The 69,245-nt window shown below is 43.0% G+C and overlaps 6 protein-coding genes across 12 annotated transcripts in view; 1 reads left to right on the forward strand and 5 right to left on the reverse strand.

Moving 5' to 3' along the window:
• Positions 1–12,278: 12,278 nt before the first annotated feature.
• Positions 12,279–20,897, reverse strand: zgc:136971 (S9 family peptidase). Of its 2 annotated transcripts, none has more exons than XM_054746347.2 (21): positions 20,646–20,897; positions 19,806–19,941; positions 19,527–19,602; positions 19,381–19,456; positions 19,159–19,271; positions 18,848–18,982; positions 17,926–18,017; positions 17,550–17,587; positions 17,354–17,475; positions 17,225–17,285; positions 15,117–15,211; positions 14,989–15,040; positions 14,455–14,549; positions 14,251–14,383; positions 14,069–14,152; positions 13,913–13,993; positions 13,434–13,522; positions 13,111–13,304; positions 12,934–13,036; positions 12,761–12,867; positions 12,279–12,601 (listed from the first exon to the last, which is right to left on the reverse strand). In XM_054746347.2, exons 1-21 carry the CDS (start codon positions 20,761–20,763, stop codon positions 12,502–12,504), a joined length of 2,100 nt encoding a protein of 699 aa, XP_054602322.1. In that variant the 5' UTR covers positions 20,764–20,897; the 3' UTR covers positions 12,279–12,501. The 2 variants fall into 2 exon arrangements, with proteins under 2 accessions (XP_054602322.1, XP_015822921.1); XM_015967435.3 differs by having other exon boundaries at positions 14,680–15,040.
• A 952-nt stretch (positions 20,898–21,849) lies between these two features.
• On the reverse strand, positions 21,850–42,706 carry ifrd2 (interferon-related developmental regulator 2). 2 transcript variants are annotated; one of them, XM_015967400.3, is made up of 13 exons: positions 42,432–42,706; positions 37,030–37,095; positions 30,066–30,182; positions 29,760–29,844; positions 29,500–29,624; positions 29,145–29,302; positions 28,162–28,215; positions 27,886–28,064; positions 27,708–27,816; positions 27,493–27,627; positions 27,289–27,417; positions 26,944–27,036; positions 21,850–22,691 (listed from the first exon to the last, which is right to left on the reverse strand). In XM_015967400.3, the coding sequence occupies exons 1-13, from the start codon at positions 42,472–42,474 to the stop codon at positions 22,611–22,613; spliced, it is 1,374 nt and encodes a 457-aa protein (XP_015822886.1). In that variant the 5' UTR covers positions 42,475–42,706; the 3' UTR covers positions 21,850–22,610. The 2 variants fall into 2 exon arrangements, with proteins under 2 accessions (XP_015822886.1, XP_015822887.1); XM_015967401.2 differs by lacking the exon at positions 37,030–37,095.
• A 3,340-nt stretch (positions 42,707–46,046) lies between these two features.
• Positions 46,047–51,027, reverse strand: amt (aminomethyltransferase). The gene is made up of 9 exons (XM_015967407.3): positions 50,759–51,027; positions 49,836–50,003; positions 49,569–49,649; positions 47,868–47,999; positions 47,715–47,793; positions 47,453–47,598; positions 47,199–47,379; positions 46,780–46,935; positions 46,047–46,403 (listed from the first exon to the last, which is right to left on the reverse strand). Exons 1-9 carry the CDS (start codon positions 50,888–50,890, stop codon positions 46,228–46,230), a joined length of 1,251 nt encoding a protein of 416 aa, XP_015822893.1. The 5' UTR covers positions 50,891–51,027; the 3' UTR covers positions 46,047–46,227.
• Positions 51,028–55,974: 4,947 nt separating this feature from the next.
• On the forward strand, positions 55,975–59,320 carry si:dkey-20d21.12 (uncharacterized). Of its 3 annotated transcripts, none has more exons than XM_015967430.3 (4): positions 55,975–56,339; positions 58,303–58,468; positions 58,530–58,748; positions 58,902–59,320. In XM_015967430.3, exons 2-4 carry the CDS (start codon positions 58,333–58,335, stop codon positions 59,036–59,038), a joined length of 492 nt encoding a protein of 163 aa, XP_015822916.1. In that variant the 5' UTR covers positions 55,975–56,339; positions 58,303–58,332; the 3' UTR covers positions 59,039–59,320. The 3 variants fall into 3 exon arrangements, with proteins under 3 accessions (XP_015822916.1, XP_070400853.1, XP_070400852.1); XM_070544752.1 differs by lacking the exon at positions 55,975–56,339 and adding an exon at positions 57,347–57,427; XM_070544751.1 differs by lacking the exon at positions 55,975–56,339 and having other exon boundaries at positions 58,102–58,468.
• Positions 59,321–59,755: 435 nt separating this feature from the next.
• Positions 59,756–69,245, reverse strand: part of hyal3 (hyaluronidase 3) — a 14,301-nt gene continuing 4,811 nt past the window's right edge. The window contains exons 1-7 of one of the 3 annotated variants that reach the window (XM_015967403.3): positions 67,478–67,560; positions 64,476–64,751; positions 60,833–61,268; positions 60,590–60,737; positions 60,374–60,500; positions 60,187–60,276; positions 59,756–60,113 (exon numbers count right to left, since the gene is read on the reverse strand). In XM_015967403.3, the coding sequence (XP_015822889.1) occupies positions 59,823–60,113; positions 60,187–60,276; positions 60,374–60,500; positions 60,590–60,737; positions 60,833–61,268; positions 64,476–64,724 (1,341 nt within the window). In that variant the 5' untranslated portion in view covers positions 64,725–64,751; positions 67,478–67,560 and the 3' untranslated portion in view covers positions 59,756–59,822. Of the gene's footprint in view, positions 60,114–60,186; positions 60,277–60,373; positions 60,501–60,589; positions 60,738–60,832; positions 61,269–64,475; positions 64,752–67,477; positions 67,561–69,245 lie in introns of those variants that run through there. The other 2 variants (XM_070544749.1, XM_070544750.1) reach the window with 2 other exon arrangements.
• naa80 (N-alpha-acetyltransferase 80, NatH catalytic subunit) lies at positions 65,005–66,298 on the reverse strand. The gene has a single exon (XM_015967439.3). The coding sequence runs from the start codon at positions 66,173–66,175 to the stop codon at positions 65,255–65,257; it is 921 nt and encodes a 306-aa protein (XP_015822925.1). The 5' UTR covers positions 66,176–66,298; the 3' UTR covers positions 65,005–65,254.

Genomic DNA, 69,245 nt, shown 5'->3' on the forward strand with positions numbered 1-69,245 from the left:
CTAGAATTAACCTCAACACACACCGTTCCTTCTATTGAAGTTAACTGGTCCACAGCAGCTCCCAATCTATCATGAAATATTTAAGCGTAAAGATTTTACTCACATGAAGAGGAGACAGATGAGGTGGCATGCATCTGCTGAGGTTTTTCCCTGGTGAGGTTTTCAGGCACGTCCAACTGGGAAGAGAGCTAAAGGAAGACCAAGGACATGCTGGAGATACGATGTTTCTCAGCTGGCTTGAGAAATCCTTAGAATTCCCCAGAGGAGCTGGCCGTGGCTGGGAAAAGTCTGAGTCTCTGCTTAGGCTGCTGCCCCCCGGTGACCTGACCCCAGATGAAAATGGATGGATTTTATTCAGAGAACTGGGCAGCATGGTGGATCAATGGTTAGTGCTTGGGTTACGTTTAGGGCACGTTCACAATGTGAATTATGAGTGTAACAATACATAGATCTACATCGATACACTGATTAAATGGTCAGCATCGAAACATTATGTGTGTATTGTCATATGTCACTGATTAAGTAGTAAAAATCTACAGAACAACTAATTATTTAACACACTTTTATTCAGAAAATTGCTTTCCGCTGACATGCCGTTTCCACCTGTTCCTGCACAAAAACAAACACGTCATGACCTGCAGTGAGAAAATCGTGTAGGAGAAATTGTTTCTTCCCTGGAAATCATTGTTGAGTCACTTGTAAAACTGATATATTGTATCGTGATCAAACTAGTGATCTACACTTGTAATGTGCATGTTTAGTTATTTAAAACTGACCTGAGGCATGTGTGCATATTTCCTGTATTGTCTGTATTTCATTGCTTCCATGGTGACCGTGTGGTGCTGTGACAGTGGCGGTGCCGGGGGACGCTAGGGGGCGCTATAGCTACCCCTGAATTAATCATTGCACCCCCATAGCGCCCCCAAGTAAATATTAGATTTTTTTTTTTACAATTTAATTTTAATTTATCGTGTGGATGTGATCATATTTAACATACAAAATAAAAATAATCAGTAAATTATCAAATAGAAAGTAAAAACTTAAACCAAAACAGGAAATTGATGTTAAACTTTGACCTCATTTTCCACCTGCGCTGGTGGCGCTGTCAGAGACGGCGGCCTCCTGACCAATCACAAGCTTGCGTTCTCCATTTTGTTGGACAGATGTTTAGAGAAGAGAGCTCGACTCCGTCCGTCCTTGCGAGCCTGCTGGAGAGCCCTCGAATGGACGGATAAATGCGTTGTGTGCTTCCGTCCAGACACAAAGTATAAATTAGGCTTCAGAGGTAAAAAATAAAATAAATAAACATAGCTCACTTAAAGTACTGCTTCTAATGAAACAAACTTTGAAGTTTCACATACAAGAATAAAAATGTTTTATTTCAGGTCTCTTTGGGGCTTTATGACACCACTCGACAAAAACGCTGGTGTTGATGAACGCATTCCATCTCACATGAACGTTTCCTGCTTTTTTGTCAAGCTCGTTCCCAGCCACCTCTTCTGTCCTGCTTAGTCAGATTTTTTTTTTTTTTGCAGCTGGTTCAAGAGGGAAAGCACCAGAACAAGCCAACAGCAAAGGCCTCTTTGTTCACCAGCGTCAGAAAACACACTTTCACTCTTTCCTCTCTTTGTCCGTTTACCTCCTACACACACCCAGCTCCAGCATGAGCCGTTCCCCCGCCTCTGGCTTCCAACAATACTTCATCTCTGTGCCCCGTCCCACATGCAAGAATACCACGGAGGGGTGCCGCGAACCTCTCTCATGGCTCACCCATTGTCTCCCAACACCCAGCTCATCTCGGTCTGTCTCTCCTTTTCTTTAAACGTCACTTCCTCATCAACACAATCTCCATTCTTCCTGTCGTCCATTTCCCATTTTGGTGATTTCACCCAACACCCACATCGTGGTGACTTCATCAGGCGGCAGCTGCAGTCAAGGCCCCAGAGCGTGGTTTCAATGGGGAAGATAATTAGGGCCGCCACCGTGTCTGGGTCACCAAAACAGAAAAGATATCAGACAAATTTATGCATCATCTCTGACATTTAATCAATGAAAGTTTGTAGATTTTCTTGTCACCGGTATACAATTAGACTTGTTCTTCAGCAGCAGCCATCTGGGACGACGCCGTAATCCTTATCTTAGAGTTTATTTTTAAAATAAGGTTTTGAATAAGCTCACAATCAAAATAAATAAACAGAAATCAATCTGACGCGATTGCACATTTTGAGTGGATCACCGGGAATCCAGTTAGATGGCGTTCCTGGAGCTTGTTTATACCTCTTTGAAGGTCATCGTCACAGTGGAGTATTTGTTCTGGCCGTCCCATGAGAAAGCTGCTCAAGAGCCTCGTTTAAAGGTTTCGAATTAGGTTTCAGGTGGTGGATCTGGGTGGTCACGAAGCCTCAGATGCAGAGGAACACTTCAAGGATTTTGTTTCTTTAACTTTCCTGATACTTCAACCCGTTCAAAGAAGTCCATCAGGTTTTATTTTTGTATTCAAACACATCAGAAATGTACAGCAGCCAGCTGGACACTGGATTAGGAAAAACTAAATGCAGAATAGGTTGAAACTTTCAAACTGCAAAGCAGAGACTGCCATCTGCTGTACACAGGCATGAATTACATCGACTAGCTCACCATTCTTAGGCTGCATTGGTGACTTAAACTGAAGTCAAACAAATACAGATATGCCTAGTAAGAGTCTTCTCTCTGGGCCTTGTGAGCCCTGGTGCACGTACAATATATTTTCATCACATCTTCAAAGGATTTGATTGCTGTGGATCAGATTCAGAAATCAGAAATCTCAGATCTTCTCTAGTTTTGTTTTGGTTTTTTCTTTTAACTCTGCTCTCAAAATGCCAATTGTCTTTGTCACATGAGCATCTCTGTTCCCAAAAGTCCTTAAGGATGTTTGATATTGACTCCATACTGATATAGTCTAACTCAATACCAACATAAACCAATACTGGTATATGTGGAGTCCCCTCATATTACAAAAAATCATTCCAGAGTGATGTGGGAAACTGAAAATGTGAGAATGGCGCTCTTCTGATACTGTGGGTGTGACTTTATGGTCTAAGTTGTGAGTATAATGTTTAGAAGTTTGAAGACCTTTAGTGTGAGAACCATTTCTGACACCAGCTGAGGAGAGAAAAAAGCATGAGTAAGTAAAGTGTTATTGGAGGACGTTGTCCTCTTGTTGGAGTTATGACTGGATTTTAACTTTTGTGTAATAAAAACTAGGGATTCAACAATACCACTTTTTTCCAAACCGATACAATACCAATACTTGGATCCGAGTACTCGCCAATGCCGATTACTGATACTTCTACCACACACAAAAAAATGCTATTAATTGGAATACAGGTTTTATTTACTTCTCTGCTTTCAATAGGAAAAGACTGTGAAGTAGATAAAAAGTAAAATATATGAATAGAAATTATCACAAAACTCAAATATTAGGTCAACAGAAATGACGTGACAGTGAAGCCACTTTCAAGCAACTGCATTAGTATCGGTTAACTTTTATCAATACCGATACTGGTATCGATATTGGCACCCATACCGATACAAGTATCAGTATCTGTGCATCCCTAATAAAAACTGTGGAAATTTACCACCTTTGCACAAGGGATGTCCCGATCTGATCACATGATCACGTGGTTTCAGACTGATCGGGACTCGGGCTTTACTTCCCGATCAGTGGCGGCTGGCCAGTAGAGGGCGATAGGGCGCCGCCCTCCCAGTTTCCCCAGTGTTTTTATTTTTTTTAATAAATAAATAAAATTAACAATAATCACATATTCTAAGTTAATTGTGTGTTTTGTAACAAAAATATATCATATATATTATATATATATATATATAATATTATATATATATATAATATTATATATATATATATAATATTATATATATATATATATATAATATTATATATATATATATATATATATATATATATATATATATATATATATATATATATATATATATATATATATATATATATATATATATATATATATATATATATATATATATTGGTCTCTGCCGAGCGGTGGAGGCTGTGTGCTGTTTTTCAATCGCCCAAACAAGACGGGACCAGTTGGCCAATTGCTGACTGTTACAACCAGGTGTCTAGGGGGCCTGGGGTAACATGGAGGACGCATGACACAAAGGAAAATTAACAAATGTTTTATTTACTTTCTCTTAATTCAGAAAAGATGACTATTATTCTTTTAACCACCACTGATCTAAATCCACTTTTACCAAAACAGGTTCAAACAGTAAGAGCACAATATCGAATTTCTAAGTGGGAGACAACAGACCAGAGGAAAGGCAGCTCTGCACTATTGTCCCCATTGGTGAGGAGCTCCAGCTGGTCCTTTAAACAATTTGTGGCTGATGAAAACCCAGCTCAGCTGGTGCAGGGAGGAGCAAGGGTGAGCCAACATAGTCTGCAGGCAGGCTCCTCAGATGCAACATAAAATGCACAAAAATGAAATCACAACAAAAAAAGGCTCCAGCCGTAACACTGACAAGAAAATCAAAGGGTAGGAATGGGAATGTATCCAATCAGCGTCGACGTTGTTTCAGAAGCATGATGGGCGATAGTGCTACCGCCAAGGCTTTCGTTGGTGTTCGGTAGAACTCGGAGAGTCTCGACTCCAGCATGTTTTTGGTCGTGACTCGTGACGGTCGTGACGCAGACGTAGACATGGATGCCAGTGCGCCTACAACCAGCATGGATACCGGATCTCAGCAGCCACTGAATTCAGTTCGGTTTCTTCTCCAGTATCCGTTCGAGAGGAGAACTATGGTGGAAAAACTTAATGTCAAAAAGAGCTTGGACCAGATCAGCCCGACGTAAAGATAAGCCAGCAGGACAAGGAGATGGGTAAACTGTACACACGACACTTCTCCCAAAATTGGTACACCAGGAAGCAGTGGCTAGCTGGATGCAATCACGCTAATGCGTTATTTTGCTTTCTGTGTTTGTTATTCAAAACGGCTGGGATCCACAGAAGGTGGATGTGGAACTTGTGTCTCATTGGGGACTCCATTCCTTCTCTGACTGAGGAATGCAGCGCATCAGTGCAGCAGCCAACAAAGAAACGGAGGACGTTTGGACAGGGAGAACAGCAGCTGGGTGCAGAGGTAAGCTGTACATTACATTTCTGTAAACAAGACAATCAGAATCAGAAATCCGTGGTTGTCCCACAAACCGGGACATTTGTTTAATAACATGTACATTGTTTAATGTGCAATAACTGTAAAAACTAATTTCAACACACATAGCTATTATGCAGCAAACAAATTTCCCAGCTTTTGGGACAATAAAACATTTCTGATTTTCAATGAGATGTTTTTACATTTGAAGTAAAAACATCTCATTGAGAACCAGAAATGTTTTATTGTCCCAAAAAGTGGGAAATATGACATTTGTAAGAGGATACTGATGACATTATTTCCTCTGAAACTGTTTCCACTTTCCATAAGTCCTAACAGTGTAAATTTCTGGCATTTTGTCTAAGTAGTGTTTACTGTAAAAGTGACCTGCTCATAATTTTCGTGTTCACTCAAATGTTGAAATTAAACAAAATGTTTTTGTTACTTGCCTCTTGCATTGCCTATTTACCATTTATGGTCATGTTATTTTATGTGCAATTTAATGCAGTATTTTTCAACCTTGGTCCGCAAGGCAGTTTGCCAATAGTCAGACACACCTGGATTAATCAGTTTGTCCAGTGATGTAAGACAGGAAATAAAAGAGCTGTGCTTAATTCAGGAAATAGTGAAGTTGTGCACAAAGCTCAGAAAGCACAAGTTTGTTTAAAAAAAAATAGCACAGCCCCACCAAAAATATTTTTCACCAGCCGCCACTGTTCCCGATCCAAGCCCCGACCCAGAGTTGGATACTGGGTTCAAATTACAGGAGAGCAACTTGGTTCTCCTAAAGGTTGGCTCCCCTGATGCCCTTAACTTACACACCCAGAAGGAGCACAAAAAAGATCCAGTTTATTTCTGTATTATATGGACTCAGTGTAGTTCTTTTGAGCAGAGATGCAGAGAGCGGCAGGCAGACCGCTGATTATTCATGAACTCCAGCTGCGTTCTGCACACAGCCACAGTAACATTTTCTAAGTGGCGTCACCAAAAAATATACAATTAACACAAAGTCATTCGTGTCCGTTCATTTTCTCTCTGGTAAGTTCTGTCTGGAACTGAGTATGACGTGTGGACGCGCTCGCGCTGCCCCCGCTGCAGCGCTCGTCACTGGCGCAGCCGGGCAGCGCAGCCACACTCCACTTTTTTAGGGGTCAATAGATCAATTTGATCTGCTAGTTAAAAAGTTACTTGGAGGTGAAAAAGAAGGGAGCAGGCAGGAGTTTGTCTGGAGGACTGGGAGATGCAGGAAGATCAGAGACGGACAGGACAGGAAGACAGGAAAATAAAAACCAAGAAAACAAAACAAAGTTCTTAACAAAATAAAATGTGGGTAGATTTATTCCACTACACGTTTGTACCTGTATAAAGCAGTAATTTATCAGCATGTAGTATTTATATAGTTGATACAATTCAGATAATGTTCAAAACTCCATCCCATGCCCAGGGACGTATCTAAGCATTTTGGGGGCTGAGGCAAAACAGACCCCTGCCAGGTATTTTAAGTTGAAGTGCTATCTGTTTTATATTAGACTTTATATTTGCAATAAAGTCAAAAAGTAAAGAATTTATGTTGTTATGATTCACCCCTTTTTGTGTTTGTTTAACCCTCTTCTCTGTTGTGTTGTTCAGGTCAGCTGCAGCTCCTCTCAGGAGCCCTCCCCTTCCCTGTGAACCTCCTTGAGTGCTGCAGCTGAACCACATCACATTGATTGCCCTCACCCTATTTCAGGCCACTGCTGCCAGTCCTCAGTGTGGAGTTGTCTTTTCTAGTTGTCTGTTTATGGCTCGATTTTGGTTTTTGTTTTTGGTTCCCACAGTCAGTGGAGGAAGTTTAGTTATTAAAACACTTTTGAACTCTGGTTAAGGACTATTATTCCCGCAATTGGGTTATTGCCGAACCCCCACCCCACCCCCCGTGACATTACAACTCCACCAAAATATCAGACCCAGCAGGAAGAACCCAGAAACAAGACGCTTCCTTACCTGCCTCTGGTGAAGGTGCAAGAAGCCAGCCTTCCTGTTTTGACCCAAGAGCTCCGCTACTGCATGTCTGGATTGCAGCAATTACATGGACGTTTAGCCAGACTGGAGCAAGCGCCTACTCCGCCTCGACAGGTCTGTTTGGGTTATCCTGAACCTTTTGCTGGTACCGCAGAGGATTGTCGACCATTCCTCACCTCCTGTCGGCTCCACTTTGACTTTAAAAGCGAATTCCCCTCAGAGCAGAGCAAGGTGGCTTTTGCTTTGAGTTTCCTGATGGGAAGAGCCAAGAGGTGGGGGCTGGCTGAGTGGGATCGAGGAGCGGAGGTGGTTCGTTCCTTCAGGGCCTTTTCCACTCAACTCCTCGTGGTGTTTGACCCCTCCACGTCGCATTGCGCGGCTACTTCTGAGCTGCTCTGGCTCAAACAAGGAGATGACAGCGTGGCATCTTATGCAGTGAGGTCCGGACGCTGGCGGCAAGCTCCCGCTGGCCTGATGACGCACTGGTCGACGTCTTCCTTCAGGGGCTCTCCAGCGTGCTCAAGGACGAGCTAGCCGCGAGGGAGGTTCCTGAGGAAATGGAGGATCTGATCGCCCTGGCTGCCCGCATCGATCGGCGATGGATGGAGCGCCTCCACGATGAGCTCCGCCCGCTGACTTCTTCACCTCGTCTTCACCCGACTTCCCTGAGTGGTCCTCACCTGGGCAGTGATGCCCCGCCCACGGAGCCTATGCAGCTAGTGGGTCGGATGTCATCCTTTTCTCCGCCCTCACGACCGTCCACCAGTGTGCGGTTGACCTATGAGACGGAACAAGGTGAATATGACACTCTTATTGACTCCGGCTTTGACGGGGATCTGATGTCTCAGGCAGTGGTAAGCGAACATTTGATTCCTGTCGAGGAGGTGTTTCCTGCCTTGTCCATCCATTCTGTAAACGGTTCCCTTATTCACAAAGTGACTGCATGCACTGTTCCCGTCACTGTAACGGTCTCTGGGAACCACACAGAGCGGACGTGTTTTTATGTGGTTGACTCTTTGGTGCCTCCTGTGATCCTGGGTTACCCCTGGTTAAGCAAACACTGTCCCCATATTGACTGGGTTTCTGGCCGCGTGTTGACGTGGAGCCCTTTTTGTTTATTGAATTGTTTGTCTGCTGCCCCTGTTCGCCCTGTTTCTAGCCAGCCTCCTTTGGAACCACCTGACATCTGTAATGTCCCCCCCCGAATATACAGACTTGGCTGCTGTGTTCAGCAAGGCTCGTGCTAAGAACCTGACCCTCCACCGTCCTTACGACTGTGCTGTGAACCTCCTTCCTGGTGCTCAACCTCCTAAGGGCCGTCTCTACCCTCTGTCCATCCCTGAGACGACAGCCATGGAGGAGTACATCCAGGAGGGCTTACAGGCAGGCATTATTCGCCCATCCTCATCACCTGCGGGGGCAGGGTTTTTCTTTGTGGACGAGAAGGATGGGGTTTACGGCCGTGTATCGACTACAGGAGTCTGAACAGCATCACGGTTCGTAATACTTACCCCCTGTCTCCCTTGCAGTCTGCCTTTGACCAGATTAGAGGGGCTTGGGTGTTCACTAAGCTGGATCTACAGAACGCTTATCATCTGGTGCGCAAACGGGAGGGGGATGAGTGGAAAACTGCTTTCAACACCCCATGCGGCCATTTTGAGTACCCGGTGATGCCTTTTGGACTGACTAATGCACCAGCTGTGTTTCAGTGTTTTATAAATGATGTTTTGAAGGACATGATTAACAAATTTGTGTACGTCTATTTGGATGACATTTTAATTTTCTCCCCAGACCACAAAACACATGTGCAGCACGTCAGGGCCATTTTGCAGCGCCTTCTTGAGAACCAGCTCTTTTGCAAGACTGAAAAATGTGAGTTTCACACCACCAAGACTAAGTTCTTGGGGCATGTGATTTCGCCTGGATTAGTACAGATGGACTGTGACAAGGTTAAAGCGGTTCTCGAGTGGCCTGTACCTACTGGTCGGAAGCAGCTTCAACGCTTCCTGGGGTTCGCCAACTTCTACAGGCGCTTCATCAGAGGTTTCAGTGGCGTGGCTGCACCCCTCCACAGACTCACCCCGACTAAGGTACGTTTTGTCTGGGACACTGCTGCCGACATGGCCTTTGCCGAGCTTAAGGGACGGTTCTCTGCGGCCCCTATCCTGACCCAGCCCGACACCTCCAAGCAATTCATTGTGGAGGTCGATGCGTCTGAGTGAGGGGTGGGTGCCGTGTTGTCACAGAGTGTCTGATAATAAAATTCATCCCTGCGCGTACTTCTCCTGCAAGCTCACTCCTGCAGAGAGAAATTATGACATTGGGAACAGAGAGTTGCTAGCACTCGAGGAATGGTGCCACTGGTTAGAGGGTGCTGAGCAGCCGTTTCTGGTGTGGACCGACCACAAGAACTTGAAATATGTACGGACTGCCAAGCGCCTTAACCCCCGCCAAGCACGGTGGGCTCTGTTTGACAGGTTCAACTTTAACCTCTCCTTCCGTCCGGGCAGTAAGAACATTAAACCCGACGCCCTGTCCCGCCAGTACAAGCAGGAGAGTGAGGCTATGGAGTCAGAGTCCACGTTTATCGTGCCGCCCAACTTGGTCCTTGGGGTCTCTCGTTGGTCCTTAGAGTGCAGGATCAAGGCTGCAGTTTGGGACTCCACCACCATTCCATCAGGGTGCCCCCCGCACTGTTTGTTTGTTCCCTCAGGTTTTTGCCCGGCGGTGTTGAAATGGGGGCATTCATCACGCCTGGCCTGCCATCCTGGGGTAACCAGGACCGCCTTCCTGGTAGTGCAGCGGTTCTGATGGCCTACGGTGTCATCTGATGTTTGAGCTTTCGTCTCCTCTTGCCCAGTATGTGCCAGCGCCAAGACACCCAGAACTCCTCCAGCTGGACTCCTGCAACCTCTACCTGTTTCCCCCAGACTTTGGTCCCACATTGCAATGGACTTCATTACTGGCCTACCCAACTCTAAGGATAAGACTGTGATCCAGACTGTAGTGGACAGATTCTCTAAGATGGTTCATGCTATACCCCTGCAGAGACTGCCATCGGCTCAGCAACTGGCGGAGGTGTTGGTGCGGCATGTGTTTCGGCTGCATGGACTTCCGGAGAACATCACCTCGGACCGAGGCCCCCAGTTTGTGGCAGCTTTTTGGAAGGAGTTCTGTAAACTCCTTGGGATAACGGTCAGTCTGAGTTCTGGCTTCCATCCTCAGACCAATGGTCAAGTGGAGCGTTTCAACCAGGATCTGGAGACCACCCTTTGTGCTATGTGCCTGAAGAACCCCCAGACTTGGTCCTCCCAACTCCCCTGGGCTGAGTACTCGCACAAAACTCTGGTTAACTCTACCAGCTTCTCCCCCTTTCAGGCTGCCTACTGATACCAACCGCCTCTCTTTCCCCATCAGGAGAGGTCGGCTTCCACCTCCGGTCCCGCAGCATTTGTGAGGCGTTGCCACTGCACTTGGACTGAGTACCGTTCCCGACTGGTTCGGAACCAGGAACGGTTTGCCTCTGTGGCTAACCGCCGGAGGTCTGCTGCTCCAGAGTACAAGGTGGGTGACAGGGTTTGGCTCTCTTTGGCTGATCTGCCACTAAAGGGGGGTGCCAGGAAGATGCAGCCCCGATTCATTGGACCATTCCCCATCACTAAGGTCATCAACCCAGTGGCCGTCAGGTTGAAGCTCCCTCTGGCACTAAGAGTCCACCTCGTTTTCCACGTAAGCAAACTGAAGCCTGAGAAACTCAGTCCCCTGCAGACGCCCCCTGCGGTCCCTCCGGCTCCCCGCATTGTGGATGGCTTTATTTATTACTTGATTGTTCAAGCTACCTCACAGAAGTGATCTGTTGTTAAAAATATAAATTAAAGAGTAATTAAATAAAAAAATAAGGAACATTCTGGAGCTGTTTCTTCCTTTTCTTATTTTTTTTATGTGTCAAAAGTATCGGATCGGGACTCGGTATTGGCAGATTCTCAAAATCAAATGACTCAGACTCGGGGGGCAAAAAAACCTGATCGGGACATCCCTACTTTGCACACACTTTAATTTTACCCCCACCTTCACGCCCTAGAACAGCCAAGGGGTTGTAACATAAAGCTTGGAGGTGCCTCTGAGGACTCCACAGGGCAGAGAAGGCAGCTTTCACCGCTGTGAGCTCCCATCTCCATCTGTAACACCCTCACCAGCCTTTTATTGTTATTTAGCAACAGGCAACTACAGATAATAAAAATGATGCTTCAGGACAAATTTACTGTTGTCTACTTTATTTATTACAAACGTTCATTCAGAAATCAGTATGAAAAATAGTTCGCTTTAGGGGTGATTCTAGCATCAGAGGTTTAGGGGGCTGAGCAGCACACAGAGATCGGCCAGGCAAAATAAATTTAGCACTCATGTACATTTTAATGCTATTCTGTTCCCAAATTTGTGAAAGAAAAAAAATAATCATTTTTTACAAGTCAAAGAAGGTTCACAAACCACAGATTCTGCTATCAGTGTAGAATAATCTAATCCAGGTTTGAAGAGTCTAGGTCAGTGGATCCAAACAAAGACCCATTCCCTGTGTTCAAGACAAGCCAGTCCCCTTCACAGACAGTTTTAACTCTGATTATACTATCTGATGTGTTGCTGGGATTTTATAAATGTAATTTTTACTAATACAATCTTGGTAACCTTACACAGGGACCCACTGGTCCAGGTATTGTAGTTTTATAAGGGCTTAAATCAGATTAAAGACGCTCGAGCGGAAAATAAATGGTTAGATAGAAACTAAGCTCAGCTTCGTCTATTTGCTCAATTCCCACTAATATCAACTTCCCATAATAAAAAATAAAAAGCATCCATAATTTTTTTGCAAAAGATTTTTTCTCTTCAACATTTTAAAACTTAATATAAACAAAATTATGCGTTTGTTTTGTTCTTTTCAAAAATAACAACAAACCTCTTGTAATGGATATTTAAGGAAGAGGACAAAAGTAGGAAGCCAGGCATCAGTTTTTCTGAGGACCGAGAGGAAATAGTTAAAAGACAAGAAAACAAATAACAGAGCTTGAAAAGGAAAAGGGAGACAGATTTATTCCACTACATGTTTTAACTGTATGAAGCTATAATTTATAAGCATGCAACTTAAAAAATCTCAAACTTTAGCAGTGCAGGGATTCAATTTAGGGGTGCTTCAGCACCCCCCAAAAACAGGCTAGCAACGCCCATGGTTCACTTCAGTGTAAAGATGCTGTTTTTGTTGTTACAACGACAGAAGATACGTTTCAGCATTGGATTACGGTGTGTGTGTGTGTGTGTGCACGCGCACACGCACATTCAGAGATGCTGGTTCAACCACAGCACAGTGTTGAGGAAGCAGTCAGCCTGAGTGTCCACCCTGGAGAGAGAGTGACCGTCTTCTGGAAACCACAGCAACCTGGCAAAAGTAAAAACACATTTGTGTGTGCGTGCGTGCGCGTGTGCGTGCGTGCGTGTGTGTGTGTGTGTGCGTGTGTGTGTGTGTGTGTGAACGAGCAGTAGTGCCTCTGTGTTGGTGTTCATTTTCACACCTAAACTTATAAAAGCCTCTGTGTACCTGACAGTTGACCCTCGGCTCTTCAGCACTTTGTAAAGCTCCAGGCCCTGGTGAGGAGACACCCGTCTGTCTTTTCCACCCAACATCAGCAGCACCGGAGCCTTGATCTGCAAACCACCACACACATTTACATTTCATATGACACATTAATTAATTGACAAAAGATTATTGACCTTTGCAGCTTGTGTGATGGGCGATTTCTCCAGCATAACGGCCAGGGCTTCAGCAGTTGGGATATTATCATATGAGAAGAGGAATCCAGCACTCGTGTAACGCCTGCAAGGAAGAAAACACAATTCTAACGAAGAACTGTTCTGCGATTAAACATTCAGCAAATGCGTTTCCCTCACCAGTCCACTATATCGCTGGTTCCCAGTAACGTGGCAGCATTAATGACTGGATTCCTGGCTGCACATGCCCTGTAGAAGTCCGGGTACTGACCAATGAGATGACATGACAGGAAACCACCGTGGGAACCGCCAATCACAGCTAAGCGTTCAGGGTTCAGAGTTTTGTCACCCTGCAGCGCAGTGAGCACCGCCCGCTGGGTAAAAACAGGGTTATTGGTTTTTTTTAAAGGGGAGGGTGTTACACTTGCAGTTTTTTTCATCTGCTCACTGGTCATGGATATGCTGCACATCACTAACGCTCAAAGTGAGAGCTGAGAGAGTACCTGTACATCTTTGACATCCTGATTCCCAATCTGACCAATCAGGGACAAGATGCTGTCCTGGCCGAACCCTGTAGATCCCCGATAGTTCACTGTAGAAAAACAGGGAAAAAAGCCTCAGTTGGTTCAGTTTAACAACACAAACCTCTGAATCTCATCAATGATTATTGAATTGTTTTTTTATTATTTAAAATATATATACTTGCTATTTATTTAAATATTCACAGAACTTTATTTTAGTTTTATTATTATTGTTACATTTGATTTATATTATCTTATTAATTTAATAGAATTTAATATGCATTATAACCCCAGATTTTAGCAACCCCCTAAAAAATGTCACAACTGCATGTGCGTGTGTGTGCGTGTGTGTGTGTGTGTGTGTGTGTGTGTGTGTGTGTGTGTGTGCGTGCGTGCGTGCGTGCGTGCGTGCGTGCGTGCGTGCGTGCGTGTTTTGCATCAAAAGCTGCAACATTCCGCACCCATGAGCACAGCAAAACCCAGTCTAACCAGTCCAGCTGTGGTGCTGTTCCACTCTGCGGGGAACTGGGAGTGAGGACCACCTGGGGAGTAAAAACAACACAAGCCTAAGTGCTGTAAAACTGGCAGTTTGAATTACCATCAGTGGGAGAACAGACCATGGATGAAGACGACAAGAGGGGTCGTGGTGCCATCAGGAAGAGGAGATGGTTTAACCAGGACGGCTCCGAAGTCTAAACCAGCTTCAAGAGAGAAACAGTTTAAAAGTATGAGTTTAAACCTGTACTTCAAGCTTGAACGATAAAAAAGCGCTGTTCTAATGATGCAATCTAACGCTCACAGTAGCGTGTGTCGTCGTCCTCAGGTGGAGGTGTGATATCCAGAGTTGTCCAGAGGAAGTTAAAAGTCACAACGGGATGCTGCAGCGTTCTCCAGGTCACAGCTTCACCATCTGACGGGATGAATCCCACCCTCTGCACACAAATCAAAGCAATATAAGACTCATTATTATTTTATTTTCACGAGTGTTTGTGTTGTGTCAGACCAGAGTGGGAGGTGTGTTGGGGCTGGAGCAGCAGACGACCATCAGGTCTCTCTGGACCGTCAGCAGCTTCCAGCTACCGTAAACTCTGGAGGATTCTGCAGCAGAGAAGCAGCAAGGTGGAAAAAATATTAGGAAAAGTCTTAAAACGACTCACTTATTTACTCTTACTTGGCTTTTATTTTGAAATTTCCTGATATGACGATAAGTGTGGTGGTCTTGGCCTACCTTTCACCTCTCTTTGAGGATCCTGGTGAAGATGAGATGATGAGAGAGGAGGGGGAGGTGGAGGAAGAGGATGGGGACGAAGAGAGTATGACTCAGCAGCAAGAGGAGGAGATGAGTTTGGGAAAAAAAGAAAAGAAGAAGAAGCTGGAGGAAGATAGGCCAGAGGAGTGGGTGGAGGAGGAGGGGAATAGGAAGACCAGTATGGGGAAGGTGGAGGAGGCAGGTGAGGAGAGATTGGAGAGGAAGGAGGAGGAGGGAAGTGAAAAGATGAGGAGGAGGACAGAAGGAGAGGAGTGGATGGACTCTTACTATCAGACAGGGAGGTGACGGTTTGGGATCTTCGATCAACCATAAAAAGATCCTGAGAGAGAAACCGGGTCAGGACTTAGTGAGTGGTGAAGGAAAACGTTAGCGTGGATGTTTGAGGTGGGCGTTACCTTCCAGTTCCTGCAGGCGCTGCTGAACACGAGCCTGTGACCGTCCTCAGACCAGCAGCAGGACGGCATGGCTTCATACACACCTGCAAACTCCCCTGAAACCAGCAGGAGAAGCTCCGCTTTTATTTTATGTGAACACTGTAACGTCCAAAAGGGTCAATTGTCTCCTATATATTGATCAAAATAACTTTTCATCTACAGAAATAAATCCACTTTTTATTTGGCCTTCTAAATCCAGAAGGTTCTGCTCTGCGCGTGTTGACTTTCCATGAAGACAAAACATTCAAACATTCTCTCCCAAGGTTCCTGCACTGTGTGTGTGAACGCCAGACGTCAACATTCTTCACTCTGAATAAGTGAAGACTCCACGATGTTATAGTTATAAGTTAAATAATCAGATGTGATGAATGAGCAACATGTTTAAATCAAATGTTTGAATAATCTGTGCTTAAATCAATGAATTTGAGATGACTATTGTTCTTGCAATGATCCATTTATATCACAAATCAGTGTTTGATTTAACAAGTTAATCATTGTTTACACTCCTACACGTTACAGTAAGATACATTTAAGGTTAAGAATCTTGTATCTGAAGGTAAGCGTGGCTTTCTGAGGGATGTTGGTAAAAACTCAGAAACGTGTCAAACTCTTGGCCAGACTTGGCCAGAAATCATAGCAAAGTAGTTTAATAAAACAAGAATTACTTCCCGAGTAATTCAGTTTCCAGCTGACCCCGATTTGGCCAAATCGGGAAAGAAGCATCTCTTTTGAAACAATCTCCTTTGACCTTAAGTCAAAAACCTTTCTGCGACGCTGGAAGTGATTACAGACACAGCAGCTCTTTTCGGAGCTACCTCAACTCTCAGACTTCACACCTTGGACACCTAAAGGTTGGTTTATTGACACGTCCGCGAGGTCCGCATGGCTCCGCGTGGCGAAATTGCGTCATTTTAACAACCACGCCCCTCCATCGCGCCTCCGCACGGCCCAAAATTTCCGCAGCGCGCACCTAGGAAAATTTCGACCCACGCGGACGGTCAGACGCGGAAAAACATGGCGGACCGGCAAGAACTAGTATGGCAGAGGTTCGTAAATACAGACATTTGTATGATTCAGCTCTCAGAGATCACTGTGATCAACATGTTGTTAATAATTCTTGGAGAGAAATAGCTCGCACTGTCGGAAAAGATGAGGACGCTGTTAAAAATGCTGAAAAGCCATGTTGTAAACAGTCATTTTTACTTCTACTATGGTGTAGTGTTGGATGCATGCCATAGAGCTCCATGCTGCCCCCTACAGTTTGGGAGAATATTGGCTCACCGCAGAGACGAGCCACACGAACCATAAACGCTGCGAGTTGTGAAGCGCGTTCCATCCGCGAGCCGCATCACCGCGCGGAAAGTGAATGCGTCAAGCCTAAACCAAGCATAACCTGCAGACCCCGGGTTGCATCTCGTGGCCGGGGAAGCCGAACTCAGAGGAAGCTACTAATCTCTGAGTATTGTGGTTTCGACGTCTGGTGACCTCACCACTCTGACCGCAAACCTCTGGACCGCCGGGAGCAACTCATACAAGCGTATCGTAAGCCTGCATCCTGGAGTCTGATGCTGTTTTTAATAAACGACTCTCTAGTTTAAAACAAACAAATTCTTTTACATCCAGATTTCTCTCAGATACAAAGAACGGTTGCTACAACATCTAGCTTCCATCACAACACCTCACATCCACCACACCACATCTCATTATTCATATCTTGTCTTTTATAAATTATTAGTTTAGGGAAAATAGTTAAATTCATTTTATAAACTGTATACAGACTCTGAATTAATACGAAGTGTGTTTATGGTCCCTGAATAAGCAAAGAACCCTAGAATCTTCTGATTAAACATTCAAAGATCAATCAGATTGATATTTCATATTTATATGGAATATCAATCTGATTGGTCATAATTAATATGTATTAATTGCTACAACATCATGAACCAAAAAAGACCTTCAGATGTGGGGAAAAAAATTCAAAATCCTACGTTTAAACATGCAGCTGCTGACTTAGACATAAAGATGCATTTTTTATTTAACAGTTATGGACACACAGACCTCTAACGTACCATTTTGAGGTCTGTTGACAACATCCACCAACGTTGACGTCTTCTTGCTCTTCAGGTCCAGCTGTGGACAATTAAAGGTGGACTCTTAACAAAAGGACAACCAGTTCACCAGTTAATCACAGAAACTACCTGTTGTATACGGAGGCACTGGTTGTGAGGTCCAAACACCTCCCCCTGCAGGTAAATCAACACGGATCCGTCCGGACTCAGCCTGGGACAGGACACCGATAGGTTGTCCCCTGACAGATGTTCTGGGACAGGAGCAGACGGGTCAGATTAACAGGTTTTTTATGTTATAACAGAAAGACGGCGCTAAGGCTCTCACCACAGTGTCCACTCAGGTCGAGTCTGAATAAAGATGATCTGGAACGAAGAAAAATGTCTTACTTTAAATACAGCTGCTGCTAAATATGTGACTAACATTTAGAATAACTAAGAGCGGCAATAATAATAATAAATGACCTAAAGTTTATAATTAACAACTAAAACCGTGTAAAGCTAAATACGGCCCCAGAAATGTAAGTGTGTGTGTGTGTGTGTGTGTGTGTGTGTCTGTGTCTGTGTCTGTGTGTGTGTGTGTGTGTGTGTGTGTGTGTGTGTGTGTGTGTGTGTGTGTGTGTGTGTGTGTGTGTGTGTGTGTGTGTGTGTGTGTGTGTGTGTGTGTGCGTGTGTGTGTGTGTGTGTGTGAAAGAGAGGGAGACCTGCGATTGGAGCAGAACTTCAGCCCGAGTCTGAACGGTTCATGGTACCAACCGACAAAAAACACAGACTGACTGTCAGGAGCCCAAACAGCCTGAAAGTAAGCATCCACACATCGACATCATATTAAAAATGTTAATGACATCATTCTGGCCATGGGGGGTGGGGGGTGGGGGTTCTGAGTGATATTTCATCAACCCTGTAAATGGTCATTTTAGCACATACTGGCTCAAGAACAAGATTTAAACAGATGAAAATTTGCATCGCACAGCTTTAAATTCCCGCTTAAAGACCAAGTTCACTGAGAAACTGTTTTTAGTTGTAATTTTTGAAATATGATCAGTCACTCCGAGTTTAACATGCAGGCTGAACAAACCCTTATTTCCTGCATTAGCCGGTGGTAGATCGTAGACAGGGAAACAGCCAGTCAGAACTACTCCACGTACAATTAGCATTCATGGACTCACCCATCTTGACTTGTGATGGGGAAGGCTGTTGATTTACCAGGAAACAGCAGAGCACATTTCAGCTAGTAGAAGCTAACCTTTAGCATTAGCAATTCCACCACACGGCAGAACTCCTCCAGGCTTGTGTTATTTGTGGAGGTAAAACATCAATGCAGGAGATCAAACTGACTCAGTGGCAGAGCTGCATTACTGTTAGCCAATCAGAGGTGAGCTGTCCAAATATCAGGAAGTAAGCATCCCAATTGAGCCATTTTCTTTTCACCTCTTCTCTGGCTAACTACTTTCTACTTTCCGAAACAAGAGTGCCAGAGCTTTGCCCCGATAGCGATCCGCTCTCACACCACTCATATACCAGAGACCATTGCAATGTTTAAAAATAAAAAACAAACGAGTGAACTCAGTCTTTAAACTGGGATTAAAATCATTCTAGAGGCAGATGATGCTTAATTCTCCTCACCTGTCCTGGTGAGACATCAAGCGGGACACCCTGCAACACGCTGGCCGAACCAGTCTGCAAGTCCACCACACAAATCACAGGGATGCTCTTATTGGTCATAGCCTCCCCCCAGTCCTCCCAGTAGATGCTCCTGTCCTGTTTGGACATTAGAAGCCTTTATGTTTGGTTTGTCACTCATCACAACACAGGTGTGTGTGTGTGTGTGTGTGTGTGTGTGTGTGTGTGTGTGTGTGTGTGTGTGTGTGTGTGTGTGTGTGTGTGTGTGTGTGTGTGTGTGTGTGTGTGTGTGTGTGTGTGTGATCATTTGTTACTTTTCTGAATGTAGACTCCCCTGAATGTGTTTCTGCTGCTGAGTTCTTGCTCTTCTCTGCTACGTAAAGAAGTTTTTTTTCACACTTTGACCAAGACAGACAGCCAAACTGAGCTGGAAACACACACACACACACACACACACACACACACACACACACACAGATAAGTCCAAATTATTCTACAGTTTAGCAAAAAAAAAACATTACATTTATGTAACTTACCATCATCGTACACTCTGCCGTGCATGTTGAGAGCCGACAGGCTGAGGCATTTCCTGAGGCCGTGGCAATCCCATATCTAAACAACAACAATGAGGTTGTTACAAATAATAAAACTTTCATTTTCCTGTGAGTGACATGCATCCTACCTCCAGGAGCTGGTGGCTACCCGTTTCCCTGACAACAGCCCTCAGGTTCTGGGTGGGTGAGAGGTCGCTCAATAACCTGACAAGCAGAAAGAAAAACTTTGAATTATCTTTTTGGATGAATTTCGTCTCAAAAGGCTTGGAGAGGACATGTAAAACAGCAGCATTTTCGCTTTTATTGTTTGTACTTACTAGGTAAATTAGTGCTAGTCCAGCAGGCCTGGCCTCCGCTGGTTATAATAAATTAGAGGTGCTAATCTCTAAAGTAAAAATACTACTCACTCTCCAGACAGAGACACACACGGTCCTGGCGTGAGGACTGTCCCGATGCTCCTGTGGTTGTTGCTGTCTGTGATCAGAGTCCACTGCTGAGAGTACCGAAGTCTGGAGCTTCGGACCAGGTCGCTCTGACTCCATTCTGGATGCGGGCGCAAACAAAAACTTTTAGGTTAAATGAGAAGTATCAGATACATAGAGTGGTGCCAGAAGCTTGTCATGAGGCGAGAAACATCTGCCGACTGACTAGAATTGATGCTACAATTTCCCCTCTGTCACAGAGGGGAAATTGTAGCATAAATTCATTTGCATTTATGCCCACTACTGCTCTTAGGTAATGGACCGATGACATCCATGGCTATTCTCTTGTAAGGTACATCCATTATTGGTAAACTTTGTAATTGGGCTCTGTCTGACACTATGGTGGGAGCAACTAGTTGAGTCATGACAGGTTTTGCAATAATCAACAACATCTTTGTACATTCCTGGCCAATAGAACCGTTGTGCAACACGATTGTATGTTTTTGCCTGTCCTAGATGTCCCAACCAGGGTACAGTATGACCCAAATGTAGGATTACGGCTCTGTGAGATGGCCAACAGATTTCTCACAACTGTTGCAGTTCTGATTTGGTTTAAACTTTCTCGGCTCTCTAGGGCCCCCGTGTGGCCTGGGGGCCCTGAGGAATTACATGCCCTGCCTGTTGGTACACAGCACCACACATCCATACATTCATTTACACTATTATTATTATTATTTTTTTTTTTTTTTCAAAAACCCAGTGTCTGTTATTTACCGGCCCTATATGTGTGTGACTAGCCTGTTGAAACTGTATCCTTCCGCTCACCTGCTGTCACTTTGTAGACCCCAACTTCCGGCAGCTGCTCTTCGCTCACGTGAGCAGAAACCGGAGTAGAGAGGCCGCATACCTGTCCGTACACTCCGGTGATAGCCTCCGAGTCCATCCGGGTCGGTTTCAGGCACACGGCTGCTCAATCACTAATATTCGCTAACTGCAGTCTCGCGTATTGTGCGCAAAAAAAAAAACCCTCTTTGTTCCCTCAAGAGAGCGCGGTGATGAGCGGGAATCAAGTTAAATAGCTAACAAGATGTTTAAAAGCTGTAAGTTGCAGACCCGGTAAGGAAGCTACTTGTCATCAGTGCCTCCATGCTGGATTCATGAACGGACGGAACCACCTCAGTCCGTTTTCAGGGGTGCAGTGGCGGAAGTGGCCACAAGAGGACAGTGGAATCACTAGATTGTCTTGTTTAGCTTAATGAAAGCTGCCTGTAGTAAAAGCGTCTGTCCACTAGAGGGCGGACAATCCTTCATCTTGAAGGCCTGAGGTTGGAGTTGTCGTGTTTACATCCAATTAACCTAAATAATGCATATAAATCCCTTATAGACAGAGTAAGATTGATTAGAAACTGTAGCCTATGCTAGTAAAAAATGTAGCTGAATATATTCAGCATTTTATTTAGGAATAATTTACAGAAAGTGTTTCTACTATTGTAACTTTATACGTGCAGTTCACTATATTCTTCACCCCATCCTAATTTTCTCTAATATTCAGAACTGGACAAAGAACGGGATTTGTTTTCCAGCTCACTCATAAGGAACAACTCGTTTGGATAAATTAAAGGTGCAATATATATGAATATAGTGAGAATTTTACAGTGCAAAAATCCCAAGAGTCTAAGGTTTCGGTCATTTCCGAAGGAAGGTTTTACTGAAACATAGTTCATATCCAGCTGGCTGCAAGGATTGCCAGTTTTTCTCGTTTTAAATCAGAGGAAGGAGTGACGTAACTACCGTTTACCATCAGTGAGTGTGGGGTTGCCATGTCTCCTGCGAGCTGGTGGTTTAAGGTGGTTGCAGTAACCAGATTTTACCACAGGTTGTCATTTTTACTTCATTTCTACATAATGCACCTTCTGAAAAAAATCCTCAGATAGAAATCCTGTTTATAAAATTCAAACCAAAAATAGGCAGCTGTGGTTTCAGCTAACTGAATAAGCTATTCAAATGCAGCACTTTTCATTTACAGGCATCTCCATAAATTCAGTTTATTTGAAATAAACATTATTTAAGCCTTTCAATCTGCATTAAAATACATGAAGAACATATCATTTTTACCAAGAATTGTTTGTAAACAGGTTTAAAACATTGTTTCTTAAAAACCACTTCTTATGGGTGTCTTAATAAATTAAAATATACATTTACCAGAAATGGTAAAACAAACATTTCCTTTGTAAAAACATCAATACAGAGATAATGACTCTTTGATTTAATGTCTTTTAATTAGGCATCTTGTTGTTCCTTATCAAGTATTTTAATTCTTTATTAACATCATAACTCACTCGCACACAAACACCACACACGTTTTCCTTATGGTTGCATTGTTTGAACTTTTTTTGGCAGATGAAGCAGCATCTTGAGGTGTGAAAATGCAGGATTATTGATGGAATAAGTGAGGAATTCTACATCTGTTCAGGAAGAGACACTTTCCAGAAAATTCCCTTGGCTCTTTGAACAAAAACTAACTTTTACTCGGCTCCAGATTTAATAACACGATACCAGAATTTAAATCACCCAGTGGCTCGGCCGATTAGGCTGAGCATCCATTCAGACTGTTACAGTGAGTTATTTCACATTTATAGATGAAACTCCATGAATGTTAGGGTGAAATGAAACTGTCTGAAGTCTTTGTGTGTCCAACAGGTGAAGAGCTGAAGGCATCTTTCTGTGTCCATCTCTGTTCAGATCCAGGAGCTCCTCGTCTTCTCCGGTCGCTCCGTCCTCGTCTTTCCCTCACATGACGTCGGCGCGTTTGTCCCTGACTTTGTTCCTCTGTTTAGTTCTGGCTTTGAAGGCAGCAGAGTTGAAAAGATGCTGCTCAAAGCAAAGAAAGAGAATATTCTTGTTAGGCGTTTATTAAACAGAACATGAATGCGACACTAACCATGAACATCCACTGGATGCATAAGTGGCGCGTAACGTAATCGATGCGTTTTACCTGCGAGCTCCCATCTCAACGGGTGCGTTTCAGAAGTGAAACAGCAGTAAAGGTGTTCCACGCAGCTGGTCCTGCGAGGTTGTAAAATCGCTGGAGGTTTGTGAGATCACGTGAGATTTCGCCAATTCACGCAATAACAAAGTCATCAGTGTGTATCCGTGGTTTATTTTCTGGTCTGTTAACCTCGGCTAGAGAGGTTTCACAGTGAATGACGCACTTTTATTTACTAGTAAAGCAACTAGAAATGTGCACGTGACTTTTATTTTGGAAGTATTTTGGATGTTTTACACCGCTTTTGTGTTTGACTTCCTGCGTAAGCAATGCATCCCTAAACTTCAGTAAGGCATTCAAAACACAACGCTTTGCAGCCGGTGGAAACGCACCCATATCATACACAGTTTATTTCTATAGCACATTTTAAAACAGCATGACAACGGACCAAACTGCTGAACAAAGCTGAAAAAAAAAACATCATAAAAAAATCAAACAACGAGATACAATAACAAAATTGGCATTCAAAAGCAAGATAAGCGTAATGGGCTTTAAGAAGGAACTTAAAAGGAGCTGGCGATGGGGCCTGCCTCCGAGGAAGCTCTTTCCAGTGTTTGGTTGTAATGGACGTTAGAACAGTTAGGAGCAGATGATCGGCTGACCTCAACGATCGCTGTGGCACAAAAGGACTGATGATATTGGACAGATAGGAAGGGGCCTGAATGTGAAGTTTTGTAAACAAAGCTAAGAACCTTGAATGTGACATGGAAGAGCCCGGGTAGCCAATGCAAGGCAGCCAGTACAGGAGTCAGTGGTGCGACTGCGTCTGTATTTGTGAGTAGGGATGTGTACCGAATTCGGTACTTTTTAAGGTACCGACCGAATTCCATAGTTCCGACCGAGCACCGATTGACGTCATTTCAAACGGTGCCTCATTTCGGTACCCGTCCTTCATAACGAGAACTTGCCAAGACAGCTGCGCATGTGCAAGAGCGTTATGTCGGTCGCTGCGAGCCAGTTGTAAACAGAGCAGCATGGTAGAAAGAGCGCTCGCTGAAGCTTGGGTCCACTTCACTAAATGTGATGGGTAACTGGGTGATGATGAAACCAGCGACAACGATCTAAGTGAGACATCCTCATCTTAATCTGCTCCGGTAGGTAAATAAAATGTTTAAGATAACATTAGCTTGATATGTTAGCTTCCGTTTCACTAATGGTGCGTTCGCTTTCTCCTCGGAACTCCGAATTTCCGACTAGAAGAAAATGAACGCGCTCTAAAGTTTGGCTTCACTTTACTAAATGCGACGGGTGATTGGGTGAAGATGAAACCAGCGACAATGATCTAAGTGTGAGGCATCATCGTTTAAATCTGCTCCAGCAGCTAAATAAACTGTTTAAGATAACGTTAGCTTGATAAATTAGCTTCCATTGCCACCATTGTTATCAGCTAATGGTGCGTTCACTTTCTCCTCGGAAATTCTAACTTCCCAGTAGGAAAAATCAAATGAAAAAAGACGGCAAAAGGAATGAAGATACACAGTAAATTTAGTTCACAGTAAAGATGTTTGCTTCAGTTTAATTATCAGCTTATAAAACTACAAGGACGATGTTAAAATACAAACAGTTGAATGGTATTTATCGTGATATTTATCAAATATTGTTATATACTGAGGAAAATATATATTTAATTATAAAAGAGAATTAAAATATTAAACACTCAAAAGTATCGAAAATTGGTACCGTTAAGTACCGGTATCGATTCCTAGGTACCGGGAATTAGTACCGAATCGATTCAAATGTCAAAGGTACCCGTCCCTATTTGTGAGAAACCGAGCTGCAGCATTCTGAACCTTTTGGAGGCGATTCACAGATGATTTGTTGACTCCCAGTCTGTAGGTTATGAATGCATGGATGACTGATTCTCAGTGAGACCTTTTCTGAATGGGTTTCAGGTGAGCAGGGATGGACTGGCCTTTCTGGCACTGTCCCGGTGGGCCACTTACCACCCCGCTCTCACATTCGGCAGCATAGGGACGAGTCCGCGAGCAGCACCCCCCTCCCGCTCTGAGGGATGACGGTTCAAAAAAATGCCAGGGCCGAATCAGTTCCCAGTCCACCCCTGCAGGCAAGTTAACCGGTGTAGTTGGAAGAAACAGTTCGTGTTTCCAATTTGAGCCCCAGGCTAGTGACACAGGACTTGAGATTAAGAAGAAAGGATGTGAAGTGTTGCAGCTACGGTGGCTCACTCATGAGTTTGACTGTATAATCAGTTTTCAACCTGTGTAGCCTAACCCACACAAAGCTTAAAACAAGCCACTCAACCTTTTTAAATAAGTATTTATAATTATGACTGTTTTATCAGCCTACCAGTCCTGAAGGAAGCAAGCTAGTTCTGTTATTGAAGCGGTCACGATTCACACACGGAGGAGGGGTGACGTCAGCCGGGAGGTCGGATGTTGTGAGAAATTGTGTTCCCCTGAAATATTCTTCCCCCCCGTGTCGGGAGATCGCACTTCCGGCTATTTTCACAACATTTGTGATAAACTTTTACGGGAAAATGATGTAATGCAATGTAATAATGTTATGCTTGTGATTTTTTTTATCTGTATTTCCTCCTAAAAACAATAAAAAAGATACAGTAAAAACATTCTTGTTCGCTCTTTTGCAGCAAGCTTATTTATCATTTTTGAAAGTTATGTAAAAAGATGTAATCTCACTCAGTTTAACCACCTTTTATTTGAGGTAGTTTAGTCCTCATAATGGTTGAAGTTAATTTCTGTGGATTTGGAAATATTTGCTCTTGACTGCCAAAGGGAAACAGAACATTTCAGGGGAACATCATTTCCCACAACACCCGTTTCACGTGGATCACGGTGCCTCGATGTAAACAAACTGGCTGCTGCTACCATCTATGGAGCGATCACTGGCTGATCGTTAACTACGGCTGGTGAAGGAGTCTTGGTGAGCCGGGGACACGCTAGAGATCAAGTAAACAATGCTGACTTGTCCACCAGCTAATCGTGGCTCACGGCTGGCGTGGTGGAGATGAACATCACGAGCTACTAGCTAGCCATGGCTAAAGCCGGGGAGCTGTGTATGCTGTGTGTAAACTCCCACGGATTACCAGCAAAAGGAGACCAAAGTCTAAATGTAACGTTTGAGAAGAAGCCCTCTGAGTCGGAACGTCTCAGTAACGCGTGGAGAACTACATCGCTGTTAGTAAAGTGTTGTGGAGATAAAGTAAACAACGCTGATTAGCCACTGGCTAGCGGACGAGCGTGTTGGGTGAGACGGCAGGCTGCGGGAAGAGAGGAGACTTGAGTAGAAGGACTTTGCAACGGACACGCTGGGACCGGGTCGGGTGTTCTGGTACTAGGAAAAGACGGATGAACAACTTGAGTTGAGTTTGGGAGTCAGAGACACTAATCGGAGGCTGGCGTCCAGATAATATCGGGCGAGGATCTGAACATATGTGGCTTCCTTGTGTTGGACATGATGACGAACTGACAAATTTTATGTCTTTTGATTTAATAGTTTTTTATTCAAACTAACAAGTACAGCAACGGTGTTGCTATTCTTTTCTATTTCTTAGTTGATTTAGCAGACTTCATGCTTCCTGGGTGCACTGCTGCCCCCTGCTGGTTCTTTCAGGTTACAGTCATAGTCCTAACGGGTAACGTGGAGCTCGTATGTCCCTAAACAGCTACAGTATTTTAAGATGGTGGATGACCATGGAGCCTCGACCAAAGTTTATGTATATAAAAATGTATCATTTGAAGTTGAGAGGAATATTTAGATTTGATGTTGGTGAGAAATATTAGTGAAAAAGGACAAGTTTGTGAACTGGAAACAGGATTTGATAGTAAACTGGTAAAAATATCACACACTGGGCCTTTAAAGCTTCTATTGAATCCACCGTGTTGACATATTTTAACAAGTTTCCTCTACGCTGCAGGAGGTAAAGTTTACGTTAAGGGGTAAAAGTGGAACCAGCCACTAAAACAGCGGCTAATTTCTGCGTACGATGTTTTGCTGCGCTAATGCGTTTGGCGGAAAGGCCCGATAAGAAGTGAAACTCCAAATGAAATTAGAAAATGTGATGTTGACTGTTTAATACTTAACAAATCAGTTGGTTACCTTCTCAAACCGAGAAATCTTGTTGCCTTTGATGGTAGCGTCCAAGATGAGAGGGGCTCCAAGGCCAAAGATGTCTCTCAGTAGTGGGTTAAACTGCAGTTGGGGGGGCAAAAACAACCTACAATCAAACTTTTTCTCAATGTTTAAAAAAAAAAGAGCTCAAGCTTTGAGATTTCTTTTTGTTGACAGCAAAAAAATAAATAAAACATTTTACAAACAAGCTAGCTCAGTAAACATTTGACTTTCAATGTTCAATGTACTTTCAACAGATCGACGGCTCGTCACTGACTCGTTTAGCTTCAGATAAACCCAAAAAGGACTTGAGGGTTTTATTATTCACCCCACCTGTAGATGGTGCCTGACTCCGGATTCTAGGATCTCCTTGAAGGCATCGTAGATTCTCCTCCTCATCCAGCTGTCGATGTAAACCTTCTCCACTCCAAACCTGATCGTCTCCTCTGTAAAGTCGTTATTCTGCAGCAGAACCAAAACAACATTAAAGGAAACCAAACGCACCGCATAAACTGAGAGACCCTGAACATCACGTACCTCGATGTAACGCAGCACCTCCCTGAAGATGGAACGCTGTTTCCTTCGGTCGTTCTTGGCTCGGTGTTTGTTGCTGTCGGTGGCTAAGCTCTTCAAGCATTCACAGAGACTTTGACTGTTGTCTATCTCAAACTCCTACAAACACAAACCCACCAAATAATGTCGGAAAACTACATTCAAACAAATAAAACGTGCTTGTGCCATTGAGGGTTTACTTCGTCTAGGTTTCTTCTCAACTCTACGAGCAGCGCGATGGTCTCTCCTACTGCGATTCTGTAGTTGACATCACTGCTCTGAAGACAGGCCTGCAGCTTAGAAAGGTGACTAGACAGCAGAAGGATCCCCGTTAGTGACACTTAGCGACTCTGTAGATCTGCTGGAGGTTGAACTCACAGGTCGAGTAGAACAGTCAGCCTAGAAGCAGGACAGAGGGTGACCAGTAGTGACCAGGCCTGCAGGGCGGCGCTGTGCAGACCTGCGCTTCCTGGTTTAGGGGAAGGCAGCGCTCCTTCTTTGTTGGGATAGGAAGACATGAAGACACTTTCTAGGAGAGCCAATGACTTGACCAAGTCCTGTTTAAAGACAATGTTGAGGGTTAAACCTAACAGACTGTAACAAATGAATGATTTTAATGTATTATAAATGTTCCAAGTTTGAAATTAATCTCACTTCTCCTTCTTCAGCAGTGGAGACGTAGCAGCACATCCCCAAAGCCCTCGCACACTGGCGGACGATGGAAAAGACAAAGTAGTAGATATTAACTTAAACAATAAAAGGTTGGAGTGTTAGTAGCCCTCAAACACATAAAACAAACTTTAAACTAGGGACGTTGCCATCATTTTTTGTTGCTCCTAATCATCCGAGTCATGGTTTTAAGTATCTGCCGATACCGGGTCCTGACCCGATACTTCAGAAATGCATCAAAATAAGGAAAAAAACAACACACCCAAGTTGCATTTTAAGTATTTTTTTTTATTGTGAGTTTCTTTCTTTCAATATTTGTCCTTTCCTGATTTCCTCTTTCAATAAGTAGGTGAATAGGAAACATGTTAATATTAGGAATATATTGAAAAGTTTCCTTGTCGCTCATAAATCAAATCGTCTACACAGTGTGCGGCTGCTTTTAGTGATGTGCGTTCCTGCGACAGGAATGCCACGGCACGTGGCGGCCGGCAGCAGGGTCACTCCTTTCACTCGTAAAGCTGCTCATACCTCGGCTCCAGGAGACGACCAAGCCTGATGTTATCTTGGGATTTCTGCTGTCTGACATTTCTTTGGTTTGTTTTTTAACAGATCCTGTCATGCCGGCTGGCTCCATGTTTTCGTCCGAGTTGCTGCAGTTGAACCGAGCTGGATAAATTTAACAAGTCACGTTGGATGTTTTAAAATTGATCTTTTCATCCGATCCCAAGAAAATCACAAAGTCGGGATGGATGTCCGACCCTATGATCAGATCGGGGCGTCCCTATTTTAAACAGTTCTGAGTCTGAACAGCTTGTGTCCAATTTCAGGTGATTTTTAGGCTCCTTTTGAAATGTTTGATCTGCCTGAAAAAGATGTTTTTTAGCCAAACTAAAAACTTTGGTTTCTGCTCCTTTTTTCTTAAAGAGTTCAGTCTGAAGCTTTTCCAGCACCAAAGGCAGTTTACTCACACTCTGGCGAGCTGTTGCGCTGGCACCGTTGTCGATGAGGATGGAGGTGAGAATGGGACGAAGCATTCTGAAACCTTCCTCAGCCTCGTCTCCACCCTCCAGCTGGATGCACAGCAGAGCGAAAACTGTGGCTGCTGCTGCCTGCTCTTCCCCACCGCCTACACACACACACACACACACACACACACACACACACACACACACACACACACACACACACACACACACACACACACACACACACACACACACACACACACACACACACACACACACACACACACACACACACACACACTATAAGAATAAAACTGAAAAGTTTGGAGGAAGAAGGTGTAAAGGATAAAGCACAAACCTTTTTTAAGACTTCTTTCCAGACAGTCGCTCACAGTCAGGCGTCTCTCAGTCAAGAAGTCGTATAAAACCCTGGAAGAAAAAGCCTGTCGCAGCGACTCAAGAGCTGCGAGACGCGTCTTCGCACTGAGACAGAGATGCAAGTAAAGACTGATTAACTCAGCAGAATGCATTTATGTGTTTAATCCTCATCGGTCTGAGTTTATTTAATGACTCAATTTACACGTTTCTTTTCTATAAAGGTAAAATGTAAACCTTCACCTCTTGTCCATCAGGTTGTCTATGCACTGTTTGAGTTTGTCTTCGGTTTCCTCCTGCACCGTCTGCTCATCCACCTGCTCACTCCCTGTGTTGGGCCAGTTAACACATACGTTATACACTGAAAACTGTTTAAAGTGTACTTTGTCGTCTGAAGAAGGTGATTTCAAGCTTAACAAATCAAAAAAATCATTTTAAAAAGAACTTTATAAAAATGTCTTATTAATAAACCAGTTAACTCTGAAAATCCCCAACTCAACCCAGTTACAAATCTACAAAATAACTCTGAACACATATTTCTAGACCGACCTGTGCCTTCTTCCATCACCGACGTGGTTTCACTGGCGCTGCTGTAGTGGCTCAAAATATCAGACGTCAGCTCATCGTCACTGGCTGCAGATTCTGCCTTCATCCCGTTTTTCATGCCTGGACCCAGAAAGACAGCACAAACAAAATGTGAGAAAACCTAAAAAGCGTTCCTTTATGAAGGACAGATGAAGACACCCTTACAGTAACACTAAAGAGGTTTAAACACTTCAACACTGGTTTCAGGGCGTCTTGAGCCATAACCTTTAGCAGCTTCACATTGGACAGCACTGTCGCCCTCTGCTGACCAGAAACTGCACTTAACAGTTGTGTGGTTCAGGTAGGAACACCAGCGGAAGGTCTCTACCTGCTTTACGGCAATAGCAGTTTACTGTAGCTGATAGAAAGGCTAGCAGTTAGCTTTTTCAGTTCACCAACTGTCAAAAAGCACAAGAAGAAATTTCCTTTTTTGTTGGCATCATGTGGGAGCCTTAAAGTAAATGTACGAGTAATGTCACTGGAAGTGAAGCAAAAAGCTAAAACCAGAGCGAACATTAGGGCTGTCGCGGTTGAGGAATTCCCCCTGCGGTGATTCAGGGTGGCTTAATATTACGGTGTGCGATATTATTGCAGCCCTTTTTTTATTGCAGTACTATCTAAACATAATGTTTACACATTTAAAAAAGGTTTAAAATTGCCATGCCTTCTTCAATAACACTTTACTGAATGCAGATCAAAGGGCAGTAACAACACAGATCGCAGTAACGTTTGTTTCTCCGACAGTCGGAGTCCGACTGAACTTAAAAACAACAAAATTCAGGAGGTTAAACTTTTAAATGCAAATTTGGCTGCAGCATCTAACAAATAAGAAACAAGTCCCCATTTTGTTTAGTTGTTTAAAATCAAGCATAAAAAATTACATGCACCGGGCGCGCGCGCGCCAGGGGGCGGGCGCACTATCATTTCACTTTCACACACACGAATGACGGTGATTTATAGCTCGGTCACATCCTTGTTACCTACAAGGAAAACCAGCATGTTAACCATACACGGTTTGAGAGAGGATCTGAGAGGGGTGGCAACATTTCCAGCAACTAGGGCTGGGGGTAAACGATTATTTTTAAAACGATTATTCTGACGATTATTTTATCGAATAGTCGACTATTCTAATGACTATTTAGAAAATTAATCTAATGATTATTTTTCTATTGCACAATTAACAAAAACCAGAAAATCTCAAATAAATTCCTCAAAAAAACTTGATAAATTGTTACTGTAAGAGAATAAACACTACAGGCCTTCCATTTTGTATAACACTGCGTTTATTGTGTTGTTTGGTTATGTTCTGATGACGTGTAGAACTTGGGAGTGCAGGCTGCTGCCTGAGAGGTGGTAGAAGATGGAGTGTCTCCACGCTGCTTTGTTTTGGTCACTTATGTGCGTGAGGCGAGTGGTCTTACGGGTTAAACCAAACTCAGGTGATATTTTACACTAAACCGAAAACCCACAACACTCTAAATGTAATAAAAGGGAGATCTACACCACAAAAAAGATGAACTCTAAACCAAAACGTAACAGCTTATCCCAACGCAAGAAGCTGTTAGCGAAGATGCTAACAGTAGCTTTACCAACGTTAAGTTCAAGTTACCAAGTTTAAATAAACCAAAAACACCCGGCAGCAAACAGACCAGCACGGAGGAGAGACCGCTACCACCAAAACAGCTCTCCTCGTGTCTGAAAGAAGTTCCTTTATGAAGGGAGAAGCGCTCCCGGTGATTTTCTACATCTGCGGTAGGCACGAAGCAGCGCATCTGACCCCGGAAGTTGTTGTCCGTTGCCGGGAGACGAAGGGGCAAAACAGGAAAATAATCTAGTAGTGGACGGACGTTGTTCCGGGTCTTCGGTATTTGGCGGAGATGTTAGTGAAGGCGGAGAAGAGGGCGAACTAGAGGAAAAACAGGCAGATTCCTCCTCTATTTACAAACTCCTGGGGATGCAACAAGTGGGCGCGGTGCGTCGACTTCCGGATCTGACATCGACAAATTTTTAGAATCGAGCCGTCGACGTAGTCGAGGCTTCGCTACAGCCCTACCAGCAACACTGAAAACCCTCTCGGATGGTGCGCTCGTTGCACTAACGCACACGTACTTGCGTGCGACTGGCGAGCAAAGGGAATCTCTCCCGGTTGTTGCTCCACCATGTCGGGGGGGGGGGGGGGGGGGTGTCTTTAGGGTGGATGCATTCCTCCTGCAGGTAGCGAGTGAGCTCACGCTCGGCTCAAACTCTCTTCGGGACGGTTGCAGAAGCAGTGCTTGTCCGGGACTTCAGCAGGTCTCCGAGCGTTTATTATTATTTTTTTGCCGCTGGTGGCAGCTCTGTCTCGGCCAAGGACTCTGGCTGCGCAGCAGCTGACGTACTAAAAACCAAAGTGCTCCCAAAGGAGCGAAGTAACGTTTCGTTTTGATACCAGTGCAGCCATCCTTCTCAACATGCATCATTGAGTCGAACCAAGTTCAGTAATCGCGGTGGCCCATGATGCAGCGTGGTGGGTTTCGTCATATTGCGATATTTCATTTTTGCGGTTACCGCGACAGCCCTAGCGAACATTGATGCAGTCGACACTTGTTTAAGAGCTGAAGAAGGTTACGAAGTCACGGACTGATGGTGACCTGGCTTTGTTGCTACTTTTTTGTCCAACAGTGTGGATCTTTTTAATTTGTGGCTTAATCTGGTATCAGTTAGCACATGTTAGCAACACTCTTCATTTACCTAAACAAAAATTGCTAGGACTCATGTTTACAATGTACTTGATTTTTACTTTCCTTTACTTCTTGTTTCCACTCTATTAGTTCACTTATTTGGGATCCAAGCATTTTTATTTTAGGGTTTCAGAGTAGATGTTTCATATTTATTGCATGTTTTTTTAAGTACAGTTTTAAGTACCGTTTAGGAACCTGTACATTGTAAATATTGATTTGGCACCAGCATCAAAAGAAACCTTCAATGGCCAAGCTTAATCCTACACTTCATACAATGCAAGAAGGATTTGCACAAATTAACAACACCACCAGAATAATAAGGAAAAAAGCTCTACAACAGATTTTTTTGATCCTTATTGAGCTCATTCTTGTTTATGGTCCATTGTTTTTGCATTAGTAAATTCTGAACATGAGAAGATCGTGTGTTGTGTTATAACAAATCTCTCTGACACTTCACAGTTGCTCATTAAGCTAACAGATTGTGCCGTTGCATTTACAAAGTAGATTTTCTCTTGTTAAAAATGAGAAAACAATGAGCAGGAACAGCAGATGATGGATGGGTTTTCCATTAGCCGATGTCCCATGACGGTTCGTGCTTTTATTAGCACCAGGTGTTCTGTTTCAGCCCAGCTCTGCCACGTGTGGTTGTGGAGGAAAGAGGCACAGCTGAGCCAACTCTCAGGTTGCTGCTGACTCAGGACTTTCTACTGTTGGTGGGATTACTGAAGACCAGGTTGCTCATTCACCCAGCGTTCACTCCAGAACAGTCAGACCATGTTTGTATTCATGACAAGATCAACCGGTACAGCTGGGGGTCATCCAGAGGTCACTCATGATGCAAGATAACCTCTATGTGCATTAGCAACACATTTTCTATTATTAACCAGAACTTTAGTAAAGGCAGCCTGGCCTGCCAGACTCGTCCTCTGTTTAATTCCACACAGAGGACTAATCTGGTTACTCAGGTAGAGAGGCACATGAGGGGCGGGACTAGTCAGCTCAAAAATAACCAATCAGAAAAAAAGGCAGGAATGCCAACTGTACTGCACCACACTGTAGTTTTTTCACTGTAGTCAAAAATGGCGTCTGGCAACGGTGCAGACATCTTTTTTTTTTTTTAGAAGAAATGCTTTTAGTGTCTCTTGTTGTGGTTTTAAAGACATGTTCAAGTCATTTAGAACAGAGGAAAGAGCCACAGCAAACTCCACTTCTGATGCCATCTTTGTTGTTTACGAGAAACTGAACATTGCGGTGTGTGACGTACGCTGCTCAGCCCTGATTGGCTCGGTTAGAATTCTCTGGGGGTGGGGTTATTGGAATTGGAGAGTTCCCAGACCCATGCTTCATTATCCAACCCCAAAAACAACTGAGTGTGCTGTGTAAACCGAGTTAATCATGTGAAGGTTTAGTGATGGCCGCACCTGGTTTACATTATAGTGGCTGAGCTGCTAAAACACCCTAAAATTGCTGTTATAATGATCGAATATGTATTTTTCTCTAATCTCTAACATTTGTCTATAACTCGCATTGGTTTATTAAAAATCAGGGATATAAGAAAACATTAATACAGTGAATTTCTGTGATAATTTGTGTTGTGATACTGAATAAATTATTAAAAAGCAGTGTCTCAGTTTGTAATTGAGAATTTACATGCAAACATTTCCTCAATTATTTTGAACGGAGCAATTCTAACTCTGACAGCTAGGTGGCAGCGGTTTTTACAGCTTTTACTCTGACAGAACAGCGGGATCTTGTGATAAAGCCAGATATGTCTGGCCTAAGTTTTACAATTAAATGCAGTCTTAAAATTGCAAACATCATCTGGATTCTAGTATTATTATTGCCTCCCCTGTACTGTGATAAATATATCGCCAGATCCTTACCAATCACACCCCTACTAAAAATAAACTTTACACATTAAAATAAAGTGAATTTGCAATCAATTAATTTGATTTAGGCTTTTGAGGGGGAAAAGTTAATTTTTAGTCTGCAGTTAACCAATCACTGTTCTTCAACACTGATCACTGCAGCTTCAAGACACACCCTCCCACACAGACCCACCCACACACAGCTCAGTCGTGTGAAGCGTGAGCTCACTGCTACCACTCGCGCCGCGTGTCATCTCCACTTTTCTACTTTATGCCAACAAAGCAACCGCTCGCACGGCTGCAGGCTGAGGAAGACGCTCTGCTCACAAACCAGGAATCTGAGCTGACTCAGACACAGTTTTTAAGTTGGATTATTTGACCTTTGTTGGAAAGCACAAGCCACTGATGTAAGACAAAAGCCTCCAATGACAACAGTGATCTGCACATTTGCATTAAATGCTGAAAGATTTCTTCTAGAATTAGACCCCCATGTTCTCGTGAACAGTTTCAGGTCCTGATTTTAGAACTTTACGATTAAGACAAAGACTGTTGAAATCTCAGTTTAATGTGGTCACTCAGTGCAAGTCCTTCATTTGGATAAGAAAAGAGCAAGGCATCCGCACAGCTGACTCATAGCTTCTTGCTTTTCTTATTCCCGTCACACACACAGACTTTGAATGGTAAAATCTAGCGACACATATGTCGAGCCTGAAGCAAACAGAGGAAACCTGTTCTCAGTTTTGGGGAAGAACTGAGATCTAAACTGTTGATGCCACCTCAACAGACCATTTTTGAGTATTCCACCCACTTGTTATGTCGCTGCCACTCAGTTACAAGCTAATTACTCGGATCAGAAGTGGGTTACGATAGCTCGCAATAAAATACGGGGGCTTTGTGGGAAGCTGTAACTAGAACAGGTTGAATGAGTGAGAAGATCAGGCATGATTAAACTTCCTTTTTAGTTTTGTGTTTTTTAGAAAAAGATATAATTACAGCACAAACAAGGGGCATTGACTTGGTAGGGACTGTGGTGAGGTCATTCGTCTCAAATGGCATTTTCCCACCACGTAATAAAATATGGTGTGTCTTTTTCCTTTATAATAGCAGTAACGTACTACCTGATACTGTTAAGCAGGTGCAACACGGCGGTCACCTGTAACTCAGATTGAATGATGTGTCATATTATGACTGAAATTAAGATTTCCAATAACCTGCTTGGGCGATTGTCAAACGAGTTTTTTTGCAGCGCTCCGGACTGACCCAGGATCTGTTGCGTCAACTGTGTTACACATCCAGTTTTAAAAGTGTTCTGGCGGTAGCAGCAAGTAAGGTGTGTGGACTGAGGGTTGATGGAGTGGCGCATCAGCACATTTGGTCATTTATCCAGATTTTTTCCCTTTTCTTTTTGTGCTTCTACTACAGTCAATTATTCATGGCTGTGGTCACCGGTCGTTCATTTCCCTTCCCTCCTACGGCACGGTTTGAGTGTGAAAGAATCTGATTAGCCGGCTTCCTGCAACAGAGGAACGAGATTTACCAAAATAACTTGAACTTGAATTAATGTTTGGGTTTTTCTGACAAAACAAACTGTAACATGGTTAGGATGATTCAAAGTTAGCATGTAAAATGTGTCAATGTTGTGTTTGTATGATGTTATTTCCAGTCATAAATCCCAGTTAAAGTCCCATTAGTCAACATCACACACTGGTGAAATGGCATCTCTGCATTTGACCCAACCCTGTGGGCAGCGGTGAGCTGCAGCAGTGGCTGCGCTCGGGAACTATTTGGTGGTTTGTAAAATGAACCATTTCATGTTTGTCGATGTACTTTGAGAAAATATTGAGCTGAAGCTTGAAGAAAACATTGAATAAAATTGAAATTTCTGCAAGAAAAACAACAATTTAATCTTTTCCTGATCCACTTGTTATGATCAAATTAGAAAAGCTTTTAGTACTGAAAGCTAGCTGCTAACTTCCTTAATAAATACTGCAATAAATACTGTACTGTGATTACTAGAAACCGACTTAAGATACAAATGTCTGCTAAACCAAAGTAATGTAATAAACACGTGAACACCCTGTGATGTGTTCAGTTTCATCAAAGAGACAATTACAAACAGCTGATCTTGTTTGTTGTGAAACGTTAATTAGAAAGAATTGTGTCAAGGAGAGGTCTGCTGTAACATACACAATACATAGAAGCAAGCAGTCAGGGTAGTTACATCATAAAAGACAACACAATTGTGTTTCAGTCTATCTTCAGTATGCAAGTGTGTTGAGCCCACTTTACGAAATCTGGGTAAAGTCTGAGGTGACTAATGCTAAAGATCAGAGGAGTTACCTTTAGGAAGTTTAGGTGATGCTTTAGCTGAAAGCTGCAGCTGAAGAACTTCCTGGCAGAGAGAACCTGGATTTGATGTTTGGGCAGATGGATGAAAGGTGTGAAATGCAAAGTATGTAAATGGGGGGTTAGTGGGAGGGTGTATGGATGAATTTTAAGAGCAGGGATGGTAATGACGGAAAAAGAAAGCAGCATAGATAAGCTGAAATTCTATGACGTAAATTAACAAAGTCATTCAAGTGATTTGGGTACATAGAGAATATCCTCAAAAAAATCTGTTGATGCAAAAGTTCATTTAACTGTGCTTCCCTGGCTGCCATCTTTGCATAAAATCCTATTCAATTCAAGTTTTTTTATATAGCGCCAAATCACGACAAGAGTCGTCTGAAGGCACTTCACAAAGTAAACATTCCAATTCAGGTCAGTTCATTAAGCCAATCAAAGTTTCCTATATATGGAACCCAGCAAATTGCATCGAGTCACTGACTTGTGTCAAGAGTCTTGACACAGGGTATCTGCAGGTTTAAGGGGGCCAAATTTAAGACTTTTTAAGACCTTTTTTAAGGCCACTTTGACCAAATTTAAGCTATTTTTAAAAATTAAATTTAAGCTACAATTTCCAGCTATTGCCTGGAACCGGTGCTAACCACGTCGCGAACGTGGGATTAGCCATCCAGTTACCATTAAACTTGCACTTCCCCATGGCGCAAGCTCCCACTAGCTTAACCAGCTAATGTGCTCATCTAAAAATAGCCCCCTTTCACTACCAAATGAATGTGTACGGTTCTGCTTACGCCAACATCATACACAAAAAATGCTGAATACTAAAAAGAAATTCACGAAAATTTTATAGAAATAAAAGAATTTTGTTTATTGTGTCTTTGGTAATTTAAGACCTCTGGAAACTGTATTTAAGGATTATTAGTCATTTTTAAGGATTTTTAGGGCCTTAAATTTGGAAAAGCAAATGTAAGACTTTTAAGGACCCGCGTATACCCTGTTACAGCAATCCTCATACTAAGCAAGCAAACAGCGACAGTGGAGAGGGAAAACTCCCTTTTAACAGGAAGAAATCTCCAGAGGATCCTGGCTCAGTATAAGCAGCCATCCACCACGACTCACTGGGGATCGAGAAGACAGAGCACGCACGCACGCACGCACGCACACACACACACACACACCATATATACCAAGTAGTGTTCTATGGCTACATGTGACATAAATGTTTATGCTTCCAAACAGTAGCAATGCATGGGCATAGTCTATTTCAGGAAAAATAATTGCTTTAAAGAATCTATTACTATCAACATTATACACGTATTCCTGAGATTTCTAAGCCATAACTTATAAACTATCTCAAGTGATGCATAAATTAAGTAAACACCTTCATCCTCCTTGAACCGTCACCTTATCGTGGTGGAGGAGTTTGAGTGCCCTAATGATCCTAGGAGCTATGTTGTCTGGGGCACTTAGTGCCCCTGGTAGGGTCTCCCATGACAAATTGGTCTTAGGTGAAGGGTGAGACAAAGAACGGTTCGAAGGATCTTTCATGGCGGTGAAAACGAAGAGTCGGAGTACCCGGCCCGGAGGGTTACCGGGGTCCCACCCTGGAGCCAGGCCTGGGGTTGGGGCCCGTGAGCGAGCGCCTGGTGGCCGGGCTTTCGCCCATGGGGCCCGGCCGGGCCCAGCCCGAACCGGATACATGGGCTCGTCCAACTGTGGACCCACCACCCGCAGGAGGAACATGAAGGGTCCGGTGCAATGTGAATCGGGTGGCAGACCAAGGCGGGAGCCTTGGCGGTCCAATCCCCGGACAAGAAAACTAGTTTTTGGGACATGGAACGTCACCTCGCTGGCGGGGAAGGAGCCGGAGCTTGTGGCAGAGGTTGAGCGGTACCGGCTAGATATAGTCGGACTCACCTCGACACATTGCATTGGCTCTGGAACCCGAGACCTGGAGAGGGGTTGGACACTCTACTTTGCTGGAGTTGCTCCGGGTGAGAGGCGGAGGGCTGGGGTTGGCTTTTTGTTAGCCCCGAGACTCTCTGCCTGTGTGTTGGGGTTTACCCCGGGGGACAAGAGGGTAGCTTCCTTGCGCCTTCGGGTCGGGGAACGGGTCCTGACTGTTGTTTGTGCTTATGGGCCAAATATCAGTTCAGAGTACCCACCCTTTTTGGAGTCCCTGGGACGAGTGCTAAATAGTGCTCCATCAGGGGACTCCATTGTCCTGCTGGGGGACTTCAATGCTCACGTGGGCAATGACAGCTTGACCTGGAGGGGTGTGATTGGGAGGAACGGCCCACCTGATCAGAACTCGAGCGGTGTTTTGTTATTGGACTTCTGTGCAAGCCGCAGTTTGGCCATAACGAACACCATGTTCGAACATAAGGATGCCCACCGGTACACTTGGTACCAGGGCAGCCTAGGTCACAGGTCGATGATAGATTTTGTAGTCGTATCATCTGACCTGCGGCCGTATGTTTTGGACACCCGAGTGAAGAGAGGGGCGGAGCTGTCAACTGATCACCACCTGGTGGTGAGTTGGATCAGATGGCAAGGGAACATGCCGCGTAGACCTGGCAGACCCAAACGCATAGTGAGGGTCTGCTGGGAACGCCTGGCAGAAGAACCTGTCAAGACGGTCTTCAACTCCCACCTCCGGCAGAGCTTTGACCACGTCCCGAGAGCAGTGGGGGACATTGAGTCCGAGTGGGCCTTGTTCCACTCTGCGATTGTCGAGGCGGCTGTTGCTAGCTGTGGTCGTAAGGTGGCCGGTGCCAGTCGTGGTGGCAACCCCCGTACCCACTGGTGGACACCAGAGGTTCGGGGAGCCGTCAGGCTGAAGAAGGAGGCCTACAGGGCGTGGCTGGTCTGTGGGTCTCCGGAGGCAGCAGACAGGTACCGGATAGCCAAGCGGGGTGCAGCAGTGGCAGTTGCCGAGGCAAAATCTCGGGCGTGGGAGGAGTTTGGTGAGGCCATGGAGAAAGACTATCGAGCGGCTCCAAAGAGGTTCTGGCAAACTGTCCGGCGCCTCAGGAGAGGAAGGCAGCAACTCGCTCACACTGTTTACAGTGGGGATGGGGAGCTGCTGACGTCAACTGAGGCTATAGTCGGACGGTGGAAGGAATACTTTGAGGAGCTCCTCAATCCCACCAATGCGCATTCCGAGGAGGAACCAGAGCGGGGAGGCCTGGGGATGGACTGTCCGATCTCGGGGGCAGAAGTTGCTGAGGTAGTCAAACAACTACACAGCGGCGGAGCCCCGGGGGCGGATGAGGTTCGTCCTGGGTATCTCAAGGCTATGGATGTTGTAGGGCTGTCATGGTTGACACGTCTCTACAACATTGCGTGGTCATCGGGGGCAGTTCCTAGGGAGTGGCAGACCGGGGTGGTGGTCCCCATCTTTAAGAAGGGTGACCTGAGGGTGTGTTCCAACTATAGGGGGATCACACTCCTCAGCCTCCCTGGAAAGGTCTACGCCAAGGTACTGGAGAGGAGGGTCCGATCGATAGTTGAATCTCAGATAGAGGAGGAGCAATGTGGTTTTCGTCCTGGCCGTGGAACTGTGGACCAGCTCTATACCCTTGCAAGGGTGATGGAGGGGGCATGGGAGTTTGCCCAACCAATCCACATGTGCTTTGTGGATTTGGAGAAGGCTTATGACCGTGTCCCCAGGGGCACCCTGTGGGGGACGCTCCAGGAGTATGGGGTGGGTGGCTTTCTGTTAAGGGCCATTCAGTCCCTTTACCAGAGGAGCGTGAGTTTGGTCCGCATAGCCGGTAGTAAGTCGGACCTGTTCCCAGTGAGGGTTGGACTCCGCCAGGGCTGCCCTTTGTCACCGGTTCTGTTCATCACTTTTATGGACAGAATTTCTAGACGCAGCCGTGGTGTGGAGTGTGTCGAGTTTGGTGGCAGGAGAATCTCGTCTCTGCTTTTTGCGGATGATGTGGTCCTACTAGCTTCATCCAGCTCTGACCTTCAGCTCTTGCTGGGTAGGTTCGCGGCCGAATGTGAAGCGGCTGGGATGAGGATCAGCACCTCCAAATCTGAGACCATGGTTCTCGACCGGAAAAGGGTGGCTTGCCACCTCCGGGTCGGGGGAGAGGTCCTACCTCAAGTGGAGGAGTTTAAGTATCTCGGGGTCTTGTTCACGAGTGAGGGTAGGAGGGATCGGGAGATCGACAGGCGGATTGGTTCGGCGTCTGCAGTGATGCGGACGCTGAGCCGATCTGTCGTGGGGAAGAGGGAGCTGAGCCAGAAAGCCAGGCTCTCGATTTACCGGTCGATCTACGTCCCAATCCTCACCTATGGTCATGAGCTTTGGGTAATGACCGAAAGAACGAGATCGCGGATACAAGCGGCCGAAATGAGTTTCCTCCGTAGGGTGGCCGGGCTCAGCCTTAGAGATAGGGTGAGGAGCTCGGACATTCGGGAGGGACTCGGAGTAGAACCGCTGCTCCTCCGGATCGAAAGGAGCCAGTTGAGGTGGTTTGGGCATCTGGTCAGGATGCCTCCTGGACGCCTCCCCGGGGAGGTGTTTCGGGCATGTCCTGCCGGCAGAAGGCCCCCGGGTCGACCCAGGACACGTTGGAGAAGTTACATCTCCAATCTGGTCCGGGAACGCCTTGGGGTCCTGCCGGAGGAGCTGGTGGACAAGGCCGGGGAGAGGACGGCCTGGAGCTCCCTAGTTGGGATGCTGCCCCCGCGACCCGGACCCGGATAAGCGGAGGAAGACGACGACGACGACCTTCATCTGTAGTCCCTGAATGGATTATCCCTTTAGCTCACAGAAAGAAATCAGCTGATTGTGAATAATCTACTGTTTATATTTAAATGACTGATGACACTGCTGCTAACTATAGCACACAGCTATACTTGTAACTTCAGAACGTCAGGGTTCATAATATATAAAAAAAAATCTCAACAGATTATTTCCTGAAAAGTTTTTGAGTGTTAAGTCATTCAAATAGCTGAGGAATTCCACATTATATGACTATTAAGCTCATAAGTCCTGAGTATAAATTTAGGTTTAACTTCTAAAGTCATTCAATTAAAATTCTATTTTTAACCAAAAGGCTAATAGCACCGTATGGTCAGTTTTAATATCAAAAATCAGAATGAATGGTCACTTTGAGAATGATTTGTTTGAGCATTTATAACTTTTCTACGTTTTATGGTTAAATAAAGAGAAATGAAACAGCTGTTTTTACTCATTTGAATGTTTAAAGATGACTGCAGCATTAGAAAACCAGAGAAGCAACAGGCTGTTCGTGCCACATGGATCCTAAAAATTACGAGTACAGCTCAGACTGAACGCTGGTGATCGAGCCTTTTTTAGACTCTTATTCCCGTCGTGTTATTTACTATACAAACAATAGCAGGAGGGTGCAGCTGTTACTTACCCGGCTTACTGGAGCCACGTTTCCCTTTTTTACTCCGCGGCATGTCGAGCTGCTCTCAGATACTCCAGGTCACAACAAAGCTAGCTCCCACGGCTACTGCTAGCTTCCCCCGAAGCCGATATTTTCTGATTTCAGCAGCCGATAAAAAGCAGGTTAAACTGTCGCTCTAGGGTTAACAGCTATACAAATGTCACCATTTTATTCACACTCGTCTTGACACCAAGTTTACTTAGCGCCCTTTAGGAGCACACCAAACCCGAGCACCACGTTTTAAAACTCCGGTGTCTCCAACCTCTGATGAGAAAAAAAGAAGAGTACTGTGGCGGGAAACAAAAGCCCCTCTTTAACGGTTTTCACTAAGTATTATCTGTGATTGTCCCCGGGTAATTTATATCTAACGCCTGGCTGAGATGGTAGGTGTTCTTCGAAGTGTTTAGGACGGAGTTTTGAACACGCTGCTATCGCCAAGTCCACCATCTTCCCCCAGTAACCACTGAACGGAACCGGCTGCTGCTGCCGCCAGGTTGGTTCTTCTGCTAATGTCCTCCGTTTCCGGTTAGGGCTGGACTGACTCATCAGACCGTCAACAATATTATTTTATTTTTTTATTTTTATTTATTTATTTAATTTGTATAATTAGCACAATTTTATTTTGCTAATTTGTATCTCATTTTTACTTTATGTTTTATATTTATTTTTATTATGTCTCATTGTTTTTAATATTTTCTCATATTTTTTTTAAATAAAAAAGTATAAAAGAGATTTCATGGGGCTGCTGCTTTTAAATAACGTTTCCTATTAAAACAATTTTACAAGTTACTGTATGTTTTTCTAAGTATATATGCATGTGACAGATAAACACATTAGTAACATCACTGTTCAAAGAACTTTAAAGACATTTGCTCATCTCCACGTCATCTCTAATATTTGTGTGTGCTCTGTTCCTTCTGGATTTCAAATTAATTATTTAGACATCAACAAATAAACAAACCCTTGAAAACGTACTACTATTGTGGGTAGCTTGGTTTTTACAAACTTAGATCCCACACATAAAGTCCCTTACAGATATTGCCATATAGTTTCTGCTTTTTTGCATAATATGAAATAGTAGAGGAGACCCCCACTGTGGGTCACTAGGGGCTACAGGGGCTCTTGAGATGATTTCCAGGAATCAAAATGAAATTTAAAAACAAGTGCTGAAGCTATATTTGCATCATAAGTTATACAAAACATCAAAATATTGTCATAAATGGATATAAATTAATTTGGGCTGAAGCAGTTTTCTTTATGCCCCGAATTATTTAGATTTTAAGCACGTTTGTATAGTCAAGTCAGAGATACTGTATATCTGAGGTCACAGCTGCCATTTTGTGGGTTGTAAGATGGAAAATCTGGGAACCACTGGTATAAAACTTAACCCTCCAAATGTCCTAATGGGTGTGACCCCACGAGCAAAGTGTACCATTGAGCAGGGTTGATGGTTTATCACTTGGGTCCATGTGGCAGGGGTGAGGAGTGAGCACCACCTCACCCCTGCCACGTGGACCTCAAGGGATAAACCATCAATCCTGCTCATTGGTCAACTTTCCTCGCGGGGTCACCCATAAAGACAGTGGGAGGGTTAAGGATCATTTTAAGTAGGGAAACACTGAAAATAACAAAGACAGCTTAAAACCATGAACACTTGCAAGTGAAATACATGCATGAACATAAACCCTGTTTCACAAGTGTTTTGCAACAGTCTGTTGAAATGTGCAAATGAGGCCTTTTCTGTTTAACCTACATCCACTTCATTGCATAAAGTCAAACAGAAATAAGTCGGTTCACAGTGCAGAACGAATGAAAGCAGAAGCAAACATTTTAAACTGACCACCTTGTTTAATTTCACAACCTGAAAGTTAGTTTAAGCACATAACAGATACTATAGTACAAACACTAAGTAACTCTTCTACATTTGCACGTTCAAAAAATTGTGGGAAACCATTCAAAACCCCTCTTGGAAAGCTAAATTTCATCACAGGATAAAACACAAATATAGAAGAAAAATCACGTATACAATAAAATCTAAACTTTTCAGAGAGTAGAATAACTTCAAGGTATAAATCTGTAGTGTGTTTAATCTTTAGCCACAAATGCATGTAAAAAAATTACATCCTAATACTAAAACATTTCACTTTTTCATCAGACCATTTCTTTTGTTCGAATTAGATAGTGCACTGTAAAATCTGATTAATTCTTCTCACTAGAAAAAAAGCATGTAAACTGTTTGCCCTTAAAAGTAAAAGTATGCGTGAGTAGGTATTTATGTATTGGAGGTACTAATACTTACGGTTACTTTGAAGTGGCAGTGTGTAGTTTCCTGACGACAGGGGGCAGTACATACATTTGAGGGTAGTTTTACACCACATCGCTGTGACGGCTAGTTTAAAAAAAACTTTACGGTAAATGTTACCTGTGGAGCAGCAACATGCAACCTCAGCGTGACTCCTCACACTTTGATGGTCCTTCGGTTAATTCCACCCAGAGAATGCAATGTTGATGCTAGTTTTCTGGCGCTGTACTTTCCGCATGTGCCCGAGGTCCTGCGCCTGTCGATGATGTCCTCATACTACGGCAATACCGCTCGGCCAAAATATATTGCATCTTTATTTTTATTTCTGTTCTTTCACATATGTTTTGGAAATAATTTAGCTGTTTTGTTAATACATTTGTGTGTCTTACTGCCTAAATGTTTTGAACGTGGTAACGTAACTTCTCTGAGTCGTACATCCAGCCAATCTTTTTATAAGACGTAATCGACAGGCGCAGAAAACCGTTCCAGCCAGAAGCAAACATGGCGTCTAATATAGCATCCCCCTAAGACGCTAGACCCTTATGTACTTTAGACCTGATTTTTATGGTTATATGGTACAAAACCGCCAATATTTTTCAACAACCGAACATTTTTTGTTCATTTTCATCATTTCCATGAATATTTCCAGATATTAACAGTAAAAACTACACATTGTACTAGTTTCTTAGTTAAAGAGACAAAGTACATTATACTTAAGCAATAGTAAACTGTAAGCACATTCTGAAATACTTTCCACTAGTTTGTCTGTTGTAGCAACTTACATTTAGGTGCATTTTACTTTGTATGCATTAGTGACTCCAACACATAATTGCCAAGTCCCATGTACTTATTATTTGTACCAACTGAGTTATAAAGAGCAAAAATCAGTTTGTTTTTCTGTTAGTAATCAAACTCGGAACAGGAGTTTTTTTTTAATCAAACCCTGGTATAACTTTTAAATTTCTACAGTATTTTTGTAAATAGAAATTGCTTTAAAAGTTTAAAGAAAACTTTAGAAAACTTGAAATAATGTTTGTTTTGGTCCAGCAATGCTTTATATTAAATTAATATTAATTTTCCACAGCAGAAAACTATTTAAATATTAGACTCTGATTGATTCCAACATCACCCAACTAGTTTTTCAGGTAGTAAGTTTGCTCATTTTGATTAGCAAATTCTAAAAAAGACAAACCTATATTGAAAGTTTTTTTCTGTTTACGGTTTTAAACACGACTAATACTGTTTGTAGGCTCATCTGTAACATACTTCTGATTCACAGCACATTCCCTCTAAAGTAAATCAATGTTTAATAATCTAATCTAATCTCACAATTCTTTTGAATTTTTAGAAAATAATTTGTTTTTTATGTCTTTCAAAACTACAGTGAAACAGCAGGGGGCGACATTATAAAATACAGGACAGTCAAAGAATTAATGTGTTAGTGTGTCTTTCAATGCGTGTCTTTCATCCAGAGTAGTAGTTGGTGGGGACAAAGGGCATCTTGCTGACTGTTGCTGGCAGTGTTTTCTTTCTGATTTCAACCTGGATGCTTGTTCCGTTCTTAGCGAATGCTGCGTCAACGTAACCCATGGCGATGTTCTTTTTCAGGCATGGAGAGGGGCAGCCACTGGTCACTTCACCTATATTAGGAAAAAAATCTACGTCAAACAGCCTGTTTGGTGATAGTTTAGGGGGAAACAAATCTGCTTCTTTCTTTCTGTGCCATGACGTTGTTTACTGATTTGTTATCACGCTTCAATATTTATTAATACGACTGGTTCATGCAAGAGTGCTATCTAGTCTTCAAATACCAATGCAATGAAGTACCTGTATAGTACATATTGTAATGGAAAAGTTTAGAAAATTTTTGGGAAATTGAAGATTTGGCGACCCCTAGTGGTAATTTAAAAACAAAAAAAGAGACAAATGGTAATAGTGATTAACAATATTTATATGCTCATGAATTCCTTTAGAATTAGATGATTTTTTTTCTCCTTCCACTGTCGTCATCCTCACCTATGACCTGTCCATGGGGGCAGAGGATGGGTGTGTGCTGTCGGACGGGGGGGCCGGTGGACACCAGGCCGACTCTCTTCCTGGCGGTTTTGGCTTTGATCTGAGGTACGATAACGTCAGCGCCGGGGAAGTCTTTGGTCTGGCGTCTACGTTTTCCTGTGGGGAACAGCCATGTCCCCACGTTACAGGTTAAACGTAAAAAACTGTCCCCACAGTGTAGTACAAACTCAGAGTACACACACACACACACACACACACACACACACACACACACACACACACACACACACACACACACACACACACACACACACACACACACACACACACACACCACACACACACACACACACATCTATATCTATATAGATATAGATATATGAATTAGCTAAAGTACTTTTTGAGCTATAACACTCTACCTATTGTCCAAACAAGACCGGCCTCCACCGGAGTCGTGGTCTCATCTATGTCGTTGCCATAGAGACAGAGCCCCGCCTCCAGTCGCAGGCTGTCTCTGGCTCCTAGACCAGCCAGCTTTACCTCACTGTTGGTCAGCAGCTTCTCCGTCAGATCAACTACTCTGGAGTGATGAACAGATATCTGGGAAACAGAGAAAGAGAAGTAGTTTTGTTCTAAAAACTGAGGAGCAGAATAAAAAAAGAGCAACGCTTACCTCCACCCCGTCCTCTCCTGTGTATCCACAGCGGGTGACCCTGCAGTCAGGAATCCCAAACACCGTGGCAAGAGTGGAGGTCATGAAGGTCAGTTTACTGAGGTCTTCCTTCAGCCCCTCCTGGAGCACCCGAGACATAGCCGGACCTGATGACATAAAATAAGCACTAATGTGATCAAAGTCACAGAGAACCAAGTTAAAAACTACAAGATGTAGTAAATAAAAGGGTAAAACCCGACAGAAAGCCCAGAGCCTGTTTCACCTTGTACAGCGATCAGCGCTTCATCGGGGAACTCCAGATCTACGTCAAGACCTGCAACTTTACACTCGGCCAGCCTGGCCTGAACACCAAACACACTCATCAGACCTCATTTTTATTTAAATCAAAACTATCTAGTAACACCTATTCCTTTACCTTCATGTGAACAGAGTCTTTGTCAGCACAGCCCGCGTTAGAGACCACGTAGAGGTAACCCTGGTCAGTCTTCGTCACGATGAGGTCATCCATAATTCCTCCCTTCTCGTTGGTGAAGAGGGACAGTGTACTCTGACATGTGGGCAAAGATTATATATATATCACACAAAACTGGTGAAGGTTTTCTTGTTTAATCGCTTAAATTCCCAGGTTTAATTAATGCAGTGGGGTTTTGTCCCGTGGGTGGGACGATGGAATGCTAATGAGTTAAAGAATAAACTGTCTCAATCTGTTGTTTATAAAAATATAAACTCTTGAATTGTCAAGCTTTTTGCAGTGTAAGTTGTTTTTCTATTACTCTTTGCCCATTGTCCATTAATATACAACCAACATGCCCAAAGTCAGCAATAATCTAAATTAGCTGCAAGTCAGAAAATATTAGAGATAAAAGGAGCTGAATAGACACTAAAGTTGGACTTTCAGCGGTCAAGAATGAAACAAAATCTCCCAAAAAAAGAGACATTTCAGTGAATATAAGAAATCTGTTGAACAATGACTGAATTATTTTATTGAGAGAGTTTAGAGGTGTCTCTGGTGTCCGTTACTATCAAATTATTGTGTCAAAGCAGATAAATGTTCACTAATCATTTCAAAATAAAACTATTTAATCTTGGATTTTCCTCCAGATGCAACATTCCATAAATATGTTTGTATTGATACACTGAAGTATTGCAACATTTTGTGGTATGATACCAAATCAATATTTTAAAGCTGCTTATTAAACTTTTTGAGAATCTACATGAAAACATTTACTGTTTCTTTTGTGTGGAGCAATTCACTCTCCGACTGCTAGGTGGCAGCAGTTTTTACGCCCTTCATTCTGACCGAACACAAGATTTCGCTATAACACTGGATATAACACTTGGAAGCATCTGGCCTGAGTTTCCAAATTAAATTCAGACTTAAAACTTGCAAATATGGTCTGGATTTTAGTATTGTGATATGTTGTATCAACTGATTATTGCCAATACACACCCCTATTTAGTAACTAGGAACTGAAGAACACCCATTTCTGAACTTGATCTTCATTTTATTTTAGATAAACGTGTTTCCTCTCCATATTCTGCATGGAATTTGTAGCCTGGCAAGCCATCCTACTATATAGTAACATATGGTGTGGCCACGACCCTTAGACAGAGCTCAGTCATGGGGCTAAATCCACAGTTGTCTTTCAAACTGTCTCTGCATGCAATTGCACAGAGGTAGGACCAATCGGAGCAACGAACAATGTAACAAATTTATCACTAAGTCATCGGTAGAGTCCACCATACACCATTAAAGAAGCAGCAAATACTCTTTTTAGTTTGTCTTCATTGTACCTCTGATGCTAAGCCTGCCCAACGTCTCTCAATAAACATGCAGCTCTGTAATTGGCCAAACCTAAAATTACTCAGGCCAATGCTAAACCTGCTGAGGCTACAATAGAGCGACGTTAGACCGACCTGCAGAGCAAAATCTTTTGCTACTGCAACGGTTTGTCTAGATTTCTAGACTACAGGATTTTGTATTTTATTGGCGTGTGGACGTGTAAATACAGGGTCAAACCTCATTTGTGGATGTTTCTGCTACAGCAGGTGTCACCTACATCACAATTACATATATAATCACACAAACATTCACAAGAGGAGGTAATGGTTGTACCTGGTTGTCCTTGAGCTCTGCAATATCTGAAACCACTAGAGACTCCATGAACTTGACTCTGTCTTTTCCATGAATTTTGGTCTGACAGAAAACCAGCAAATAGAAAAATGTAAGTAAATGTATTGAGATGCATTTAGAAAATCAGCTTTCATTATCCTGCTTGTATGTTTGTTTCTGTCAGTTGTAGGAAGGTGGATTCACCCAATAAACTCAAGACAAGCATAGGTAATTGAATGCACCTTGCATATGTTTTGGTTTGTAGACTACCTGCAGCATGTGGCTAACATCAAAGATGGAGCAGTGCTCTCTGGTGTGCACGTGAGAGGCGATGTGACTGTCTTTGTATTGAACAGGCATTATCCAGCCTGCAAACTCCACCATCTTCCCACCGTGCTTCTTGTGGAAGTCGAAGAGCGGGGTCTTCTTCAAGGCAGCCTGAGGGGAAGAACACACTCCTGAATTTACAGAAAAATGAATTAAAGTGGATATGGTGTGTTTTAATGTTTATCTTGAGGAAACTTAATTTTTTAATGAAAGAAGATGACTGATTTCAATAATTTAAAACATATTTAATCCAGTTCCAAACAGACAAAAATCATTTTCAAAAGAAGCGTTCAGATCTGAATTAAACTTTGGTGATGACCAAATCTGTGACAGCATGCACAGTTTTCACACTTCATGCTGTGCCGTGACCTTTGAACCATCTGGTGAAGGGGCCTTATCAGCATCAGCACACACTGATAACACCTGAGTCACTCATGGATTAAGTGCATGTGTCGCTTGATGAAGTGAAGCAGACATAAAGAGAGAGAGTGAGTCTACCCGCAGATGCCTTCATTCTGAGGTTTTCTATGAGGTTGAAACACAAAATGACTCAGAAAAACAGAAGACTTGTTCAACTTTGTATCTTTGATTAATTTAGCAGATCTGTGTGGATCAATGACGTTTGGGCTTAAACGTACAATCAAATGTTGACCTAATCAAATTAGCTGACCCAGATATTCAAAGTGACGTCATAGATCAGGGGTGGCACGTGGGACAGACTAAACAGATGCACAATGATAACAATGATTGTGCATTTGGGCATTAAATATCTACCAATTATTCTAAACTCGATTGGAAAATTATTCTAAAGTCTTAAAAACGTGTGTTGAAGTTTGACTTATCGCGAGACTTCACGGTGTTCGTACCTCTTCACTGGAAGACCTCTCCTGCTGCCTCCTACCCGCACATCCAGCTCCAGAGACCCGCAACAAACCGCCCGTGCTCGCCCGCAGCCCGAGCTCCGAAGCCCGGACTCCAACAATCCACCGAGCCCACATCCTGGCACCGGAGTCCCCTTTAGTCTTTCTCCTGCACCGCTCCACGCTCCTGTTCGGTTAGCACTTCCGCTGCGTTTCCAAACTCTTTGGACGCAACACCGTGGAATTCCTGGCAAAACAAACAGTCCGCAGTAAATGAATAGAGGAATGCGCAAAGGATTGTGGGAAACGTAGTATATGTGCTCCAATGAGCGCGTGGCTTCGATCAAATCCCATAAACCTAAAATTAACCATTAACAATTCGTTGATGAAAAAATAAAAACGAAACAATTTAATGTAAAGTGAAGTATGATGGCTTCCCTAGCTCCAGTTACAATTAAAGTGTAAAACAAACCTGCTCAAAATAGTTATCCCACATAAGTCAAAATATGTTCAAAAATTCTAAATACTTATCCCACATAAGTACTTTTGTGAAATGTTGTGTTACTTCAATTCAATTCAAGTTTATTTATATAGAGCGAAATCACGACAAGAGTCGTCTCAAGGCACTTCACATAATAAACATTCAAATTCACAGTTCATTAAGCCAATCGGAAATAATGTGTCCTATATAAGGAACCCAGGAAATTGCATCATATACAGCAATCCTCATACTAAGCAAGCATGCAGCAACAGTGGAGAGGAAAACTCCCTTTTAACAGGAAGAAACCTCCAGAGAATCCTGGCTCAGTATAAGCAGCCATCCTCCACGACTCACTGGGGATCAAGAAGACAGAGCGGGGACACACACACACACACACACACACACACACACACACACACACACACACACACACACACACACACACACACACACACACACACACACACACACACACACACACACACACACACACACACTAATGTGTCTATAGTTCTATTGTGATGTCTTAGTAAATATTCTATTTGGTGAGATCAACTTTATTGTATTTATCCTAGTGGATCTCTAATTAAATGGGTAAACTAGCAGTAACACGTCCAACGTCAAGGAAAGCAAAATGTTATTATCAGGAGAAGGAGAATGTTTGAGTGGTTAGGAGCAGTGTGTTCGACGATGGCCCCCTCCATGAGGCCACCACAGCTCAGCAGAACATCGTTGTAGCTTCTTCTGGGGAGAAAAACACTTAGAGAGAAAATAAAGTTATCAGCTGAAATTGCAGAAGGTAATACAGTTAAAGAGCAGATTGTAGAAGAAAGCAGTAGAGTGTGGAAAGTGGTCAGTGTATCCTCCAGCAGTCTAAGCCTATAGCAGCATAACTACAGAGATAACACTGGATAATCTATCCTATTTAGATGGAGGCATGTTGGAGGCAGGGCATGGGAGAGTCGTCTTTACCGACTGTACACTCCACCTCCCTCTACTCCCCCACTTGCCCTGATTTAGGCTAACATCAGACTTTAACCATTAGCCCTATCAAAAAAAATGTTTTAAGCCTAGTCTTAAAAGTAGACAAAGTGTCTGCCTCACGGACTAAGGCTGGGAGCTGGTTCCACAGGAGAGAAGCCTGATAACTAAAAGATCCACCTCCCGTCCTAATTTTAGTTATTCTGGGAACCACCAGTAAACCTGCAGTCTGAGAGCGAAGTGCTCGGTTAGGAACATATGGAACAATCAGATCACTGATGTATGATGGAGCTTGATTATTAAGAGCTTTATATGTGAGAAGAAGGATCTTAAAATCTATTCTGAATTTAACAGGTAGTCAATGTAGGGAAGCTAAGACAGGAGAGATACGATCTCTCTTTTTAATTCTCATCAGAACTCTAGCTGCAGCATTCTGGACAAGCTGAAGACTTTTAACTACATTCAGTGGACATCCTGAGAGCAATGAATTACAGTAATCCAGTCTTGATGTAATAAATGCTTGAACTAGTTTTTCAGCATCACTCCTGGAAAGTATGCTTCTAATCTTAGCAATATTCCGAAGGTGGAAAAAGGAAATCCTACAAACTTGTGAAACCTGGGATTTGAATGACATGTTCTGGTCAAAGATAACACCAAGGTTCCTTACTTTGTTCTCAGAGATTAATGTAATGCCATTCAAGTCAGGTGATTGGCTAAGCAATTTCCTTTTCTGGATTTCTGGTCCAAAGATGAGAACTTCCGTCTTGTCTTGATTTAAAAGCAAAAAGTTTAGAGTCATCCAATGTTTTATGTCCTCAAGACAAGCCTGTAATCTACCCAACCGATTAGGTTCATCAGGGTTAATGGATAAATATAGCTGAGTATCGTCAGCATAACAGTGGAAGTTTATCCCATGCTGTCTAATGATTTTACCAAATGGGAGCATATATATAGTAAAAAGAATTGGCCCAAGCACTGAACCCTGTGGTACTCCACAAGTAACCCTGGAGTATGAAGACGATTTGTCATGTACATTTACAAAATGAAATCTGTCAGACAGGTAGGATTTAAACCAGCCTAACGCTGCTCCTTTGATCCCTACAACATGTTCAAGTCTTTCTAAAAGAACATTGTGATCAACTGTGTCAAAGGCAGCACTGAGATCTAACAAGACTAGAACAGACACAAGATTCTTATCTGAGGCCATAAGAATATCATTTGTAACTCTCACTAATGCAGTTTCAGTACTGTGATACTCTCTAAAACCAGACTGAAACTCCTCAAACAGAGCATTAGTGTTTAAATGCTCACATACTTGGATGACCACTATTTTCTCCAGGACTTTGGATAAAAATGGAAGGTTAGATATTGGTCTATAATTCATTGGGTCATCTGGATCCAGAGAAGGCTTCTTAAGTGAAGGTTTGATTACAGCCACCTTAAAATCTTGTGGTACATACCCATTTACTAAGGATAGATTGATTATATTTAGAATGGGGGCAGTAACCAAAGGAAATGCATCTTTAAATAATTTGGTTGGGATTGGATCCAAAATGCAAGTTGAAGGTTTAGATGAAGCTAATATTTTTGATAACTCTGAAAGCTCAACTGGATCAAAACGGTTCAAGCACAGATGAGGTTCTAAAGTCATCTCAGATGCTGCCTCACTTACTGAGGAAGAAGAAATCGGATTAGGGAGAATGCTAAAGATTTTGTTTCTAATAGAATTAATTTTACTTGTAAAAAATCCCATGAAGTCATTGCTGCTGAGGGCTAAGGGAATAGATGGCTCAGGGCTATGATTCTGTGTAAGTTTAGCAACTGTACTAAAAAGAAATTTAGGATTATGCGTATTCTCCTCAATTAATGCTGAGAAATAAGCAGTTCTAGTTTGTCGAAGCTTATTTTTATAAAGCAAAAGACTATTTTTCCATGATAGGTAGGCCTCCTCATGGTGCGTAGAGCGCCGTGTTCTCTCCAATTTCCTAGAGTTTTGTTTTAAGGCTCGTAAATGAGAATTAAACCAGGGAGCCAACTTCCTGTCCCTAATTACCTTCTTTTTTAAAGGGGCAACATCATCTAATGCCACACGTAAAGAGGAATTAACATGATGAACTAAGGCATCAATTTGTGAGGGGCTAGAACTGAAAATATTGCCCTCTGCTATGTTCCTCTGAGATGCTGAGGACAGTAAAGATGGAACAGTTGATTTAAAAGATGCAACAGCATTGTCAGATAGAGACCGACTATAATGAAATTTACTTTCATGTCTCGAGAACTCAGTTATAAAAAACTCAAAGGTTATCAGAAAGTGGTCCGAGAGGACTGGATTATGTGGAAAGATCATTAGTTCCTCACACTCAATGCCATAAGTCAGCACAAGGTCCAATGTATGATGGCAGGAGTGGGTGGAACTATGTATTCTTTGAGTAAAAACAATTGAGTCTAAGATATTACTAAAGGCTACATTGAGGCAATCATTTTCAATGTCCACATGAATATTAAAATCCCCCACTACAATGACCTTATCAGTATTTAGCACCAAATCTGATAAAAAAATCAGAGATCTGATCCAAAAACTCAGAGTAAGGGCCTGGTGGATGATACAAAACTACAAACAAGAGTGGTTTTACAGTTTTGCAATCTGGATTAGGAAAACTAAGAATAAGATGTTCGAACGAACTGTAGCTATTAATTGGTAAGGGACTGATTAATAAGTCCGAATGAAAAATGGTTGCTACTCCTCCTCCTCGCCCTGTACTTCGAGCAATATGATGATTTAAATAATTTGAAGGAGTCGACTCGTTTAAGCTAGCATAGTCCTCTTGCTGCAGCCAGGATTCTGTGAGAGAGAGCAAAGAGATCTGATTATCACAAATCAACTCATTAACTAACAAAGTCTTAGAAAAAAATGGATCTAATGTTCAACAACCCACATTTAATTTTTCTAGTTTTCTGCTCAGTTGAATTTGTTCTAATATTTATGAGATTTTCATGGTTTGCTTTATTAAGCCTGATATTTAATCTGTGTGATTTTGGCCGTGGGCAGGACACTGTCTCTATGGGGTAGTGGGTGGGTAACAGTACAGAAGCTGCAGAGGGGTGGGTTAAACTACGACTCTGCTTCCTGGTCTGGACCCTGGGTAGTCATGGAGGACATATTCCTAGAAAGTTAAGAGATTTGGATATGTATTGTTTTTGATTAAAAATAATAAGAAGGAGCAATGCAATGCATCACCACAAGCTAAACTCTCCCAGAGTAACATAAGGACCCGTTTGGTGTGCCACCCCTAAATTTTCCTTGGCCCCATCTGGCCACCCTCATCAAAATTTTCTGGGGGCGCCCCTGGTAAGCAGCTGCTAAAAAGAGGTTTAATAAAATACAATCTAATCCAAATAGGTGACAACTACATCGCATATGATTAAAACGTGACAATAAAGCAAAAACAATAAAGTAAAAACCTAGAGCAGAGACAAGAGTGGTGATATAAGAATGAAATAGGGACAGGGTGAAGAGGCGTTTGCACTAAAATCAACAGAATCTAGGTTTAAACAGGAGAACTGCAATAATCTGATGTGTGTGTTTTCCTGTGCACCCCATGATGCCTTCCGCCCAGGTCATCTAGTCATCCTTTGGCCCTAGCTTCTAAAAATAATCTCATGTCTCTTGAGCTATTTTGGGTCATGAGGTCCTGTGAAAATGAGCATGTGCATGTATGAGGGAGGGGGTGACAAGACTGAAAAACCTTCCTCTGACGATCCAGTCCTCTCAGGCTTTCCTTCAGAGCAGCTGGAGCGGGTTAAATCGGAATATTTGGGAACAAACATACTTCGCAGAGACGAGGGGCCTGCTACAATCACTCAGTCACTCAACACAAAACCTTTTTGTTGTTTCTATTGATCAGGAGTTTCTATTCAGGATTTTAAAATATATATATTTTCAAATTTACTTTTGTAATCCAACTTGAATTCTTTGACGTGGCTCCTGGAAAAGTGGATTTTTAAATTATTTTCTTGCTGCTCTTGATGATCCAGACATGCTTTGGCAGTCAGGTTTCAGTATGTGAGAAATGAAACACGAGGACTGGCTAAAGAACCCAAAATTCAGCAGCGCTGTGAGATAAGGTTGGTAGTCTGTTCCTATGTGCTTGTGGTTCGGAGTTTTAGATGATTTTTTTAGGCCGTAAGTGACAGATGAGTTGTGCAGCTCCGTGAGAGCTATTATCTAACTGTCTCAGTCTCAGAATAAACAACCTGTCACACCATCTTTCATTTGCAACACGGCTATGATTCATTTGTTAACATTTTATAAATAAATAACCAAAAGCTGCATGTCCTTTGTCCTTTTTAGGACTGATGTCTTATTTACTGATTACTCCCAATCCAAAATGAAAGAAAGACGTTAATCTAAAGATTTTGAAGAAATTCCTTTCATGATCTGCTAAATTTTGTAATATTAGTAAATTCACATGTAATATTTTGTCTTTTCTCTGGTTTTTTTGGCTTCTTATTTTGGACGGCAACAGAATAAACACCTCAGACTTCAATAACCTTCTGTTGACAAGTTTTTAATGTCATTACTTATCTTTACTCCCTCAGATATATCTATGAAGCTTCTATAAAATACGAATGGTCCCCGGTTATAGTCCCAGCCAGGGGTGATTCTAAGGTGGGTCCAGGGTGGGCCAGTGCCCCCTGACAGCAAGCTTGGACCCCCCCATGTGGCTTCCCTAGCTGAGCACAGAACCAAACCAGGCCTTTCCACAGGACATTTAAGCATTGTGTAACATCTGTAAAGCATAGTAATTTGCTGCTGCTACAGTGGATGGGTGCGTTTCCACCGGCTATGAAGTGTTGCCTTTTGAGCATATCCCAGAAGTGTAGTGGCGCGTCGCTAGTGATGGGTACTGAATTCGGTACTTTTTAAGGTAACGACCGAATTCCATAGAACCGACCGAGCACCGATTCACGTCATTTCAAACGGTGCCTCGTTTCGGTACCTGTCCTTCATAACGAGAACTTGCCAAGACAGCTGCGCATGCGCAAGAGCGTTATGTCGTCGCTCGCTGTGAGCCGGTTGTAAACAGAGCAGCATGGTAGAAAGAACGCACGCTAAAGCTTGGGGCCACTTCACTAAATGTGATGGGTAACTGGGTGATGATGAAAGCAGCAACAACGATCTAAGTGAGACATCCTCATCTTAATCTGCTCTGGTAGGTAAATAAAATGTTTAAGATAACGTTAGCTTGATATGCTAGCTTCCGTTTAGCTAATGGTGCGTTCACTTTCTCCTCGGAACTCAGAATTTCCGACTAGAGGAACATGAACGCGCTCTAAAGTTTGGCTTCACTTTACTAAATGCGACGGGTGATTGGGTGAAGATGAAACCAGCGACAACGATCTAAGTGTGAGGCATCATCGTTTTAATCTGCTCCAGCATTTAAATATACTGTTTAAGATAACGTTAGCTTGATATGTTAGCTTCCATTGCCACCGTTGTTATCAGCTAATGGTGCGTTCGCTTTCTCCTCGGAAATTCTAACTTCCCAGTAGGAAAAATCAAATGAAAAAGGACGGCAAAAGGAATGAAGATACACGGTAAATTTAGTTCACAGTAAAGATGTTTGCTTCAGTTTAATTATCAGCTTATAAAACTACAAGGACGATGTTAAAATACAAACAGTTGAATGTTATTTATCGTGATATTTATCAAATATTGTTATAAATTGAGAAAAATATGTATTTAATTATAAAAGAGAATTAAAATAATAAACACTCAAAAGTATCAAAAATTGGTACCTTAAGTACCGGTATCGATTCCTAGGTACCGGGAATTAGTACCGAATCGATTCAAATGTACCCATCTCTATGCGTTGCTCCGCTAAATTTACATTTCAAGTGAGTTTTTTATGCGCTACGCTTCCAGAATGCATCAAGTTCAGCAGTTCAGACAAGGCCCGACGGGAAGTCTAATCCATGTGCAGTGTAAAAAATCCAGAACTTTCAAAATAAATTTAAAAATAAACACAAGCATAAGTTCTTTTTAAATAAGCTAATTACATTTGTCGGTCTCTAATAATCTCTTTAGATTTGAACTTTTGCCTCAAATCAGGACAGCATGTCCCGAACTCCATCCACTGAGACCACTCCTCAGTTCTACAGGGTCAGTGAACGAGACCTGACGGAGATCGAGCTGCACTCTGTCGACTCCATCAACGACCTCCATAGAACACACCCCGATCACAGCCACAAAGGTATACACACACACGATCCTACACGAACACAGAATACCTGCTGACTCCTTCATGTTTCCAGGAATGAGGCCTCCTCGCCCTATGTACACACTCTCCTCGAACGGGAACCTACACACACACGACGGGTCAGCTGTCAGTCCAAGAGGCCACCCACTCCACAACAAGTGGCAGAGTCGTCTGCAGGACATGTTGACACCAAACTCATCACGAGCTTACGCCATGGGCTGTGCCATTATCACACTGCTCCTGCTCACAGTGCTGCTCATCTTCTACTTCTTAGGTGATGCATTTTCGTCCTGGACATTGTTCCTACTGAGTTTTCTGTTCCACTTAAAACTGCATCGGTCTCCTTCTGTTTTTCATTTAGAATTGTAATTTTTAGAGAGTTGCTGGTTTTTGATGAGCAGAATGTGTGCATCTGTTCCTTTTCCAGTCCAGCAGGGCGGCGCCATTCGGACATTGATTGAGGCTGTGAGAGAAAAGGAGGCTGCAGCCACAAAGCTGGAGCTGCTGATCCAGGAGCTGCAGGAGCTGAGACGAAACCTCACAGCTCTGAGAGGAGCAACATGAGGAGGATTTTAATGTTTTCTAGTGTGTAAAGACTAAATGTGACTATTTACAAAGCGTGTTCTCTTTTAGTACGCATAAAAAAGCTATTTCAATTTTTTCTTTGATGAAACTGGATTATTTATTTATTTCCACTTTACAGATGTTCAACCATCTATTGTTAAATGTTTAGTTAAAGAAAAGAAAAGAAAATTGGATGAACACTTGGAAGATTAAAATTGTATTTCCTTCTGGGATTTTGATTACGTTTAATTAAAAACAAAGTAAACATGTGTTAATGTAAAATCTGTATTTTTCCTCCAAGAATGGGTAGAAAAAAGTTAAAACGATTTATTTTTAATTTTTACATAAACTTCATATTTTTAAACAAATCCAAACTTTTCTTAAAAAGAAAAATTGTATTTGAGACTTTCAGATTTTTTCATGAAGAAAATAGAAGGAAAATGTCTGAAAGTTATTTTAAGTGTAGCAAAGAAACAACAAAACATATGTGTGTGCGTGCGTGCGTGCGTGCGTGCGAGAGAGAGAGAGAGAGAGAGAGAGAGAGAGAGAGAGAGAGAGAGAGAGAGAGAGAGAGAGAGACTAAATACCTTGAATTGAAGTAAGAGTGACACCCAGTGGTCAAATGTGGGTACTGCAAACCATGTTTCAAATTAATTGTTTTAGATTTTCTTTTGATAAATTTAGTTTTTAACAACAAAAACTCCAAAACACAAACACTGTGTCTTGTAGACCTTTATTTGAAAGAGGATTTAAATGAATAAGGCCTTTAGGAAGACAATGAATGTTAGATCTCTTCCTCTTTCCTGCAACATTCCGGTCCAGTCCAGCCTGAATAGCACTGACACAGGAAATATCTGTGAAAATATTTGCTGCTGGTGGAACCATCACCTTCAAAAGGGTCCGATGAGGGAGCAGAAGCCAGAGATAACCAGTGACCTGCGCCCGCGCGTCGCCTTATGCAGCGTCCGTTACTGTGACAACGCTGGACGCTGCAGCTCTGCGTGTTGGACCTCAGAGATTGCACGAATGGACCCAGAGTGTTGTGAATGTAGTTTTTGAGAAGGATGCACTGTTGCTGCAGGGTGAGAGAAGACAAGATAGAACACACAAACTCATAAAGACAACTTGTGAGGACTTTTCCCATTTACCTTGGATTTGGCAAATTTCATTTCTCCCCACAACACAACTCCGGCTGCTCCGAGGGATGCGCTCTCCCCGAGTGTGTGCTCCAAGTCTGTCTGCGCGCGCACACACACAAAAGCACACACACACTGAAGTTTGTTGTATGTCATCAAAGTTTTTCCAGATTGAGTTTGACTTGAACATGTTTACAACCTTATTGAGGAAGTTGAGCGTGTGTGTGAACGCCAGTCGGGCATAAGGAAGGACAGGTGTGGTGTGGTTGGTGCTGTTGCCATGACGCCAAAGGGATGCAACTCTCAAAGCCTCCAGTAGCCTGTGTCTGGGTAAAGAAGTCAGGGATCTCCATCATCCCCCTGAACATGCTGCTGCTCAAGCTTTAACATCCTACTCTCATGGAGATGTTTGTACCTGACCATCAGAGCTGCGTCTGGAGATCCGGCCAGCCTCTCAGGAAGGTAGATGCTGGGATACAGAGCTGTGGACTGGGTCCAGAGCCAGGACAGACGGTCATTCTGCTTCCTGGTTCCTTTGTGGCATCGTCCAGTGTAGGTTTTATCTGACCAATCGAACAAAAAAATGCACACATTTTTGACACCATCATACCAGACTTTAACAGTTTATGATTTCTAAAGTCACAAGTGTTAGCTCTACCTGTCTTTCTTTTGTGTTTATTTAGGCATGAAGGGAAACCATAAAAGCCCCAGAATCCTTTGGGTCGATTCCTGACCACCAGCCGAAGCGTCTCCTCCATAAACAGCTGAGCACTTTCCTCAAACTGTTGCCGTGCCAACAAGGCCACATTCTTCTCCAACAAATCTGGTCTCTCCTGCCTCACCAGTTGCTTGGAGAGCCTCCGGTACTCCATTCTGGATCCGAAGTTGCTCTCCCAGAGCGGCTGCCACTCCTCCCAGTCGATGGCAGCCAAACCAGAGAAGTTGGGGCGCAGCAGAAAAGACAGCTGTGCTACTGTGAGGGAAAGGTGGGCAGAGAGGTCTCCCAGCTGAGGGAGCCCTCCGTTCATCCTCCTGCCATCATGGGAGAGGTATGGATATTCCCCCAGACGATCCCGATAGAAGATAGTCATTTTCTGGGATTAGAAAGAAAAAAGGAACAGGTGACCTCTGAAGTGCACATTCTCAGCCCAAAGACATGACTGACAGACACTCTGCTGTGGATTTAATTCAGTTCAGTTCAACTCACAAAAAGTTATCTCAAGTAGGCATTCCAATCGAACTGACTTATACTAATTAAGAGTTAACCTGCCTAAACGTTTCCTGCCTGAGGAAATCCAGTGGAGTCACTGACTTTACAGTAATCCCCATTCCTGAAACCCCCTGAAACATCCATCTTTGAGACAGTTTTGTTTTTGCAGCTCTGCTCTCCACTTGGGACACTGGAGATCTTCTTTGATCTACCGCCCACCCAAGCCCAATAGTGACTTTTTAAATGACTTCTCCTCATTACTCACCCAGCTCACTACCCTCTCCCCCAGTGTCATTCTGCTTGGTGATATAAATATTCATATGGACAACTTGAACCTCCCCCTCACCAGAGACTTCTCCTCCTGCCTCAACAGCTTCGATTATCAAACATATTCTAATTTTCCCGCGCACATTAAAGGTCACTCTCTTGATCTAATCTGCTGCTCTGGTTTAACCCCATCTAACTGTTCTGCTAATGATGTAAATATATCTGATCACTTTTTTCTGTCATTCAACATCCCCCTCTGTTCTTTAAGAACTAAGCCTATCCGTCACATCTCATTCCGCAATATCAAAAACATTAACCCAGTCACGCTGTCATCTATTAATAACACCATATCCATCCCTAGTTCTGCTTCTCCTGACCATCTTGTTTCTCATTATAACTCCACACTCCACAATATCTTGGATTCTCTTGCCCCAGTCGAAACTCTGCCCGTCTCCTTTACTAACTCCGCCCCCTGGTTTACCCCTGAACTCCGACAGATGAAAGCCAAAGGACATCAACTCGAACGTCTCCATAAACGAACTGGTCTTGCAATACACAAAGAAATGCACAAAACTCATCTGCTTCAATACTTGGACTCTATTAAACATACAAAATCTGCGTTCTACTCTGGATTGGCTTCCTCCAATGAAGGAGAACAGAGTCCTCCAGGACTCTGTTCTCAATAATGCGCAATATTTTTCATCCCCCGGACTCTCTACCCCCCACCTGCATTCTGCTGACTCATGTAACTCTTTAATAACCTTCTTTACTCAGAAAACTGCGTATATACACCAGCAATTAATTCCAAGCTCTTCCCCTCCCCCTGAGATTTTTTCATCCCGCCAGTCATTTTGTTCCTTTCTTCTTCCCAGCTCATCCGAAATATCTGATATTATCTGTAAATCCAAGCCCTCCACATGCTCTCTCGACGCCCTCCCTACAGTTTTGTTTAAAACATGTCTCACCTCCCTTCTCCCTCTCATAACCGCCATAATCCACTCCTCCCTCTCTACCGGTATTGTTCTCTCACTTTTCAAAACTGCATCTATTACTCCAATATTAAAGAAACCCGGCACTGATCCCAATAATTTCAATAATCTTCGTCCCATCTCAAATCTTCCCTTTCTTTCAAAAATCCTAGAAAAAATAATCTCTGTTCAACTCCATGCCCATCTCACCCTCAATAGCCTCTATGAGCCCTTCCAGTCTGGTTTTCGCCCTGGCCACAGTACAGAAACTGCACTCATAAAAATCACTAACGACCTCCTCACTGCTGCCGATACTGGACTGCTCTCCATCCTCATCCTCCTCAACTTGAGTTCAGCCTTCGATACCATCTCTCACACCATCCTCCTCCATAGATTGTCTTCCCTTGGCATTTCTCATACCCCGCTTGATTGGTACCGTTCATATCTCTCTGGCCGTACTCAGTTTATTCAACTCAAATCCTTCACTTACCGTCCCTTCCCTGTCACTACTGGCGTCCCCCAAGGCTCTGTTCTCGGTCCACTCCTTTTCATCACTTACCTTCTTCCACTGGGAAAATATTTTCCGTAAATTTGACATCCATTTTCATTGTTACGCGGATGACACCCAGCTCTATGTATCCTCCAAACCCTCCTCTTCACTTCCTCCTTCCTCCCTCACCAATTGTTTATCTGACATCAAAGACTGGTTCACATCAAACTTTCTCAAACTTAACAGTGATAAAACAAATGTTACTTGTCGGCACTAAATCTTTACTATCCAAAATCCACAGCTTTACACTTCCTGTCGACAACTCCTTAGTTTCCCCCTCCCCTCAGGTCGAGAGTCTGGGTGTCATCCTCGACTCCTCACTATCCTTCCAGTCCCACATGAACAATATTACCCGGTCTGCCTACTTCCATCTACGTAACATTAACCGCCTACGCCCCTCCCTCACTACTCACTCGGTCGCCATCCTTGTTCCACAGCCTCATCACTTCCCGTATTGACTACTGCAACTCTCTTCTCTTCAGTCTTCCTCACAAATCCCTCCATAAACTCCAACTTCTCCAGAACTCGGCAGCCTGCATCATTTCCAGAACTCCCTCCTTCCACCACATCACCCCTGTTCTTCAGCAGCTCCACTGGCTCCCAGTCACTTCCAGAATCCAATTCAAAATTCTACTATATACATTCAAAGCCATCCATAACCTAGCTCCTCCATACCTCTCAGACCTCCTTCATCCTTCAACCTCCACCCGTTCCCTCAGGTCCTCCTCCTCCATCCACCTCTCTGTCCCACCTTTCCGTCTGGTCACTATGGGGAGCAGGGTCTTCAGTCGCTCTGCTCCCCAGCTCTGGAACTCACTCCCTCCTGACCTCCGTAACATTGACTCCCTCACTCTCTTTAAAACCAAACTCAAAGCCCACCTGTTCCGTCTAGCATTCCAATAGTTACTCTCTTTGCTCCAATCTGTCTGTCTGTTTTATGCTGTTCTATCTTTTATTGTTGTGCATTTAATCTCTGTCTGGAAAGTGTCCTTGAGTGTTTAGAAAGGCGCTGTTGAAATAAAATGTATTATTATTATTATTATTATTATTAAGCAAGCATGTAGCGACAGTGGAGAGGAACACTCCCCTTTAACAGGAAGAAAGCTCCAGCAGAACCTGGCTCAGTATGAGCAGCTGTCTACCACGACCTGATGTCTCCTTTTGTCTTTTATTCATCAATCACTGTTCTCAATTATTTTTGAAGCACAAGTTGCACTAAAGTGTCAAATAAAAGCACCAAAAATTGATGAAAAAGCAGCCAAATGTCAACAAAGAATGCTAAATATATTTTTAAATGACATCCCACCTGACCCTGGAAGCGCTGCTTACGATTCACCACGATATCAAACTCCTCCAAGTCCAGCTGGACATTGTGCTTCTGGCAGTTTGCTGTGGGCATGTTCCACACAACAATAAAGGGATGGTCCTGCAGAACCGGGCCTGCCGTGGCGGGTGGGGATTTTTGGACGCGGACAGCTGGGCCGGTAAATTCCTGAGACCGGGAGCTGCAGCAGTAAGGAGACATGATGAGCAGCTGGAGGAGAAACAGCTCCATGGCTGCTCATCTGATGGTGCGTCCCTCCTGAGATGAGACAGAACATCAATCCTAACATTTATACTTATTTAAAGCACTTAAACATTAACTCCAAGCATTATATCAACATTACATTTTATGATTATAGACATTTAAATTTACATTTAATAGTATTTTTAATCCTTTAAACCTATGAAAAACCAATAAAGGGATGAATAAAGTGTCACTTTGTAAGAATTTAAAAAATATATAAATTAACAATCATGAGAGGGAAAACAAAAATAAACACCAAGAAAACATGTCAAATATGCTCAAATCTTTTTATTTCAATAATTCTTCATTATTGTTCAAAAAGGCACTTTGTATCTGAATGTTTCGGCATCAAATCATCTAGACGGGGATTTATCAGTTCATAAATGAGCAAAAAGAGCCTTTTTTATCTAACAGAAGAGTAAATACACAACTTTAGAATCTAAATGTGGATGGTTCCAGAGAGCTGGGAGTAATTTTATGACGGATGTTTTAATTTGACATAAAATCTGTTTGGTTCATTAAATGTCTTTGTGCATCCAGAAGATGGGAACTCCTTTAATGTCTCTGTAAGGAGTTTTGGTCAGAGTTTGAGTCTGCAGCTGCCCTGCAGACTGAGGTGGAGGAGGTGGAGGATGGATGGGGGGAGGAGGCGGTGGAGGATGGATGGGGGGAGGAGGCGGTGGAGGAGGAGGGGGAGGAGTTTGTAAACTAGCAGATGGAGATGATACATCAGCACCCCCTGAAACATCCATCTTTGAGACAGTTTTGTTTTTGCAGCTCTGCTCTCCACTTGGGACACTGGAGATCTTCATGAGCATCGCCATGGGAACCAGGGCCATCACGGCGCCTGAGCTCTGGACCGGCGTGGACAGCACGTAGCCCAGATGGGCGTAGAAGTGCTGCTTATCGTGGGTGGTCAGGCTCAGGCGCTTGAAGCCTCTGCGTTTAGCATAGCGCTCCGTCTCCTCCATTAGAATCCGTCCGTAGCCTTTTCCTCGCTCCTCCTTGGACACGACTACAGACTCCACGAACAGGCCGCTGCTGTGGCTGACCACCCGGGTTAGCCGGACGTGGCCCAGCAGCCTCTCTGACCCCCTTTCTCCCTGCAGAAGAACCAGACATACAGGAAACTCTGAACAGGACTTCTGGAGGGAGTGGACCCGAGCTGCCTGGCTCCTCTGCCACTCAGAGTTGACCAGATCTGCACAGGGAACCAGCAGGTCCGGACGCTGGTGGATCGGAACTGCACGGATCCTCCCGGGTTCCTCTGTGTCTGGCTTCTCCTGATCTTCTCCATCCCAGGTCTCCCGATGCCGCTGATGGACTGTGGTTGGGCCTTGGTTCTGATCAACACTCAGCTCAGATCTGCTGTCCGGTTTGGAACTGGAGGACGAAATCGCTTCAGACCTGCGACGATCAGGGTTTAAATCAGCCGTCATTCAAGTTCTGCATGGAAAACTGTTACATGAGCATGCAGTTCCTCAAAGCTGTGGGTAAACTGATAAAAACTACTTTCCACGACTTCATCTGAGCAGAGGAAATGACTAAAAACGTGTTTAGTTTAGAGAAGCACCAAACAACAACAGTTCTGCATTTCCTGATCTGTCTAGCTTACGACACTCTTGTGCAGGAGCAGACGTGCCCGCTGGTTTGTTACAGAAATTCTGACGAAACTACATGTATTTAAACACTTTCTAAGTAAATTCTGAATATTCTGGCACAGGTTTACTCAAAGTATGGATTTCCCTTCAGGCTCTTATAAAATAACCCAAATTAACTTTTGCTTTCTTTTCCAGAACTGAATAAAAAATATAAACAAAAATAACTCCAAATGTACCAAAAGTAGAATACTCTGTGCACATTTGAATTAGTCATTTATTTTAAAGGTGATCCATAAAATGCAAGAAGACCAAATCTAAAATAACGATAACACAACAGCCTAAGGCAGAGCTGATGTGACAGCTGTGTTATTTTTGCTTTAAATCTAATAAAGAAAATATAAAATAAAAAACAGGCATGTTATGTAGAATTTAAGCCATTCTTGAACCTTATTACAAAGTTTAACCGAAGCTTTTAGGAAAAAAAAAGAGTAATGTTTTTTATTTAGCACGGGGGATTACAGCGGGACTCAACCGACAAAAGAAAAGTTGCAATTTTCAGATTTTCTCCCTACAATTGAATGCAGCATCCCGTTATCTTTGGCTGCTCAGTTTGAAGAAAATGATGGTGAACTAAAAAATAACTACCTTTTGAGTACTTTACCACCTGAACTGTGCTCAAACAATAATTATCTTTACAGATCTTTACTATAATATTATTTATTTGAATGAGAAAGCTGCCATTTCTCTGACACATTTCATCACGAAGGCACTAGAAAACACAGAGATGTAACATTTTATCTGTATGTTAGCACAAATTAAACTTTTCCTGCTAAATAATAACATTTTTAAGACAACTGATCCTTTTGTTTAAACAACACCAGAAATTTCACACACATTTTTATTTCTATTTATTGTTGGACCATAATGTCCACAGTTGCTGTTCTGCATCATAAAGGCTGATTTTATGATATTAAGGTGGCGAATACTGTTGAAAGCCCAATGCGTAATAGATTGTGCAAGTTTAGCTCTAAAATGATCGTAAGCAGAGCCAGACACGTCCTGCAGGTAAAAATATAAATCAAATAACTAAATTATCATCTTTAAACAAAAGACAGCCATCAAAGAGAAATGCAGACTCACCGAGAGAGACAAGTGGACGACTGTCCAACTGTTATCAGTTTGTCGCTGTTGCAGGACAGAAAGTCAAAAAACAACTGTCTTGCAACAGGAAGCTGGTAGTTTACTAATGATCACATAGCAGAAACTGCTGTTTTCATAAGAAACGGTCCACTTGTTACACCATTATAACCTCTCTCACCCTGCAGAGTTTCACATCCATCTCTTCACACATTTGATAAAGAGCCTTTTTTTTTAAATATTTTTGCTTATAATAAGGAGACGTTTTCTTATCCAGCAGTATTTAAAGAGGAACTGGTTAGATGCAAATTTCTAACATATTTTTATATCTTAGCTCATCTCTGTATCGTAGTGAGAAGTTTGAATCCTTTACCCTGATGATGGATTCATGCATTCACCAATGCTTGGACCACCGTTACTATCACAGATTGTCATTCAACACTAATAAGGTCAATATGTTTGACCAGGGCTTCAAAAATGTAGGTCAACTCTTGTTCCTCTCCATGTAAACCCTTAAGAAAAGGCAAAAGATTTATTTGATCCGTAGAGAAACAAGAGTGATCTAACATTAATGGCAGTAAGTGTGGGACCCCTTCATCCCACACAGTTGTCTGCACTGCGGTTCCTCGAACGCACAACCGAATTTAAGTGTGCGCATGCATTAAACATTTTAATCACAAATTACGTATTTAGGAGAAACATATAAAAAAATCATTATAATCTCTTTATCATAGATGCAAAAGCCATTTGGTGTCTGTATTTTAAATTAAATTAAATTCAACAAACTGAAGCACACAAATAAAGTTAGAGGCGTAACTAAACACCGACATGTTCCCATAAAGCATTGCGCAAATAAACAAAATGATGCAAGAAGATGTAACATGTGAATAGACAGAATTTTTGAATCGTCAAAAAGAAGTAATCAATTGTATCTCCAGAAGGAGTCTATTCCAATGTGCTGGGGCTTTGACACAAAAAGCAGTTTTTCCTGATTCTTTTTGAAAAAAGGTACAACAAAAGAGAGTTGATCATTCGATCTGATACTACACTGCTCACAAAAATTAAAGGAACACTTTAAAGAAACACATTAGATACATCAGATCTCAATATGAAGTTGGATATCTGTACAAATGGAGCATGTGGAGCAACAGAGAGGGAGATCATTTACAAAAATGGAAAACAATAAAGGCCCTAATGATAAACCCTGCGGAACTCCTCTAGAAATTCCTCTGATCTGTGAGTTGGCACCTTTTAAAGAAACAAATGGAAAACAATGGTGAAGAAAGGAATTAAACCAGAGTAACGACGACCTAGACGGCCCAATTGCATTTAACTTATCTAAAAATAAATAATGATCAACCAGATCAAAAGCTTCCATAAAATCGAGGAAAATTGCTCCAGTGAGTAAGCTCATGTAGAACCCTATTGAATATAATTAACAAGCATGGTTACAGCAGCAGTGGTTGAGAAGTTCTTCCTAAAACCTGACTGAAATTGAGAAAGTATATTGTTGTCCTCGAGATAACTATAAAGTTGACTAAATACTAGCTTTTCGAAAACTTTAATGCCTGTATTTATTAAAGCTATGGGCCTATAATTATTTGGCTCGCAAGCATCACCTTCTTTTAAATAATAGAAGTATTTTTGTAACTTTCCATAGAGCAGGGACTGAGCAAGTGTTAAATGAAAGATTTAAAAGCATGGCTAATGGAAGGGCAGGTTCGTAAGCTGCCATCTTAATAAATTTGCAGTCGATCCCATCAGGACCTGG

The sequence above is a fragment of the Nothobranchius furzeri genome, chromosome 15 (assembly GCF_043380555.1).
Source record: "Nothobranchius furzeri strain GRZ-AD chromosome 15, NfurGRZ-RIMD1, whole genome shotgun sequence".
Classification (NCBI taxonomy): Eukaryota; Metazoa; Chordata; class Actinopteri; order Cyprinodontiformes; family Nothobranchiidae; genus Nothobranchius; species Nothobranchius furzeri.

What these genes read in the sequence shown, in the direction of transcription:
- si:dkey-20d21.12 (XM_015967430.3), top strand. Translation starts at nt 58,333, where the DNA reads ATGTCCCGAACTCCATCCACTGAGACCACTCCTCAGTTCTACAGGGTC. An exon ending in CCCCGATCACAGCCACAAAG is followed by an intron (nt 58,469 to 58,529) that starts GTATACACACAC and finishes TCATGTTTCCAG; the next exon opens with GAATGAGGCCTCCTCGCCCT. An exon ending in GCTCATCTTCTACTTCTTAG is followed by an intron (nt 58,749 to 58,901) that starts GTGATGCATTTT and finishes TTCCTTTTCCAG; the next exon opens with TCCAGCAGGGCGGCGCCATT.
- ifrd2 (XM_015967400.3), bottom strand. Translation starts at nt 42,474, where the DNA reads ATGCCGCGGAGTAAAAAAGGGAAACGTGGCTCCAGTAAGCCGG. An exon ending in ATCACCTAAACTTCCTAAAG is followed by an intron (nt 30,183 to 37,029) that starts GTAACTCCTCTG and finishes TTCTGGGTCCAG; the next exon opens with GCATGAAAAACGGGATGAAG. An exon ending in CCACTGCTGAAGAAGGAGAA is followed by an intron (nt 28,065 to 28,161) that starts GTGAGATTAATT and finishes GTCTTTAAACAG; the next exon opens with GACTTGGTCAAGTCATTGGC.
- naa80 (XM_015967439.3), bottom strand. Translation starts at nt 66,175, where the DNA reads ATGACGGCTGATTTAAACCCTGATCGTCGCAGGTCTGAAGCGATTTCG.
- amt (XM_015967407.3), bottom strand. Translation starts at nt 50,890, where the DNA reads ATGTGGGCTCGGTGGATTGTTGGAGTCCGGGCTTCGGAGCTCGGGCTG. An exon ending in CAGAGCTCAAGGACAACCAG is followed by an intron (nt 48,000 to 49,568) that starts GTACAACCATTA and finishes CCCACATGTCAG; the next exon opens with AGTACACTGTCCCTCTTCAC. An exon ending in CAGGAGAGGACGGGGTGGAG is followed by an intron (nt 47,380 to 47,452) that starts GTAAGCGTTGCT and finishes TCTGTTTCCCAG; the next exon opens with ATATCTGTTCATCACTCCAG.
- zgc:136971 (XM_015967435.3), bottom strand. Translation starts at nt 20,763, where the DNA reads ATGGACTCGGAGGCTATCACCGGAGTGTACGGACAGGTATGCGGCCTC. An exon ending in AGTGCCTCCGTATACAACAG is followed by an intron (nt 17,286 to 17,353) that starts GTAGTTTCTGTG and finishes AATTGTCCACAG; the next exon opens with CTGGACCTGAAGAGCAAGAA. An exon ending in TCTTGTCGTCTTCATCCATG is followed by an intron (nt 13,994 to 14,068) that starts GTCTGTTCTCCC and finishes TTTACTCCCCAG; the next exon opens with GTGGTCCTCACTCCCAGTTC.